This window comes from Oryza brachyantha, chromosome 8, assembly GCF_000231095.2.
Source record: "Oryza brachyantha chromosome 8, ObraRS2, whole genome shotgun sequence".
NCBI lineage: Eukaryota > Viridiplantae > Streptophyta > Magnoliopsida > Poales > Poaceae > Oryza > Oryza brachyantha.
This window is the reverse complement of record NC_023170.2, coordinates 6116055-6188143: the sequence shown is the minus strand read 5'-3', so window position 1 is coordinate 6188143 and position 72089 is coordinate 6116055. Positions and strand designations below refer to the sequence as shown.

The 72089-nt window shown below is 42.4% G+C and overlaps 4 protein-coding genes across 5 annotated transcripts; 2 read left to right on the top strand and 2 right to left on the bottom strand.

Annotated features, from left to right (window-relative positions):
* Nucleotides 1–13608: 13608 nt before the first annotated feature.
* On the top strand, nt 13609–16531 carry LOC102708548 (stromal cell-derived factor 2-like protein). The gene is made up of 6 exons (XM_006659194.3): nt 13609–14039; nt 14217–14357; nt 15307–15447; nt 15820–15869; nt 15975–16104; nt 16227–16531. The coding sequence occupies exons 1-6, from the start codon at nt 13932–13934 to the stop codon at nt 16308–16310; spliced, it is 654 nt and encodes a 217-aa protein (XP_006659257.1). The 5' UTR covers nt 13609–13931; the 3' UTR covers nt 16311–16531.
* A 15816-nt stretch (nt 16532–32347) lies between these two features.
* On the top strand, nt 32348–33548 carry LOC121055149 (zinc finger protein GIS3-like). Its single transcript, XM_040526751.1, has one exon. The coding sequence runs from the start codon at nt 32348–32350 to the stop codon at nt 33239–33241; it is 894 nt and encodes a 297-aa protein (XP_040382685.1). The 3' UTR covers nt 33242–33548.
* Nucleotides 33549–37303: 3755 nt separating this feature from the next.
* On the bottom strand, nt 37304–41073 carry LOC102707514. The gene is made up of 4 exons (XM_015840331.2): nt 40706–41073; nt 39988–40037; nt 39821–39873; nt 37304–38361 (listed from the first exon to the last, which is right to left on the bottom strand). Exons 1-4 carry the CDS (start codon nt 41008–41010, stop codon nt 37981–37983), a joined length of 789 nt encoding a protein of 262 aa, XP_015695817.2. The 5' UTR covers nt 41011–41073; the 3' UTR covers nt 37304–37980.
* A 3996-nt stretch (nt 41074–45069) lies between these two features.
* On the bottom strand, nt 45070–49185 carry LOC102709300 (syntaxin-52-like). Of its 2 annotated transcripts, none has more exons than XM_015840217.2 (8): nt 49079–49185; nt 48890–48969; nt 47220–47436; nt 46259–46360; nt 45988–46091; nt 45655–45755; nt 45532–45576; nt 45070–45436 (listed from the first exon to the last, which is right to left on the bottom strand). In XM_015840217.2, the coding sequence occupies exons 3-8, from the start codon at nt 47432–47434 to the stop codon at nt 45305–45307; spliced, it is 699 nt and encodes a 232-aa protein (XP_015695703.1). In that variant the 5' UTR covers nt 47435–47436; nt 48890–48969; nt 49079–49185; the 3' UTR covers nt 45070–45304. The 2 variants fall into 2 exon arrangements, with proteins under 2 accessions (XP_015695703.1, XP_006659260.1); XM_006659197.3 differs by having other exon boundaries at nt 48901–48969; nt 49079–49184.
* Between the last annotated feature and the right edge of the window lie 22904 nt (nt 49186–72089).

Sequence of the window (72089 nt, the reverse complement as noted above, 5' to 3'; positions counted from 1 at the left end):
CAATCCAAACATGATACTACAAGCTGCAGCTAGCTTTGAATAAATAAGGGTATATATGTACCCAGCGTCGTTGCACGCACGGTTCAATGAATAGTATTATAATGATTATTTTACTTATATCTGTCTCCTCTTTTTGATTTTTTAGTCTTCGATAGATTTATATATATGTATTAATAAATCTATACATATATAAACAGAAATAATAGATGACGTTATCTCGTTCTAGACGGGATAACATTAATTTTTAGCCGTTACATGGTTGCTTTGAACATAGTGAAAACCAGAACCGTTGTCCGGGCTAAAAAAACATCTCTCTCACCACCGCCGCCTATCCCCTGTCATACTCGTCGCCCTTCTCCCTCCACCGACCCTCATATCCCCACCGCCCATCCCCCATCGTCCTCGCCGTCCTTCTCCCTCCTCCGACCCGTGCCTTTGCACCGCTGGCGACTCCCATGCGGCATTCTCCCCCTATGGTCGCGCTCAACCTATCGGCGCTACGCCCCACCTTTTGTGAAGAGTATGGTATTATAGTTTGTGAAGTGAAGTGGTGTATGGTATTATAATTTATGTTGCCATTTTTTTTCCTCTTAGATATGATGCTAAGGGTCAAAATGCAAACCAAAATAATATTTATTTTTTATACATTAAGATATAGCCAACATGAATCTTAAGTTACTGATATAATTATAATGAACATAACATCTGTGAACGGATAAAAGTTACATATATATAATACAAATGTTACATTATTAAAAATATGTTATCTCAACCACTTAAAAATGGAACCACTTAATCAGAACCAATCAGTGTAGCACTAGTGGCATGATTAAGCAAGCGCTAAACCTGATTTAGTACGCAATTAATTGAAGGAAGCGTGCATGAATTGCGCCTTCCTCGCTACTGCTGTGGCTGGCCGGACAGTTGGTCGTCGGCGTGGCGGCGCACGTTGGCCATGAGCTTCTCCAGCGCCCTGGCGAACTCCGGCAGCTTCGGCTAAACAAAACAACACCGATATGCCTCTACCGGCGTTACCAAAATTTTGGTAGGACTTGGCAACAAACCAAACACGTTACATCCCATATTTATAACCGCTCAAATTTTGATTCTTAGTAATTATAATTTTAGAAACCACTTCATCCTTTTTAAGATAAAAACATGTCTATAATTTAAATTTTATTATACTAAAATATAATCATTTTTTAGATTTTTTTATTTTTTAAACCTTTTTAATAAATAATTTTATTACTAAACTTCCGGGGAAAATATTTCACCGTATGAACCTTTTGGCCACGCTACCAACATTGACGTGACGAATCGGCTTACCACGCCATTGTCGGTTGCGTGACAAGATTGCCACGCCGACCAGGCTACGTGGCAGCATTGTCTTGCCACGCCATTTAGTTTTGAAAAATTTTGCCCGGTGCCTTAGTAATAAAAATACTTGCTAAAAAGGTTTATTTAATAAAAAAATTTCTAGCTTCGCCTCCCCGAACGCCTCCACATCGGCTTCCCACTATAACTGCATGTCCGCTTTCGCATCCGCAATCTTTTTCGCCACCTCGCGCAACTGCGACTTCTCCGCGGCGACATGCGACCTCGTGTCCTCCGCCGCCCTTCTCAACTCGTGGTGGTAGCGGTGGTCATCGTCGTGGCTGGCAGCCCCCTGGACATGGGAAGGAGCAACAGTCACGGCGCTGACAGCGACGGTTGCATCGGGTGACGCGTAGCGGCGGAGGATGGGTCACCGAAGCAGAACGCGTTGCCGGCCTCAGACACGACGACGACGAGGAGGTTCCGCACTGGGATGGAGAGCTCCGACGCCTTCTTGAACAGCTCAGACCATCTCTTGGTGAAGGTGTCAAGGTGACCTACCGCCGGCCCTTGGTCTTGATGTGGCGGATCTCGATGCACCTGTTGTTAACGCCAAATTTTGGCAAATAGCCGTTATGGATTAATGCGTGGTTGAAGACCAAATCGGACATGAACAGGCCAATCGGACGAAAGACTAACTAGGATACGACTCGAGTTTAGTCAATAGAGTCAGGATCAGATTAGAATTGGAGTTCGATTGGGCCCAAATGGTTGGAGATAGATTCGGAACTAATCACAGTCCGTGTAACTTAGATCTATATGTATCTTAGAGTTGTTTATGATTTTATCTCTAATTAGAGTCCGTGTGTAATAGGTTAGTTGCTAATACATATCCGTATCTGATTAGGTTAGTTAATTTCTGAGATATAAATAGAGTATCCCGCAGCTTTGTAAAAACAACAATCAATTCAGTACTCGTTTACCAACAACAATAAACATGAGCACCAGATACCCATGGGTATACCCGCCAAAAATATAAGCAAATATACACCATAACAGCCCTGCAAGACCACAAGACAATAATAGAATTGCGTATAGGTCAACAATCCAACTTAAATTGAAATGACATAGTTCAGTACAATAAATAGAAATTGACATTGGCCTCAAGATATACAAGCAACCATGCATACTACAAATAATCAAACTACCAGCATATATAACCACACATATACATCAACAATTCAACATATACAAGGACACTGCACACAGTCATCTCAAATCCCAATAGTACTATGACTTCCCATGATTGGTATGTTAATCACTGACCAACAAATCTATCAATATATTACAGGGTGATCTTTTTTCTTATTTAAGCAAAAAGCAAACGGTATATTCACAAATGAAAAATAACTTTGTGAATAAAATTTTTTATATGTGTTCTTAACAATATAAAAGCCAAGACTGAAAAATAAACTACGATGAAAAAACTTCAAAATCAACTCCAAATTTAATGCTAAAAATTTAATTTTTTACTTATAAGCACAAGTAGAAGCGAAAAGATTGGGCTTATGCGACAATGGCCAGCTAATACAAACTTTAGAGTCTAGCTTTTCACTTTGGATGATAAAATAATGCTTCATATTTCTCTATTTCCGTTTATTGCTCAAGATGAAGAGGAATCAATTGATTGCTTTTTATAAGCCAGTTGTTTCAAGCATCAACTCTTGCGAAAATCCCAGCCCAACAAATGTCCAGGATATTGATTCACACCCCCATCTATTCGCTTTTGCTTATGCGTATAAGCCAAAATTTGAATTTTGGCCGCGTTCTCGGCCAGACAAGCGTGCCACTGTTAATGCCAGAATTTGGATAATTATCGTTAGAGATTAAACCATGATTAATGACCAAATCGGACAGGAACAGGATAATCGGACGATGATTAATTAGACTACGACTCAAATACAGCCTGTGGAGTTTGACTCAGATGGGAGACAAAGTCTGATTGGGCCTGGAAATCGTGCAGATGGATTCAGGCATAGTTAGAGTTCGTGCAACTTAGTTTTATCTACACATTAGAGTTTTTAGGATTTATCTCTAAATTAGAGTCTGTGTGTAATAGATTAGTTATTAGATATGGATCCATATCAGGTTAGATTAGTTATTCTCGGGGTACAAATATAGCACCCCGTAACTTTGTAAAGACATCAGAAATTCAATACTCAACACATATTCGACGCATCGCCAACCTTTCAACAGGAGCGAACTCTTGTCGCGAGGTTTGTCAGCTTCGCAATGTAGTTCGTGATAGTCATCTGGTCAATTGGCTAGATAGGACTGCCTCGATTTAGTTCGATCTCCTATCTGGTGGTTTGATGAGTTTACCTGAGACTTGTTATTGCTTTCGATCTATTTTGGTTTGAAGTAATAATACGTTCTCGATCAAGGTCTAGCAAGTTCTTTATTTGGCTTGTCAATATGAGTTTGGTCAACTTGATTCTGCATCGGTTTAGTCCGATCAATCTAGTAAACTGGATTCGTATTAGCAGATCGGATCGAGTACTCATGAGGTCTTATCGCTGGAGTTCTAGCCGGTATTATATTAAGTAATTCGGCAGTTTGCCTGCTAAGTTTATATGTCTTCATGTTTTTTTATAGAATTACGCTGGTTTGATAGTTAATTTCTTGCACATCGCAATATTACATTGATTTGATGCATGATTATGTTTAGATCTGAACTGTTTTGGTTTAGTCTAATCTTCTAGATTTAACATGAATATATATGCAATCATTTATTATTGTTTTATGCTGATAGTTAGTCTAGCAATCCAGTCTTGCCTTAGTTTACACGTTCAATGTCTGATCTGCCGCTGACTGCATGTGCGAAAGTACTGAATTGGTCCGATTGGCTGGTTAATCTTAAAATTGTCTCTGTTAAGTCTGATCTTTTAAGATAGGTCAATCAAATGAACTGTTTAGTGGTTATTCTACTCATAATTCAGCCGATGAGGCATATTTTCACATGATACCATGAAATTCCTGTAAAGCCGATTATTTAACGTATCGGCTAGGGTCCTGAAACGATATCGGCTATCCAGCCGATAGCGGCTTTAGGTTTAAAATTTTTCCTTCTTTTGTATCTTGTCAGTTAAAGGATCAAACTGACTGGCACGCCCGGTTTCTAAGATTTAGGTCTTGCACTGGAGCGTTCTAAGAAGTGACTCCTAGACCTTTGTGTGTGACACGTCATCAGGTCAAATTTTGATGTCAACAGCCATGTGGCAGAACAAAAATCGAGTTTTCGCTTCCTTCCTTGCGCTGGCCACCACCCACGCCAAGGTCGCCTGCCGATACTCACCATGACGGCTGTCGAGCTCCGTCGTCCCGAACATGCTCATCGAGGCTAGCCGAGGTCGCCCGCAGCCACCGCCGCCGAGGTCGCTCGCAGCCACCACCGCCGAGGTTGCCCGTCGCCCCCAAGATCTGTGCCAGCCGAGCTCTGCCACCAGGACGTGGCCGCCATCAGCTCCGCCACGAGGAGCGCCGCCTAGCGCATGCTGAGGTCGCTCGTCGAAGCCCAGCGTCACGACTACTGAGGTCGCTAGCCCCCCAGATATGCGACGGGGACGCGACAGCCGTCAAGCTTCGTCATCCCTAACGCGCCCGTCAGGGTCACCCGTCGCCCTCGAGACTTGTCGTGGCCGAGCTCCACCACCCCCAACGCATCGCCGCCGTGACGCGGCTGCCGCCAGCTCCGCCGCGGGGAAGCGCCGCCTCTGACTTTATAAGCCAGTTGTTTGAAGAATCAACTCTTGAGAAAATCTCAACCCAACCAATCTTCAAGATATTGATTCGCACTCCATCTTTTCGCTTATGCTTGTGCATATAAGCCAAAGTTTGAATTTTCAATTTAAAGTTAAAGTTGATTTCGAGGTTTTTTCATCGAAGTTTATTTTCAAGCTTAGGCTTTTAGATCACTAAAAATACATATATAATTTTTTAATTCATAAATTATTCGTTTTGCATTTTTCCATGTGACATTCAAACAATCACCCTTTCATTTGCAAACCCCTAATCCGTCCAAGCCTGCACCTGCATTACCATCACTTGTAATTGAACATCAGGTCGCTACAACATTTGAGAGGGACCCACGTGTTAGGGATAATAGATTCAAAAGAAACGCAAGAGATTTTTACGTGGAAAAACCCCTCCAATGTGAAGAGGAAAAAAACAAGAAAGACAAATCCACTAATAACACTAAGAGGTTATATGTATAAGTAATATTACCTTTCTTTGATATTGTAAGACTATCTAGCTTTGCATAAATTCATCAATTGTCACGCCCAGAAATTTACACCAAATTTCTGAACAATAACATGCATTAATCTCGGTCCAGGAATCAGCCCGAGTACACACTATGACAAATTAATACACAGTTTCACGACTTAAAAACAAATTAAAACAATTATCTATTGAAATGCAGCGGAAAAGAAAAACAAACTAAACCATCTAATCTTCAGCTTCAGCTGGCGATGACGGCTCCATACCACAGGTATTCTCGTCGGCGGACTGAACCTCACTTCAACATTGGGAACAACCTTCTGTCTGAAACTCTAGCACTTGCTCTGGTGGGGGAAAATTAAGCAAGACTGAGTACAAACCACCGTACTCAACAAGTAACACCCAAGAGAGGGAGAATAATGAATGCAACAGGGTATCAAGGATAGGCTAAGGTTAAATTGCACAAAAGCGGCAAATTTAGCAAAACGGTAAATAAAATAGACTAAAATAAAAGTAAAGTAACATTTAAAATAATCATCCACTGTCCAACGTTACACTACATTACAACAGGCCCAAACCACTGTCTAGTGTTACACCACACTGCAACAAGGTCAACCCTCTGTCCAACGTTAAACCACATTGCAACAGACCCAAACCACTGCCAACGTTACACCACCTTGAGAAGGGTCAAACCAGTTCCAAATTAATCAGGTTATTATAGGGGTTCAACTAATCCCAGTGAATCTGTCAGTTTGCCCATTAACCGCGGGCACGACTATTCGAATAGTTTTACTCTGCAGAGGTATACAACTTTACCCACAAGACATGGCTCCCAAGCATGTTACCATGCCCCAACGTATCACCACGATACCTCAGTACAGAAACCATGATATGACCTTTCACCAAACCCTCCCTAGACAATCGCACCGCACTTCAGGTTTCACCCCCCCTCCTTTACACCAAGTCGGGCAGTCCCCTCTTGTGCCTTGGTGAATCCGGAAGCGGCAGAGGCTTTCGTTACACCACAATTTCCCGTCCATACTCCATCACGCTCACCCTTGCCTTGGTACGTCGAATAGGGACAAGTTAGATTACGAGTCTCACCGTTGCCCATTATGGCTTGTGGTTAGTACGTGTAAGACTTCCAGGGTTTTCTGAGAACCGGTCCTTAACTGCTATGAGCACGACTCTTAAAACCATGCACCCACAGCCCACCATAAGCAATATTTTAGTTGTATTAATCCCCATCGGGAAATTAATCATGATTACAACCATTAAAGGTCTATCAAAGTCTAATCATTAATCTATACTATTATAAAAAGCGGTAACGATACTGCCGAGAATTTTCGTCCGTCAATGCTGACGTCATCCATACATCATGATGACGTCAGCAACAGCACCGTCGCCAATCTCCTTGATCTTTCTGTGTCCGCACAACAACTGGAGTCATATTCTTACGCTCAACCATAAAGTAGGATGGTCTGTTGGCGCAGTGGATATGGCGCACCTCCCACAATCCACAGGCTCTTTGTTCAAATCCTAGGACTGCCAGGGCAGGCGACGCGGCAAAGAATTTTTTTGCCAATTTGATTAACTGCAGCTAGCCAATTAATTAATAAAATTAAGATTTGATTTGGTAGATTATTTTGATTGTTCTATAATCCAAATCTCTATTATTATTAAGATTTGATTTTAGCCCTAAATTTATAGTGTTGTTTTATATATTTTTAATTATTAAATATATTAGATAATAAGTATAAATTTAACACAAAAAATTGACACCTAAATAAATTCTCAAATCAAAATTATTAGTGTGATTTTAGGTTAGATTATTTTGATTGTTCTATAATCCAAATCTCTATTATTATAGAAAATATTTAAATTCCTACTGTTATAAAAATTAATAAATTTTGGCACTTACATAAATTCTCAAATTAAATCATTATTATTGTGATTTTAGGATAGATTGTTTTGACTGCTATATAATCCAAATCTCTACAGTTATCCAAATATCTACTGTTATAAAAAATAATAGTGTTTCTGCCAACCACCTTGCCCAAATAGGCCAATCAAGCCACGTTGATCATGTTGTGTATGCTGCGTGGGCCTTCCATCTGCTCGGTAGTCTATCTGGAATGCGTCACGACATGTAGCATAGTGGTAATGCGTATGTGGTTGCAATGTGATTGCTTTGTAAGTGAAAGATTACGAGTTTGATCCTTGCACGAGAGCATGTTTTGTATTTTTTTTTAGCAGTCGTTCGTCCAAAACCGTTGTTTCAATATAAAGACCTTAGTAAATAGAAGTTTCATAGACCAATGGTTAAGATATTGATCATTAATTTAGATGTACCTACTCTTTTTTACCTGCCAGTACAGTTTTGATGTATTTAGTTACACCTTTTATATCCAATATAAATATATATCAGTAAAATAAGAGCGCAATTGTATGTTGATCACACTTTGCTATTTATGACTCAACACTAAATTTATTTTAATTTATATAATTAAAATTAACTTAACCCGGTGCAACGCACAGGTAATTTTTCTAGTTAAATATGAATTGGTGAGCTAGTTGAACTAAGCATGGCTACGCATTTCCTAAGCCTATTTCTAGTCAAATTAACCCTAGGATGTCAATAATACATGGGAATCAACGGATATAAAGGTAATAGCCCAACAGATAAATAAAGTAAATACATTTGAATACAATGCATGTTTGAATATAAAAGCGGGGCATTTTATAATCATAGGTTCAATATGATCAAAGAAGGGTGCCACTTGCCTTGCTCAGACCCACGAGGAATTTCTGCGACGACTTTAGGAATGAACGACGCTACGACGGGGTCAAAACCTACGACAAACAAGGCAAAACAAGCAAAAACAGACTATAAAACTACTGAAACAGAGAAAGAAACTATTTTTAATGGATTCTTGACATTTTTCTGGATTTAATTAAACTTGAATAGACCTAAACGGAGACTAGACGAATTAGCTATGAATTTTAGAAGATTATCTGTGTTTTTAAACTAAACAGGAAAACCTTATTGAATTATTGCGCAATTATTGGAGGAATGAGATCAGCACAAGAGAGAGACGGCTGACATCCAGGGCCCACAGGCAGTGAGACAAAGAGGGGAAAGGGGCTGACAGTGGGGTCCACTGCTCGGGTGAGAGACAGGAAGGGAGGCTAACAGGCTGGCCCAACGGGTCAGAGAGAAAGGGGAGGAGGAGTTCTGCTCCGGCCGAACGATGGCGGGGAGCGAGCGACCGGGCAGCGGCGGTGCAACGACCAGTGGCGGCAGTGGGGTCCGGCGACCAGCGGCGGCGGATGCGCGATGACGGCCGATGACCGGCGGAGGCGGCGCGACAGCGCACGGCGAGCGCCGGCGGCAGGGGAGGAAGGAGAGCTAAGGGAGAGGCGACGAGAGGGCATTGCCCGGTGGCGGTGGCGACGGCGCACGGCGAGCGCCGGCGTGCTCGTGCGTGGGCGGTGGCGGCAGAGCAAAGTAGAGGCGGCGGCGGTGCCACGGCGACGACAGCGACAGGACGACGACGGCGACCAGCGACGTGGGGAAGGGGCGGCGCGACGCGACCGAGAGGGAGGGGAGCGGCGCGGTGCGGCGGCGAGCGACGGGATTAGGTGGTGGCGACAGCCGAGGGAGAGAGAGGTGGCGGCACGACGACGGTGCCCGACGGCAGCAACGCACGAGCACGGCGATGCTCCGACAATGGCGGGGTCGCGTCGACGACGGTGAGGCAGGGGTGACGATTGGCAGAAGGGCAACGACGACGGCCGGAGTGCGCGAGGGCACGGCGATGGCACCGGCTTGGCGTCCACGGGTGGAGAGGAAAAGAGAGGGAGAGGGAGGACGACGACGGCTTACCAGCGACGGGGACGGTGACGACAAGTCGGCGAGGGCCGGGGACAGGTGGTGACGGCCGGCGACGAGGTAGATCGGCGGCGGCGGAGGTTGCTCGACGGCGCGAGCGTGAGCCGAAGGGGAGCGAGTGGCGGTCGAGGGGAGGATTTTATAGGGAGGCAACGCGGCGGCGGCGCGCTTAGGGCGGATGGGCGATTAGCGCGGCCGGGGTGGACGCGGCGCGGCGAAAGCGGGAAGTGGTTGGCGGCGGCGCGGGACGCGGCCGGGAAAAGCGGCTCAGTAGTTGCGCGCGACCGTTGCGGGACACGGGCGGGGCGAGGCGGCACAGCGCGGATGCGCCGTGGCTAGCGGCACAGCACAAGGCGAGGGCGCGAAGCAGCTAGGCGCGGCGGCGAACCCACGACGCGGCGCGACGAACCCACGGCGCGGCACGGTGACGCATGGCCAGCGCAGCGCGACAGCGAGGAAGGTGCGGAGGAGGCGAGTGGCAGCAGCGATGGCTACTGCGGTGGCGAGCAGCGGGATACGCGCGCGGCGAGGTAGAGGAGAGCGACGAACGTGCACGGGCAGGGTGATGACACGATGGCGCGAGGCAGCACGACATCAGGCTTGTGCGATGGGTCTGTGGCGTAGCGCAACGGCAGCACGGGAGCGAGGCAACGACGCACGGGCGGCGGCGAATGCAGCGTGGCGCGACGCTTGCGACGGAGGGGAGAAGCCGGCGTCGAAGGATGAAGACGCCTCCGACAGGTGGACCCCAGCTGTCGGCGGCCGAGGAAGAGGGGGGAGGTGAGCCGGACCACAAGCACGTGTGTTGGGCCGCAGCCCGGCTCGGCCCAGGGAGGAAACGGAGAGAAGAAAGGAGGGGAGGGGAAATAGGCCGGCCGGAAGATGGGAAGGAATTGGGCCATGGAGGCTTGGGTTGTCGGGAGGGAGGAAGGGAGAGCAGGGCGAGTTGGGCCGACCTAGAGAAAAGAGGGGAGGAAATGAGGAAGTGGGCCAGCTGGCTGGGCCGGGAGGAAAGGGAGGCAATGGGGACTTCCAGCGCGGGTTGGGCGCGACTCGGGAAATTGCTAACAAAACGCGCCTTCGCATGATAGAACCAAAACACGCAGGAATCGGAGATTTGTACAACGAATCAGATCTGATACGCGAAACCGTGAACAGTTAGCGGAATAACGACAGGAGTTAACGACCCGTTAAATCGAGATTTAACGACTCGCTAAACCAGAATAACGACTTTAACGTAAAACCAATTTACGTACGAAATTTAAGTCCGCACCGTAGATCAATCTCACGTTAGCTAATAGATTAGAAAATCTAAGCAATTAAACGGTAGATTAAAAATAGATTGATTCGCATGAGTAAAACGTATGCGAACCTGAGGTTTGGTGGAGAGGTCAGCGACGAATTGGGGTTGTTCCTCGCTGTTCGGCTAGGAAACCTAAACAATTAAACGGTAGATTAACTTAGATTGATTCGCAAGAATAAAATATATGCGAACCTGAAGATCGGGGGAAGGAAACCGGCGGACGGCTGCACTGCTGCTGGACAGGAGGTGCACGGGAGAGGGAGACAGGGAAAAGAGGCAAGGGTGTAGGGGGGTATTTATAGAGGAGAGCTAGAGATAAATCTAGTTATCCATCTCCTATTAAAAAGGAAATAGATAAGGTTTTAAGGGACAAAAAAAGATTGAGTCCTAATAGATGGGAATTAGTTTTGAGGGAGAGAAAGAGAGAGGGGTGGGGGCTCACGGCTTGGAGGAGGAGGGATGTGCGGCACTAGGGGGAAGGTGGGGGATCGCAACATCCTGCATCCTGGGAGGGATGAGGAGATCGCACAGGAAGGGAGAGGCAGAGTTCGGCCAAGAAAGGAAAAGAGAAAAAGGAAAAGCGAAAAAGAAAAAAAACGAAGGAGGGAAAAAATTGCCTCCAATTTTACCGATTTTTATTAAGTTTATTTGAGCAAATTTTATTGACTGCAATTCAAATTTAAATCCTGTTAATAATTTAAAATGCTTTCAAGACATTTTAGAATATCCGAAAAGCTTCCAATTAAATTAAATTAATTTATACACTGCTTTTCTCCTGAACTTTAATTAATAATTTTTTTAATGCATTATTTCATTGAATTTTAGCTAGGGTAAAACTCAAGGCGTGACATCAATTGATGAATGTATATAATTTATATATATGTCTAGATTTATTAGCATTCATATGAATCTAGGTAAGACAAGAAGTTTTACATTATAAAACACAGTGAGAGTAAAAGATATTTTCTTCTGGCTCATATTTATAGAGGTATTGATTCAAGGGGAGGTTTGTTACCTACCTCAAATATACTGGTACTAGTCTAATACTAGTTATAGTCCTATATAATACATATAAATATATGTCAATGTTATACATGTAACCCCATACCATTATTAGTAGATTTGTTTGTGTGATTTTTTTTCCAGTCCACCTTGGAGTGGTTTTTCAAGTAAAAATCTCTTACGTCTCTTTTGATCTATTTTCCCTAATACTACGTAAACAAGCTATAGAATGCTATCTAATTTTGTGCCTAAAAACATTATTGGTTGTTATCTATGCCCAAATCGAATTTTAGAGCACTATATGGACTAATAAATCAAATTGTACACCGGCTCCTCGTAATGGCAGCGAAGTCTATACTTATTATAGTGAACACTATAAACACTGTTTATTATCTTCGACGATACATACTCCTCCAAATATTTTAATTGATGTTTAGAACAACTGAATTACAAAAGAAACAGATCAAAATATTTGTATGGAATAATAAATTTAGGACTTGTTTAGTTCGTGAAAATTTTTGGGTTAGGTATCATATTAGATATTTGACCGGATATCGAAATACTATTTCGATGACTAATTAAAAAAAAACTAATTACATAAAGTGTCACGAAACCACAAAACATTTTTAAGCCTAATTAATCCGTCATTAGTACATGTGAGTTACTGTAACAGTAATTACTGATCATAGACTAATTAAACTCAAAATATTCATCTCATAAATTCCTTTCAAACTGTGTAATTTGTTATTTTTAACTATATTTAATACTCTATACACATGTTTAGACTCGAAAAATTTTAGGAACTAAACCCCTATTTAACTGGGAGGTAATATATTTTTCTTGTTTCAGACACTGTCAGTAAGGCGCCGTTCAATTTAATTTTTTTACAAAAACATCACATCAGATATATGGACATACATTTAAAATGTTAAACGTAGTTTAATTACAAAACAAATTATAGATTCCATCAAGAAACTGCGAGACGAATCTTTTGAGCCTAATTAATCCGTCATTAGCACGTATGGGTTACTGTAGCACTTATGGCTAATCAAGTACTCCTCACTCCCAGATTACATGAGATTCTAACTATTCACTTATAATTTTTAATCATTCGTCTTATTTAAAAATTTAGTGCAAATGTAAAATTTTATAAGTAATACTTAAACTACTTTTAATAAGAAAAAAAACAATAAACAAAATAAATAATATTTTTAATTTTTTTTACTAAGACGAGTGGTCAAACGTTATAAATAGAAAGTCAAAATCCTATATAGTATGGGACGGAGAGAGTACTAATTGGCTCAAAAAATTCGTTTCATGATTCCTCTATAACTATGTAATTAGTTTTAATATTCATACATATTTAATGCTATATAAAAATCTGGAAAACTTTTTGGAAATAAAACGTGCCTAAAGAGAAAGGCCCGGTGTAAGTGGGCCCGAGGAGCATATCTTGACCGGGAGAGTCACCCGTCAGCTCCTCGGATACAAGTCCAACCCCTCCACAACAACAAAGCCGGTGGCCACGATGAGTTTCCCGGACCAATCACATCCCTCCACGTCACCACGTCCCGCCACGCTCTCGCCTCCCATTCGTCCTCCTCCCCCTCCCGTGACGTGGCCGCGACACCCGCCGCGCGCGGCACCCACGCGCTCCACCCAGCCACTCGAACCCCTCACAATGACACGCGGTCCCCACCAGAACAAACACCTCAATCGGTCCCACATGTCATAGAAAATAGGCGTGCACATCCTCCCGTCGCAGCAGCGTCCGTTCCACTGCCCCCTCCCTTGCTTTTCAAACGCGAGAGCCCCAAACCCACGCCGGCCGTGCTCGGGACGAGCTCGTGGTGCGCGGGGTTGGGGGGCGAACGTTTCTGGAAGGTTCCGGGCGGGCGCGCCGCCCTCCACGACGCGGCCGCGGTGGCGCCGCCCGCGACGCACTCGCAGGGACTCGCCCGGCGCAGCAGGGCCGGCTCCGGGGAGCGGGAGCGGGGGGCGCAGCCGGGGGCGGAATCGGCGGCGAGCCTCGCCGCGGCCCTCGCGCGGGAGCGGATCGTGAGGAGCGGCGGCTCCGAGGGGGAGGAGGAGGGGCACGTGCCGTTCTGGCAGAGGACCTGGTTCCTCGCGCTGCTGCTGGCGATGGCCGCCGCGTCGTTCGCGATCGCGCTGCTGCTCTACCTCGGGCTCGACCTCCCCGAGGCGTCGCCAGCGCAGTCCTACGCCGCTGATCCGGACAGAGTCGTCGAGGTTGGAGTTTCTCTTTCCCCCTTTGTTTGAGCCGCGGGGATTGGTACTAGTTCGTTCATGGTCGGCTTGGTTGGGACTGTGTCGCGTGTGTCACGCCTATGGGATTGGGAAAATTTGGGTTCGTCTTGCTTGGTGAATTGGATCAATAATTCATTTGTTTATTTGATACTCTGTTAGATTACCTACGGATCGGTGATCAAGTTGATGCATGAGAGGACCAAATTTCGGTTGCATTCGCATGATGTGCCCTATGGATCTGGCAGCGGTCAGCAATCGGTCACCAGTTTCCCCAACGTGGACGACGCCAATAGCTTCTGGGTATGCGTACTTATTGCTCGCTGCCATTTCGGACTGATCAACCAATATTGTTGCAGTTGATTGGGCTGAATGTTTAGTTTCTAGTATATGCCTACATGATTCCCCACTTGATTTCAAAGCTCTTATTTAAACATTTTAGAAAACAACACATGCTTGTTGATTTGAATTGTTCCAGTATGACATTGCTGGATAGAATTACCAAAGTGAGCTAGTATGCTTGGCTTGATTACTTGTTTATTTATTTGTTTTCTGTTATTTTATTCATACAAGATACTCACTACCTTTTGTCTAGTCGACTATCATTTAGCTGCTGATTTCCTCACTACATCCTGCTGAAATCTTTCCAGCGCTCCTTTTTTGAGATATTGGTTATTATAACACCCTGCCCTGCGTACGAGAAACACTTTTGGCCTTATATTGAACAGATGATTTCGACAATGCAAGAGTAAAATGAGTCATGATCTTCACTTCCGTTACTATTACTGAATGTTAATGTGTTCATTTTTTCCATTTGTTTTCTTGCGATGTCACAATTCAGTTAAATTAAGAAATAATGGTCTCTAACTTTGCTACATCAAACTGCATTAGAAGAATGATAAAGCAAATCTTGTCGTGACAAGGTCTGCTTAAGTTTAGGGTACATGCATGCATGGATCAAAATTCCTTGCAACTTTGGATTGAATTATGCACCTTACAAATATGATCGGGGAATTGTACTACCCAGGAGACTAATTTCCATTTTATTTAATATATTTTTTCGTAGATTAAGCTTATGCCATGATGATTTAAGCACTCGAATAGAATCATGTGCATATGAAATTCTGGATAATATTTGTTCAGACGAAATTGATGTATGTGAAGTGTTACATTTGCTATTTTAGTTCTGTTACATCAAATTCTTGAAGCTTTTCCTGACAAGATACTTTGTAAAATCTGTCTGATAATGCAGATAGTGAGACCGCAACCAGATACTTCAGCAAAACAAGGTGATCCCATAACACATGGTACAATTGTAAGGCTCCAACATATGAGAACTAGGAAGTGGCTACACAGCCACATGCATGCTTCTCCCATTACGGGAAATTTGGAGGTCAGCTAGCTTGCAAATATTTTATTTTACTATTTTTGTTTAACATATTCTTACACACACCCACAGGACTATTATTGTTAATGTCTAATTCTTGATAAGGATTATGGAATTGCTCTGCAACTCAGCATTGCATGATACATATAATTTTCAAAAATAGTGCTTATTGGAATTAATGAAAGTGAAGGCTTCTGTTTATCATGAAACCTTAGGGGTGTGAGGTTTTAGTTTGCTTCTTGTTAGGCCTGGATAATGTCTGGCATTGGATGTGGACTTTCATTACATCTATTTGCTTTTGTGTATTGTTCTTACATTGTATTGTATAATTAAATCATTGGGACCTTAAAATCGAAATATGTATGAATCTAATCTCAGGTTAGTTGCTTTGGTGGTGAGAATGAGTCGGACACTGGGGATTACTGGAGGTAAGTTCCGTATTTGAGAGTTCTCGTGGAATGTGCTGAGCTGTTGTGAAATCCATGACCTAATCATGCTCATTGCATTGTACATTTGTACCATTCCTATATCAGGCTCGAGATTGAGGGCAGTGGGAAGTCTTGGAGACAAGACCAGAGAATTCGGTTGCGCCATGCTGATACCGGTGGTTATCTGCATAGCCATGATAGGAAGTACACCCGCATTGCTGGTGGACAGCAAGAGGTGAGTCCATAGGGCATGTTTGAGTTTCCCATACTTCCATTCGATCCGTTGTCATCCAAGGTATCACCTCCAAACAACAGAAGAACGTGAATATATTTGTTAACATTATTCTGCCCCTGCAGGTATGTGGTGTTGGCGACAAGCGCCCTGACAATGTCTGGCTTGCAGCTGAAGGCGTCTATCTCCCGGTGAACCAGGGAAAATAGCTGCGTCTGCGTTGCAGGCCGGTAGGGTGAGACGTGCCATGATTAACACAGTATGATGCTTGTACGATTTGAAATATTAAAGTTGTAAGTTGTAACCATTAGAGTACAGTTCAGTTAATTTTGAGCTATTAGAGCAACTTTTGTTGTGTATGAAGTTGCACATGGTTTAGCGGCAGACTGTCACTTTATACATGGTTCTTTCCGGACTCCTTGTGTTCAAAGAAATACCTCTCTTGCTCTGAATTCTGATTGGTTTAGGAGTGTATAAAAAAGCTCGAACATCTCTAAAAAAAATTGGCTTAGTTAATCCAGTTGTTGGCATCTAGCATAGCAGTTAATTAAAGATTAAAGAAAATAGGTTATTTTAAACACATGGACGGAAAAGCATAGATTATAGAAGGCGAAGGATTTTGATAAGGGTACAACGGTTAAACACCCCCATATTTTTCCTTATGCCTATGTTTATAAGCTAAAATTTAAATTTTCAATCTTAAATTTGAAGTTGATTTTGAGGTTTTTTCACTGAAACTAATCACGGCGAATCTCTTTTGATCTATCGTTACCGTGAGCGCGGTTATTTAAATAGTTTTACTCTGATCAGTATTATATAATTTTAACCTCACGTATGTACCCCTACACCACATGTTACCATGACATCTTGTGAAGAGACCGTGACAAAACTATTCACACAACCTACTCTTAATCATTCATACCGTACTAAGGTTGCATTCCCCACACCCTCACCCAGGTTGGCCAAACTATCCCCTTCATCATGGTAGATTCGATATCTGATCAATTCATATCTGGACTGACTCAACTCCTTCACGCCTATCCTTGCATGGATGCTTAGGCGAGGAGAAACTATATGTCAAGCCCACTCGTTGCCCATATTAACTCGTAGTAAATATGGATAAGTATTCCAAGGGTTTCCGTGAACCGATCCTTAATTGCCATGAACATTCCTAATAAATCCATGCAGTCATAACCTACCATTAATCATGTTTTAGTTGTTTAGTGAAAACCTCTAAACACAACCACTTTTAATAAGACAAAGTCCCGATTTATTAATGAGAATGAATATAGTGTCTCAATTCAAATCATATGAGCTGGAGAACTAAACATGGCTAAGAATATCAGCTTAAACAAAACAAAGCCCCCCAATGTTATAAGGTAACCGGATAAATACAACATAGGGCTTAATAGCAAAGCATAGGTAATTCTCATAAGTATATAATTGTGAAAACATGCATGTTTATAAAGTAACAATGCGAAAATAGTTTTAAAAAAACTAGGATCAATATGCTCAAGGATTAGCAACATGAATTGCTAATAATGTGACTTGACTTGCAACTCTCTGGAACGCTTGGGCTACGACCTCGTAGTAGACCGAACCTTGGGTTTTAACGAAATCTAAAGTAAATAATTAAAAACACAAAACAATACACATGGCAACTAAAACATGAAAACATACTAGTTTTATGGGGTTCTTGACAAAACTATTAGAAGTTTGAATGTGCTTAAACAAACTTCAGATTTATTAGTTATGGATTTTAGAAGTTTTGTTGTTTTCTAGCTAAATCTGAAAAATGAGTTAATGGCTTTTTAACGACAACATAAACAAAATAGGAAAATAAAATGGAAAAATAGAACCTTACCTGAACAGACGACTCATTAACGCCTCCAATACGACAAAACTATTAATGGTTTGATTGGAAAAACCTGAATGAAATCCGACTTCGCACGATAGAACAGAACATACACGAATCATGGATTTGCATAGTGAATCTGCGCTGGAACACATGTCATGAAACGAATGACAGAAAATATGATAGGACTAATGACATGATTAAGGACTTGCAAAAAATAGAATCTAACCACACTTTAAATATGATTTAACGACTCGCTGAAAACAACTTAACGAATAGCCAACTTATGTGTACGACACGAAGAATTCTCATGGTAGATTGATGACCATACCGACTCGGCAAAAATGCGACACACATGGGAAGGGGCAACGACGGTTGGCTGGCCTGGGCTAGGCCCAAGGCCCGGGAACGCAACTTTCGGCCCACAAAAAGGGAAAACCTTAGCTATAAAAACAAAAAGGAAAAGAACGGATAGCCAACTTTAAATTAACTTTAAACAACTTTTGATCGTGGAAACTTTCAGTCGGTATTTCTGAGATTTCAACTATACATCTATTTAATTGATTTTGATACGACGAACATGAAAGCACACATTCGCGTCCTTTAGGTCAAATTAATTGAATAATTTTGCTTACTTCCCTAAATCTTAGTTAAACAACTCATTTTCTTTAATTCCATTGATTTCAACTCAGGATATTACATTGATTTCTCAATGTACTTTGGTATGGCTATACACTTACATAATTTACAACATCAAGGAGTCCAGAGATATCTCTATAATGAAGTGGTAAATCTGTCTTGATTAAATCATAGCTGTTAGTGGGATCTTGACAAATTAAATCATGAGATACGTCTCTTCGGCTAACATGGTATTATCGATAAAGAAATTAAATCACGGTTATTAGTTGATATCATTTGGTATTAGATGGTATCATCAGATTATAATTTATTCTATCTGAATGGGATTATGTTAGTAGTCGGGCTATAATCTTTAAAATCGATCAAAAGAAGTTTACAGAGGAGTCAAACATGTAGCGGAGCTGCGGAGGCAGATTTTTGTGATATATTTCGAAGAAAAAACAAATATTTTTGGGCCATTGAACTAGTATGGGCCAATCTACTCCCAAGGCCAAAATCAACAGTTTAAGCCGTTGTGCAAAGAGACCGAACAGACAACGGCCCATCTCGTGAGACCGAGCACCAACACACCCGGCCGTAACGTCGCCCACGTCTCCACCTTCGACGGCACGATGGCACAGGAGCGGCTCTGGCGGACGATCTGGTTCGACTTCTCCTCCCGCTGTTTCCTTCCTATTCTCCTCCTCCTTGGTTGCTGTCTCCTGCTTAGTTTCCAGCCTATCTTTCCCCAACTAACATAGCCGCCGCCGCCCGCTCTCTCTAGTAGGTTTTCGCTGCTTACCAAAGCCTCTCTAGCGTCGCCGGAACCGGACGCTATGAGCCTGTTTGATTGTCTGTATGAGGTTTAGCTCGTATCTGTCATGTATGAAGATAGTTGTTTGGTTGAGCGGACGAGGGTGGGTGGCAGGCCAGCAGATGCAGGAAAAGAAAAAAAAGGCTTCATAGGGTAGGCTGAGTAGAATAGTAGAAACGGTGGAATCGAGCTTCTCTCGTCGGCCAGGCCGAACGCATGCGGTCCCGCTGCACCCGCCCGTGCAGCCCAGGAGCGAGGGGTCATCTCCCCCAGCCTCACTTCTCTCCCCCTCGCTGCTTCGCTAGGGTTTGGGGCCTCCTGCGCGCGCTCGGGTTGTCCTCGCTGCGCTCGCCGCGCCGTCCTCCGCCCGTCGCGCCCTCCTCCCCTCGTCGCCCTCCTCTGCCGTTCGCCATCCTCCGCCCCGCCCTCCTCCGCTGCTCGCAATCCTCCGCCCTGCCCTCCTCTGGCCGTCGCCCTCCTCCGCCGCCCCCTTCTCCTGCAGTCGCCCTCCGTCTGTCCCGCTGGTCGCCCTCCGTCTGTTGAAATCCTTTGCAGCCAAGTATTGGTGAGATATAAACATAAGTTTCCCTGTTTATTTTGTTGGGAAATGCTAATCCAACACCAAACATTCATTTGATTACATTGCCCAGTTTTAACTGCAACAATGTAGGTCTGTTTGACGGGTTCTGTAGGCAAAGTACCAAAAGTATGGTATCATATTTTAATTTGACAGTTGACGACTAGAATTTAATATAAACTTTTGATTGGTTAGAAAAGATGACAGGTTTCCACATTCCAGGGTGTGGAAGTCAAGAACAATTTAAATCAAAACGCATTGCCAAACAAATATCTGAAGATAGCTACTTTATGTTTCTGTCAACTGCTAGACGGCTACTGGTTCCAACCAGTCTGCCTTCGCTGCCTTGATGACAACCGCATCCCCTAGCACTTATTTCTTGACTGAATGTTGGAAGTACCAATTTTCTCTCTGTAAACGTGGATCTGAGCTCCCTTCTGTCTATGCTGCTGCGGTTCTGTGAGTCTGAAGCTTGTCGCCAAATGAAATTTTCGTGATGTTTACGCCAAAGTAAATGCTCGAGTTAGGGAAGTTAATTTTCCATTTGATGTTCACAAAGCACTGCAGGCCATGAATGACTCAGTTTGCAGAATTTGTTGTTTCTTTTTCACACGTAGTAGAAACCAATTTTGGAATTCATGCTCACTACTATTCCTTTTCACATGTAGTAGAAACCAATTTTGGAATTCATGCTCACTACTATCTAATGTACAAAGCCATGTTTGCTAGCTTCCCTTTGATGATTTTGCTGTTTGGTTGCATACATTCAGTGCAGATCCATTTTGTTCCGGTTGATGTATGCTAGGAACTTTGAACAGTAAATAAATCATTCCATTTTATGAACAGAAATTTGAATGAGCTTATAAAGCCATAGCCTCGTTTACATTCATATGATATTTATATTGCATATATGACTAGCCTCTAGAAATAACATATGTTTGAACTAATGTGTACTTGTCAATATGGAACTGTGTTGTATCGGAACTCATGTTTCCTCATCTGAAGTAGTATGGGAATTTTGGTTAGAATTCCCTCTTATCAGGATCCGAGTCCAACCGGTTAGCCATACAGTTATTGTTCTTCTAAAGATCTGATTCTCAGATAATCAGGATCAGTATCAGCAAGAACCACCATCTGGAGGCTGCCAATTTTGCACTTACATATCTTTGCAAGCCAGCATTTGCTAAGTTAGATAATCTGCAACTGCTATACTTTCTTTCGTGTCACAGTTAATTTTGTATCATCTCAGTTGGTTTGTAGGAGGGTATGATCATTGCTTCATGTCAAGCAGCTAAAGTTACACCCACATCTTCACTTCTGCTTATGCTTATAAGCCAAAATTTAAAATTTCAACCTAAAATTTGGAATTAATTTTGGGGTTTTTTCACCATAGTTTATTTTCTAGCCTTGGCTTCTAAATCGCTAAGAATTCGTATATAAAAGTTTTATTCACAAAGTATTTTCCGTTTGCAAATATGCCGTTTGGCTTTTTCATGAAAAAAGCCGAGCAATCACTTACAAATTTATAGTAGTGTATATTCTGTTGCAGAATGTGCACATCATGTCGAGTTGACTCATTTTGTAATTGCATGTTTTAGGCTTTGATGGTTGCTTAACAAGGATGAAATGGCCTCTCGTTCAAAGTTATCTGGTATTCAGAAGCAGGTATTGGCCTTGTACAGAGGATTCCTACGGACAGCAAGGTTGAAGTCTCCAGAGGAGCGCCACAGAATTGAATCTGTTGTCTCAGCAGAGTTCCGTGAGAATGCAAGGAACATTGATCGGAAGAACTTTGTGTACATTGAATACTTGCTGAGAAGAGGGAAGAAACAACTTGAGCAGCTCAAGGACCCTGATATTACTGGATTGTCAACCCTTCAAATAAATAAGGTACATGTAACTTATTAAGTAAATATTATAACTGACTTACCATTGCCTACGCATAAACGTTGAACCACCAAAGAATGGCTGGTTAACATGCAGCATGCAACCTGTATTCGATCCCCAGTGTCCAGGGGCACCACCAGTTGAAATCACCTAGTTCAAAATAGAAAGGTAGCCAGAATTAAAAACTGCAAACATGTGGTTTATGTAGAAATTACTGAGAGTAAGACTAGGAGCTCCAAAATATCAATTGGTCATTGCAGTTTCTATCACATTCCTCTCTATTAGTCTGCAATTGGTTATGAATTGCACTGGCTAGTGTTTGCTAAAACATCATAAACTGATAGTGTATTAGACTTGTTAGAGGTGATACCAGACTGACAATATAATCCTGTTCATCTTGCTGTGCCTTATACTAAGAATAGCTGACTAAGTTAATCCTCTTTCATACTTGCATATTTTGAATTTTCCAGTCTTCTTCACACTAGCGAAGTGTAAATCATGTGTTTGGTGTTTACACAAGGAGGAAATTAAATAGGAATGGACTTCTCTTGATGGCATGCAAGGAAGACAATAATCATGTATCAAAACTCTTTATACAGTAACTTTCTGGAGTTCTTGTTCATTTGGCTATGCAAATTCTAGATGGATTTCCTTGGCACCTGATTTTATTATGAACTAGATTTATGGTTCATGTATGGGACAATTTTGATGAAATAAAGAGTAACTGAGCCAGAGTTTGTTGTGTTCGCGTGCTTGTCTGTAAATAGTCGGCACCTCCCATGCACATTTCTGAGGAACTTTAATGACAAACACTTAGTACTCGGAATGGATTGCTGGCATTATCACTTCATAGTATATATTATCCGCGACACAGATCTTACTCTTAGAACTACTGGTTAGAGCAAGTTTTATAATAGAGGACTAGAGGTGATTGCTACCTCTAATTCTTTCAACATCATCAGTCATGGATTAAAAGTTAGCATATATAATACACTAACTCCAATACTCTACTATTTATTTATTTAATTATTTATATTCATTTGCACCTATTCAAGTTTGTATAGAGGTTACCCCTTGCATGAGAGATAGCTCCTACGCCCTTTCTTCACTTCTCTCATCAATCTCACCATCTAATCCTATGTGACACAACGTTAGCAAGTGTCTGGTGAGGTTTTTCAGGACCTTTGCTCCAGACTGAACAGAGGCAATAGGAACAGAATTCCATATCGTAGCTATCCAGTGAATGTCAGCTGCTGTTATTAGGCATCCTCAACATCATCAAGGGCTTTCTGAGCTTTGGTTATTTTTCTTTCTTTTTTTGATAGTTGGTCTTTGTCTACTTGATCAACTTTACTTATGACCCCAATAGTTCTACTACCTAGTAAAGCAACGAATAAATCAGTGATGCCTTCATCCCACATTCAGTAAATAATTGCAATTAAGCATTGAAAATAGTGTGATGTAATAGCGCTCTAGTAATACCTATATGAATGATATACTACTTTGCATCATTAGTAAAACAGCATAGCAATGCAATTTAGATTTTGACTTTTATATGGTTGAATTTTTGGGGCAGGTAAAACAGCCTTGATGATGACAAATAACCACAACCATGTTATTTTTGCACCTGCTTAATTTACGATGCAGTCTAGCCAAATATTCACAGTGATCTGAGGGTTCAGCTCCTGCAATATCAAGTACAGAGTGTACTACACTCATGCTTTGTCTTCTGACAAGACATCACTGATGTCCTAGTCTGGAATTCATTTCTCAAATAACATGATTAATCAATACTCACTGTTCCATCTGATAAGCCACACTGTTTGGAAACTTACTCTTGTTCTATGCACTGATTTTGTGCAACTCTGTTTATGTTCCTTTTGGTCTCATCAACATCAAAAGCAGTTCAACTTGTTATCTGATTAACCTTATCCATTCTTACACATGTAGTGTCAATCATTTGGCATGTAAAGCTTATGTGGTCATTAACAAACATGACTGAAAGCATCAGCTCAAACAGCCTTATGAGGTAACAGCAGCTTTTAGAGATCAAATTATATGTTTTTTTGAACAGGAACGATGCTGATGACGTAACTCCAAGATAACAATTCTTTTTTGTGATCTTCCAAAGACATGAATTGACATACTTATCTCTACCGCTGATTTGGTTGCATGTACCTTCAGTCACTTTCCATCTGGCGTTCAGGTCTTTATGCATTCTGGCCTCCTCTGCTGGACATCATCTATCAAATGTAGTTATGATAAAGTGATAATGGCTGCTTATTACCAATTTATTTGTTGAATATTGATTTGTACATGAGGATGCAACAATTCCTACATACAGTGATATCAACAATTCCTACATACAGTGATATCTAAGTTTCAGTTTTTGCGTACACCCATCTAGATAAGCAGTACTACAGAGGATCCCATTCCTCTGGGTAATCCTATGTGGAAACTGCTTCATATATTTATGTCAAGTCCTTTTCTTTTGTTCAGTGGATGTTCTTTCGATGTTGGGAGAAAATTATTGTCTATCTGTGCGCCATCCAATCATGGAAAGGCTAATCCTAGTTCAGAACATTAGTGCAGTGTACTGAAGTTGCAAGTTGTTAGGGCGGTGTTCTTGATAAGTTGATATGATCTCATCCTAGAATTTGCAACTAGGGCTAAAATAAATGATTATCTGTTTTTTTAATAGTTATTCAATGGCATAAAGTTAAAAATCTATTTTAGAATAGTGAGATAATAATTAAACATATGGTAGTAGTTTAGAAAACATACGCATAAAAAACTAGTAATAATATAAATATAAGCTACATAAAACAACACATCATATATGTATATCTAGCCGCTGTCTGGTTATTCTTGCCTTGTTGAATCTAGGGTTTCAGTACCCGTTTCTACCGTCCTTAGCACGGTTATCGTATGGTAATTGTGGATGCCGTAAAAATCGTGATGAATTTGAAAATAAAAAAATTGAATTCAAAACCGTGCGATAACCGCACTTACCGCACGGTTTTGCGCGATTGCCACGTGGTTTCGCACGGTAACCACGGCTAATGTTTGCCGAAATAGCGTATGAGAATGGCGGAAATCGTACAAAACTGCGCGGTTTTGGTTGCGAAAATCGTGTTTACCGCGAGAAAATCGCAGGTAGAAGAATATTTAAAAATAAGAAAATTTATGAGATGTCAAATGCAAAACAAAAAAACTTTAAAAGATCTGAAAAAATACAAAATAATAAGAAAATACTTTGTGACTATATTTGTGACATTTAGGACATGTTATAGGGAAAATAAGAAAATTTTGACATGACATTTTCTAAATTCTTGACATTGCAACATACAAACATACACCGTCATATCACCCTTCACCAAATAATTCACATCAATAACGAGTAACAACAATTTCATTTTAATTGTTATGTCATAAATATAACTATTGTCCATTATTACGAATAAAACTATTATGTATGTAGTAACGTACACATACAATTTTTCTCAATTCATATTTTTCCTATATCATCATTGTATATTTATATTTTAACATTTTTTACAATATGTATCTAGTGCAAATTAATAATGACTTAACAATAAAATATTATTAACCATCTTCTTATGAAATTCAAACATTCATACTTGTCATTACATTGCACATATCAAAATTGAATATTTGCATAAAAAAGAGTCAAATGGAGTAGGACTCAAAGATCTTTGTTGAAAATGACATAACAGGATTTAGTGCGCATCTATCTTCCAACGTTGTCGAAAGACCACCTATCTGATACAACATACGTTTACCAAATCAACGCTACATTTTGAAAATTTATTTTAATTGTACACCTAAAATTTACTTTACCTGATACAACGCACTGGCATTTTTCTAGTGTGGATATATAGATATATATATATATATATACATATATATATATGTATGTATATATATGAGAAAGACTAATACGTGCACCCCTTAGTATAAGTTATTTTATACCCCTTTCTTCTAAGGCCTCCCAAGGCTCATCCCAAGACCCAAAAATCACCTCCACCTTATTTAAAGGCTAGTCAAAGGATTAACCTCGTGGGTCAATCTTTTTATGGGCTTCCTCTCATGTCTATCTAAGCTCATCTCTCGCCTCACAGGAATTATGCAGTAACACTACGACAAAAATGCAGTAACACGACGACTAGTGTAGAAACAACGTCGAAACGTACCCATGAGGGATCTATTTTTTAAAATATTTTTTTCAAACAATATGGTACAAAAGTTCTTAAAAAATAATATATGAGGTGAGAGTAAAGTTGTTTAAAGTTCGAAATCTTAAGAAATATCTATAAGTGCAGTAACGATGCGTCTTCTGTATAGTAATAACGCTATGTTACTATAAAATATGTGTATTGTTACTGCATAATTGCAGTAACGTCATGATAGATAGAAGTGCAGTAACAGCGTGATATACGTGTAGTAACATGTGTGTTGCATAGTTGCAGTAACGTCGTGATAGAAATACAGTAACATCACGATAGAAGTACAGTAACATCATGGCTGTATGCTATTGCTACAGTACAACTAATGCACGTGAGAGAGCTAAAATACTGTATTCCTAATCTTTAGAGAGCAATATCTCATGTGTTTTATATTATTTTTTAAAACCGTTTTCACCACATTGGTTAAAAAAATATGATTTAAAAAACTAGATCCGTCATAACTATATTTTGACGTTGTTACTGCACTTTTTAGATAGACGAGAGTTGACAAAAGTTGGGTGTGAAGGAAGGTCAAAGGACGGGTTCGACCAACGCAAGAGAGCTTTGACTAGGCTAGAAGAGGGGTTTTAGGCCTTTGGAAGAAGGTGGGGAAGGGTTTGGGCCTTATGAGGGGAGGGAGGCATAGAATAACTTACTTTGAAGGAGGTGCACATATTGGTTTTGCTATATATATATATCAAAACTAATATACACACTGTCTTAGAATAAACTATTCCATGGCTCCTTCCCTCATATGGCCTAAACCCACCATGCTCCCCTTTCCAAGGGTCCAAAAGCCCCCTCCCGGCCTGGTCAAAGCTTCCCCCCACCAGTCAAACTTGTCATTTGACCTTCCCCCACACTCCACCTTTGTCCACTTCCGTCTACCTGAGAAGTCCAGTAACACAAAGATAAAAATATAGTAACATGCCTTATAAAATGCAGTAACAATATTAAAATATAGTCATGACGGATCTAGTTTTTTAAATCATATTTTTTAACTATTATGGTGAAAATAGTTTTTAAAAACAATATAAGACACATGAGACATTACCCTCTAAAGATAGGGAATACAATCTTTTAGCTCTCCCATATGTATTAGTTGTATGCAGTCAAGCACCGCGTGTTACTATATTTTTATTATGATCTTATTGTACTTCTATCATGATGCTACTGTAATTGTACAGTAACAACGCATATATTATTACAACACACATATTATTACATTTATATCGTAATGTTATTGCACATCTATCACGATGTTACTGTAATTGTGCAGTAACAATGCACATATTTTATAGTAACATAGTGTTATTACTACAGAAAAAGTGCAGTATTACTATAGCTATTGGCATAGTATTAGTCTATACTAGTACAAATCCTATATATATTTCTTAAGATTTTAAACTTTAATCAACTTTATCTCCCACCTCATATATTATTTTTTAAAAACGTTTGTATCACATTGTTAGAAAAAAGTGCTTTAAAAAAAGTAGACCCCTCATAGGTATGTTTCGACATTGTTACTATAAATTAGCTATCGTGTTACTGTATTTTTGTGTTTGTGTTACTGCAGAATTCACGTGAGACGAGGAGTAGACCTTGGTACACATGTGAGGAAGTCCATAAGAGAGTTGACTCATGGAGAAAAACTGTTTGACCAGCCTTTGAATGAGGTGGGGGCGATTTTTGGACCTTGGGAAGAGGGTGGGAGGTGGGATGGGCCTTAGAAGACCTTGGAAGGGAGAAGGTAAAGAATAGCTTATACTAAGGGGATGTATGTATTAACGCTAATATATATATATATATATATATATGGGCATGAGAGGCTGAGGAAAATATAGAACACCTTCCCTAGTCGTACCTCCCATCATGAGCAAAACCCTAGCCTCACGTAGAAGCTGACACAAACGAGAACGACATCCCACCACTAGATATGTAGATACTGATAGAGGCACTACTACGTTGCGGCGTTGATCGACATGGGAACGCAAAAAGTTTTTGCAAGGACGAGACAATTGTGTGTGGAGAGGATGATCGGATCGACTACTTCCTCTCAATAGACGCATGCTTTGTCAGGTTTGGCTACCTCAACTCTACTCCTGCTACTTTGCGTGTTAAGTGGTAACTATCTTTGATCCATTTACTCGCAAGATATCCTGGTTAATATGATAAAGAAATTATTTATAGGTATTGTAGCCTACCCGTAAACCAACATAACTAACTACCTTATGTCAAGGCATCCATCAAGCTCAAAAGGATGCTTGTAATATCTACTCCTACTTGAATATCTTATAGTATTGTTAACACCAAAATTTGGTAAATTCCTTATTGGATTCGGATAAGGAAAGGTGCAATCACAGATGGAAATTTTATCCGGAGGAGTTTGAATCCAATAGGGAATCGTGAAGACCATGGCATGACGGCATAATTTTATCTATTAATTAGAGTTAGTTTAGGATTTTTGCTTTATCTCTAAGAGAGTTAGAGTCCGATCAGGACTTGTTTATTTTTTTATTTATTAGGAAACTGTGTCGTATTCAATAGGAATTAGAGCCCAAATAGAGTTTTTTATTTTTTTATCTATTAGGAGTCCTGTGTCATGTCCGACATGGACTACTATCCACCCGTGGATATAAATATTTATGCCCGAGGTCATTGTAAATCATCTACTTCTACACAATATAGATCAATTACTCACGGTGCATCGCCACCCTCTTCACCAAGGTTTCAACACCGGAAGAACTTGGCACCTGACGCGGGGCTGCATCGTCTCCATCTCTGGCAAAGGGGTAAGTCCTACGTTCTACTGGCCAAGGCAATCGTATTGGCTAGATTAGAACTGTCTCGGTTCGATCCGATCTTCAAATTTGGTTATGCAATTGCTAGTTATCGTATCAGTTTCAACCTAGATCACTTTCGTGTCTTGAGTTGATCTGGTCGACCACTTTGGACGATCTACGTTGATTTGAATTTACTATTTGACATATTCAATCTAATATTGTCTCAAGTCGGTCCGATCTAGTAGATTGTGATTATCAGATGGTTTATATCTGATCAATGTATTTTGCTCATTGTTTTATCGGAGTATCAGCCGATAAGTTAATTATCAGTCATCGGCACATCGACTTGATAGCAATCTAGATCTATTTAGTATATATCCTGGCATTGCTAGGCGTAATGTTGAACTGTCTCAGTTGGTCCGATCTTCTGTGGCTATTCTTAGCAATCTGGGCTAGATATTTTATAGATCTTGGTCGTTTGTCAGTGGTTTATAGCCGATGATCTTTGCCAATCTACATGCTTATCATATTTACATCAATAGAGTAGCCGATTGCCTTACTGCATTATTTTTATACCAATCGACTGGATTTATTTAGATCATTAATTATTTTATGTTGCATTGGCTTAAGAGGATCACATGCAAATTGGTTTTAGCCAATCGCAGCAAAGTACTCATTGTTTATTTATTTATTTATGATTCAAGTATATTTGTATCGGATTCTCAGCCGATTCAAGCTTTCAACAGCCGATCGATGAGCCCTATCGGCTAAATACGGCTACATCAATGTCCGATTGGCTAGATTCTTAATCACCTATCGGCTTGATAGTCGATTACCTTGTTTTACTGTTTATCTTGTCAGTTCTAGGATCAAACTGAATGGCACGACCGCGCACCTTCTAAAAATTTAGATCCTGCACTGGAGTGTTCTAAGAAGTAACTCCCAGGCATTCGTGTGTGACACGTCAGCAATCATATTTTTGACGTCAACAAGTAGGCATGTTCAAGCCTGGCCTGGCCCAATATGACCATGCATCAGTCCAGGTCTAGGTGTGCATATTGAAGCTCGAAAGCCCAAAATTTATAAACAAATGAGAAAGTCTGAAATTTTAAAAATAGTCAGAAAAGTCTTACCTATACTAAGAAAGCCCGGGGATTGGGTCAAGCGGCCCATGTTTCATTTCAATTGCTTGTCTTGGGTTAGATTTTTTTTGTTGGGCTTTTTTAGACCCGGCCTAGTCTGGGTTTTTAATAGGCCAATCAGAGGGGCTAAGAGATAGCAACGGGGACCCATAAGGAGACAGGGATGATTAATATCCACCACCCATAGGGAATCAAATTGTTAGGAACTCATCCTTATCGGGGATGCGGGGGGGGGGGGGGGGGGGGGACGGTGCACTGATCCAACTTGACAAATTTTCACCCCACATAAGTTGGGGCATTTGAATTGATTCGATTCGAGAATTTAAAACTAGGAGGCTAAGATGTCAGAAATCTTGGTACCCAAAGGGCTCTAAGGGGTATCCCCGTCCCCGTTTCCCGCGGTGACCCATTTGCACTGTCCAGGGACCCAATATAGACTTTATATATATTTTGGCCCAAAAAATTAAGCCCAATAACCATGGTATATAAAGCAAAACCCTAGACCTATACCGCGCCCATCGACACGCTGCCCATTCGCCCATGCTGACACGCCGACCGTCTGCCTGCACCGACGCATCGCCCCTCCACCAGCGGACGCACTACCGCTCTGCCCGCGCCGACGCGCCGCCCCTCTGGTTGCTCTACACGCCAGTGCCTCGCCTCTCCGTCGACATCCGCCCGAGCGTCTAGCTGCTCCACCGTCGCCCCGTCGACATGCGCCGCCCCTCTCCTTCGGCCTCCGCGCCAATGTCGGCCAACTTGCGCCAGCCCCTCCACTGCTCCTGACACACGAACATGCCAGCGCGACACCCTCCTGCCCGCGGCTCGTCAGCACCGCCTCTCCAGCGTAACACGGGGCCGATGGAAACCACAGGGAATTTTTCTCGCGGTAATCAGTGGATGGATTAAAACATAGCCCCATTGCAATTGACGGGGACGGGGACAGAGAAATTTTATCCCCGTGGGAACGATGGCGCGGTACTGAGACCCGACGGTATATTCCCAATTCGATCGAGCAGAGGCGTTGTGCTCCTGGCTTTCCTTCTTTTGATCGATCCAGCGGACACGCTTTCATGTGCTGTGGGAACCAATGTTCAGAGACGTGGAGCGTAATTAGTGGCGTTTGCTTGCCGTTTGAAGTGGGTTGGCATTCAACACGCACCAATGTGCATGCAGTCTTGTATAGAAACTTTGTAGTTAGTTTAAGCAAGTTTCACATTTTAGAATTCGTTTGGATTTTCTTGAATTTTGAGCTGGATTTGCATATATAATTTGAACAGAGAATCTTACATTTTTCGTCTAAAAGTTTGTTGAAACCAAAGTAAATTATTTTTTTTTGCTGGCTAAGGAAAGCTTCTGCATTTCTGGTTGCTAACTATCATCTATAAGTAGAAAATTCATTGTTCGAATACAAAGTTTTTCATTTTTCTTAACAAAATGTGTAGCAATAAATTAAAGACAAACACACACTATTTGACCAGAACGTTTGCAACAGAAAAAAACATTCCATTTTTTTATGCATAATGACTTCAATTCACTGTACTATACATATTTTAATACATGACGTGGTTTACTTTTAATATAATATTAGAGCATCTATCTTATTAAGAAACTATTTAAGTGTCATTCATTTTTTGACGTGTTCTTATCATTAGAGATACATTAAGCGTTACTAATCTTTTTTATATTATTTACACTAAAATTTTTATATAAGATGAACAATCAAATAACGTTATCCTTAAAGCCGACAACATCGTATATTAAAAACAAAGGCAGTTCCCAGCATAGTGGGAGACCCCTTTTCCTGCCGACACGGCTACAAAACACCATTTTTCAAACAACAAAAAGATAGACACCAGAGTTTTATTTGGATTGGCATCATGCATGCAGCTAGCACTAGACAGTAGTCAGTAGAGACACCAATCTGTCCAAGCAAGGAAACCATTCACTGTTGCTATGCATGGAACCAGGCTTTAGTGACAGTTTAAGGATAGAGATAGAGCCAAGATTGTATACAGTGAGAAAGGGGAAACCCTGGAGATTACATATTGTTTGGCTACTAATAAGCAGAGTGATCACAAGAAGAAGATTAATGCATGCACATTAATAGGCCTGTGTGATATACGGAGTATATATCTGATCTCTGCCACATTAAACGCTACCTCCTGTGATCACGCCATATCTTCTTTTGGTTTTCTCGGCAAGTTTACTTCCATTCCTCTCCGCTGATCTCCTTCGATCGATTTGTATAAGTAGGGATCCATCGATCTCATCTAACAGCAAGGCGGATCGGAGTTGTGTGTAGCTAGCTAGGTAGCCAGCCATGGATGCTGCTTCCAGTTCGCAGACCGTGTCCATGGACGTGGCGGTTAAGGTTGAGGGTGCCATAGGTGGTGGTGGTGGTGGTGGTGGGGAGGAGGGTGAGGGCGAGGGTGAGGCCTATAAGGTGGAGGCGGCGGCGATGGAGCTCGACCTGCTTGGTGCCCTCCGAGCGGAGGGTATGGAGAAGGGGAAGGCCGCCGCTGCCGTGATGGTGAGCGAGGTGGCGCCGCCCTCCGTGGGGGAGAGGGCTGCTGCGGCGTCGGCGGTGGCCGGTGGCGGCGGCGAGGTCCGGCGCCGGCTGTTCAGGTGCAACTACTGCCAGCGCAAGTTCTACACGTCGCAGGCGCTGGGCGGCCACCAGAACGCGCACAAGCGGGAGCGCTCCCTCGCCAAGCGCGGCGCCGCCGTCGCGGCGGCCGCGGCGGCCGGCCGGGGCCTGTACGCGTTCGGCGACCCGTTCGTGCCGCACCACCTCCGCTTCCGCTCCCTCTGGCCGTACCCCGCCGGCGGCGGCAGGGCGCCGTTCCTCGGCGGCCGCGGCTCCGCCCCCGCCGCGGCGGCGTCGCCGTTCTACGGCGCCGTGCACCACGGCTGGAGCGCCCAGCCGCCGTCCCTCGGGGGGATCGCCGGCCGGCACGCCGCCGCCGAACACCCGGCGTACGCGGGCGACGCCTTCGGCTACGGCGCCGGCTCGTCGTCCTCCAGGGGCGGCCCCGTCTCGCCCTTCCCCACCACGACGGCGGCCGGGCTCCGGTGGGCCGAAGGGAGCGCCGGCGGCACGGTCCATAGCACCGCCGCCACCGCCACCACCACCGGCGATCACAACGTGGCTGCAGAGGCCAAGAAGCAGGAGGAGATCTCAAGCAGCAAGATAGACCTGACTCTCAAGCTCTAGGTGTCACTAGGGTTTCCATTTCTTCATCATTACTGCAGCCTTTAATCTGATCCTGTTGTTAGAAGCTAAAAATGCTTAATTTTTCATCGTCTAATTCTGGTTAATTAGGAGTTTTATTCATTCATGCATGCATATGGTCACATGATTAGGGGGGCTTGCAATTTGGTTTGGTAGAGGTGGTGTGTAGTGCAAAGGCTTCATTGGGTTAATTATTTCCATATGCATGCATGTATCTATGCTGGCTCAATTTCCCCCATTGGAAAATTATGGTTCTGTCTTTAATTTTTTTCGATTGTTCTTCGATGAACTGATCAGAAGTCTATCTTTGTTGTTATGTATCAGAATGCAGTTGTTCCCTTCTTTTTTTTTAATTTGATATTGAGTTTCAATTGTTTTTATGAAATATTCGGTTTCACTTTGGATGCCATCACTGATAAAATAAGATTGGTACTACTATGTAAGTCAGAGTGAATCATAGGAGATTATGTGGTCAATGATTCGAAAAGAATTCATTACAATGGAACAAAAGCATGGTAATATGTGTCAGTGGTGAAATTTTTTCTTATGTTAATCATTTTTATTGGAATTTCTAAAAAACATATTTGGAATGCTGGTCAGTTACGAATAAGTCATTTAAAGATCTTAAAAATTAAAACATTCCACTTGAGGCCAGGGACATATGTCAAGTAGGATATTCCCAACATATCTCGGAATCAATAATATCTTGATCACAATTATGTCGCACCAAATATAAGCCCTGAAATGTTGCCGTTATTAATTAGCTACACAGTAATATACACACCTTAATTATGTGTAAATTCAACTTTCCATGTATATATGTATCCTGATCTTCACCATGCCGTTAAGCTAGCTGTTGCCAAACTGGACAAATTAACATTTATGCTGTCCAGATCCCAGATGTTAATCATGAGAATTTTTATTGATCTAAAAGTCAAATACTGAAAAATAAACTTCAATGAAAAAACCACAAAATCAACTCCAAATTTAAGATTGAAAATTCAAATCTTGTCATATAAACATAAGCAAAAGCAAAAACATAGGGATGATATTTTGAACCATCTGATTAGCTTCAAGATTAGTGCACCGGTCTCCTTTTCCGGCAGCACCAAGGGCTTGATAAAACTATGGCAACTCTCCAACGGCAAGAATTGATTGGGAGGCAACGGTAACATATATCTGGTGGTGGTAGATACGGAAGATGAGAAATATGGCAGTAGAGGGGCCGGAGAATGAGCAAGGACGTGTGGCGGAGGAGGGGTTCATCTGTGGGTATCGCCGAAGTCACACCATGCCGGCGATGTGAATGATCGGCAATATGTAGGGTAGGGTCAGGGAGGGGAATGGTGATCATGAAAGCCAGATCTAGGTCAATGGGAGAGGGGTTGATGAATATATATCACATATGGATATAGTGTGGGCCATTGGATTGTGACCAAACGGTTCAAGATATAGGTAGGTTGTAAGTTTCTAATCACCGAGGTCAAAAGATACATGTTTTGAAATGACAAATGTTGGTCATATATCTGTAGTTTAAGAGCATCTCAAGTGAATAGCAAGAAAAATATGACTGGCTGTTGTAGTAGATATGTTCAAACCCTAGATCGAACAAGGCTTCGGCTTAGGCCTGGAAAAAGCTCAACTAAAAAACCCATGCCTGAGCCCAACAATTTACGAGAAAACAGAGTTCGGACCTAGCCTGACTCCCAGATTGTCTTGGGCTTTTTAGGCTATTTCAGTATTTAATATGTAGGCACAGGCCTGGCCTAATGCATGGTTACGATGGCCCAGGCTTGATCAGGCTTACTATGTAGCTCTTGAGAAACAAATGCCAACATGTAGTGTCATGTTTCATTTTAGGGTTAATTAAATCCATATACCATTACAATTTGACTAATGGTAAAGATGCCATTATAATTCAAAACTATTAGAAATATGTCACTCTATATCGGTGTATTTTTTTTAAAAAAAATAGACCATATTGTCCATCTGCTATTTAATGCCCCCTTCTTAGCATGTGCAAGGGCAATTTGGTCTAAAAATGGTATATCTGAAATAGTTCTAAAATTATAGTGGCATCTTTACAATTAGTCGAATTATAATGGCATATTTTAAAACTGAAAAATTTATAATGGCATGGATCTAATTAACCCTTGATTTTAAATGTTGCATGCCCAACAAAAAAAGGCTCTCCTAATTTATTAGCCATAGTATCAATGATGTTTTATAGGAAATTTTTTTATTTTTTAAACCTTTTTAACAAATAATTTTATTACTAAACCTTCGAGAAAAATATTTCCACCGCATGAACTTTTTGACTATGCCATTGTCAGTGACATGGCAATATTGTCTTGTCACGTCACGGACATTAATGTAACAAGACTGGCAAGCCATGACACGTCGTTCAAGCTGCATGGCAGCGTTATTTTGGCACGCCACCAGCACTGGTGTGGCCAAAAGGTTCAGTTTTAGAAAATTTTTACTCGGTGGTTTAGTAATAAAATTACATGCTAAAAAGGTTTATTTAATAAAAAAAATTTCGTTTTATAGTGGTATCAATTCTATGCATTTTTACATTATTATCATCCTATACTAGGAGTCGATATGAACCAACTCGGCTCTTTTAGGATCAGCTTTGCAAGTTAGCTGGTTAGCCGCGCAAACGCTCTTTATCTTATTTAAATCACTTTTACAATTTAAACCTATTGATTTATTGTATGTTAACATAATAATAAGACAAAATTTGCTTGCATCGTAAAAACATGTAATTAGCCAGTAGACACCGTAAGATCACGAATTTATTATAGGACACCACAAAAATGTGGTAATTAGCTACCGGGTACTCTAGCCATTTTTTATTATTTTCGGAGTCAAAAAATTTAAAAATGACGAGATTATCCTCGGTGGCCAATCCATTATGCGCTCTCGTCGCCGCTGGGTCGCTGCCGTCGTCGCCTGCTCACTCGCCCTGTAGGCTAAGGTTTGGATATGGTGCGGTGCCAAGACCAACTGGATCTGGTTCGACTGGACCAGTCGACATAACGGGTTGGCCACCGAGGGCAATCTCGTTATTTTTAGAATTTTTGACTCCAAAAGTAATATAAAATTGGCTAGAGTACCCTATAGCTAATTACCGTACTTTTGTGGTGCCCTGCAGCAAATTCTTGATTTTACGGTTTCCACCGACTAATTACACGTTTTTTCGATACCTTATAGCAAATTTTTCCTAATAATAAACACTAAGTAGTATACTAGAACTCACTTAATACAAATAGTCTGAAAGTAATTAGACCATTAACGACCTAGAAACTATTAAGTAGTTTTCATACTTATCATGTTATATAGACACTATGTGTAAAACTATGTAGTTAATAGATGGTATCTTCAGGTTAAATTCTCATCCAATTATCTCTCTTCTCTCTCCTTTTATCCAACTATCACCTTGTTAAATTCTTCGTTCTTGTCTATTGATGATTTCTTGCATGAGAAATGATCTTCATCTTTTTTTTCTCTCTTCTCATTAACTCCCTTGCCATATAAAAATCTTATGTGGCAATGTATTAATGCTATAGAAACGAGATGACACACGGAGGGTTGTGAATGACCTTAAAGTGCTAATCACTAAGTTAATAATTAAAAGATACGACGGCATTCTATACATTTAGCTTATGAACTTAAAAGCTTAACTCGGTTCAAATCATAATGACTACAGGTTTAAGCCGATCTAAGCCATAAGCTATTTTTTCCCACCCCTAAGGAAAATATATTGAAAAAAGATTGAAACTCGTGAGGGTCTTCAGAGTGCTGGATTGTGAAACTCATGGAGGTTCCTAAATCCTAATCGCCTGTGAAATGTTACGGGCTTTGCTACTACTAAAAACTTTATTAATGTCCAACTATTCCTTGAAGTTTCAAAATCAGAGTCACCCAGCTAGGAGACCATTGGTCAAGACTGTTAACGATAGTCATTTCATCGGTAGGAAACCAGCTGTTGCAAATTGAGGCAAGGCGATTCAACGGTTGAAGCCGCTGGCATCAAAGAGGGAAACAATATCTGTCTTCTTGATATTACAAACTTGGAAGGGTTACTGTTTGGTTACAGAGTGAGATAAACTTGTCAAATATACCAGCACAGCAGAGGTGTTGGTATCGGTACAATTCGAATCCTGAGTTACACCCGTCACCTACAGACCTCACAGATGTAAATTTCATTGTGCCATGTTTTTGTAAGGTGGATCAAAAGTGCTACTGCCCGCCTCCGTTCAGTATTGCATTGTATAAATTCATCAATTAATGAATTTATCTAATTTATATATATGTCTAGATCCATTAGCATCCATATAAATCTAGACAAAGCTAGAAATTCTTGCATTGTAAAACTGAGTATATGTTTAGACACAGAATAGGGGGGGTTTCAAGTCACCAAAGCTGAGCAGCCAGCTACGCTGCTCATCCACCATTTGTGTTCTGCTCCTACAAAACTGACCATAAGAGTGCAAGGCTCTATAAACTGCATCTACTCTGCCGTAGGGACTATAGAGACAGGTATTCGCATGCAACGCCATTCCAGGAGAGTCCCAGATTGTTGGCAAATGGTGTCATGCAACTGAACCTATTACTGCGGATGCTCTTGCTTGCTCATTGGTCAACAAAGAACTATTCAACTGATGCGTACAATGCATTCCATGTATCACTGCAAGTGTCAAAAACAGCAGGATTTGTCAAACCTTGGGCACAGAAGATGGCCTGTCTCCATTCCTTGTAGGGTTCTGTTGCGCAGAATTTGGTGAAGCGTTTGTAGCACCGTTGATGTCCTTACTCTTGATTGGCACTACCTGACCATCACTTGCATTGCTTTTTGAATCAGAAATTCTATCAGGAGATAATGCCTCACCTTTTTTTATAGCTTCTTCCTTGTTGGAAGAACCATGGGCAGAACCTTTCCTTTTGTCATCCACAATCTCATTAACAACCCCCTCCAGTGTATCTAACCTGACTAAAACTTCTGACAGCTTTGAATCAGTATCATCCTTGATAGAATCGGCTTCAATCTGTTTTTCTTTCTCCTGTTTCTCACGCTTTCTTCTTTTCTCTTCTGCTTCCTGAAGCATCATATTATTCAATAAATATGTGTTTAGTGAGCATGCCTTATCATAAGAATATCACAAGTGTAAAAATAACATACAGTGAAATGGACCATCTGAAAACAGATTTTTTTTTCTTTTGAACTACACATTGATACTAAGTAATAACTAATGTCTTCGGCTATACTCCCTTCAGTCATATATGTTAGTATGGACACAAATGCAGTCAAACATATTATCAGGTTTCATAAAGAGTTAAAAGACATGACAGTACAGCAGAAGTGGTCAAAATTGATTTCTTTTTTTTAAAAGGCAATGTCAATATCCAAAAAGGCATGTGCTCCAGGGAGGGATTAATATTTTTCTACCATCACATCAAGTATTTCAATATTCAATACAATGCAAGTCTAAAAGCAAACGTGCAACCTCAAGAGTTGAATTTATCAATAATCACTATCCAAGTACCAATGAGTGTATCTATACTCCACCAGAGTTCAGTACTAAGAAATGCTAACAATCATGAGACAAATGCATTGTTGCATATACTACTATGGTGAAGAAAAACAACTGGAACGCAAAAAAAAAAAAATGTGTAGATACTTTAAGGAAACATAGTCCAAAATAGAGCATCTAGTTGCAGCTTCCCAATTAAAATGTTCAGAATAATACATATATACTCATTTTAAAAGAATGTGATGATGGCGGCACTGGCAGTGAATCTGTCACCCCCAAATCTATTATACAAAATATCTTTCTACCGACTACTCCATGTGCTTTAATATTACAAAATTATCCTTTTACATATGATTATGTCTTATTTTATCTCTAAAATACAAGTTTGTTATGCAAAGACATCTACAGGGACGAAATTGTCCCCAAAACTTTACAATTAATTTGGTTCAAGCAATATTAGGACACATATAATTTATTTTGCACAGGTATTTAGTTAGTAAATGAAAAGTTACTAGTCATAGCCTGATGACACATACTTATCATTCTCTCTACAACAAGTCCTGATGGGTGCTACAAATTGGTTGCTAATCACATAAATATTTTGGACGCCTAAAATGCGCCGATTAATCATTTAAGATGCTGTGACAAGCTCCAGTGTTCAATTTAGATCACAACTCTATAAAAAACCTAGATAAAAACTGGTGTTGAAACCACAGATAACCCAAATACCCAAGGACTCAGGTTGGCAGGTTTAATGATTTTTCCTGAGATCATTTTGGCAAGAATTAATGTTACACAAGTTATGTTTTTTCACTAAACACAGTTATAGCATTTAAAAAATAAAGTATGTCAGTTAAGTACCAAACCATAGTCATCTTTGAAATAAGTTAAAGCACAATGTTTCAATATTTAACAAGATATTGGAAACTGAGACTTCTGCGCATTTCATGTTAATAGTCAAATTATTCAATTTGGATCTTCTACTCAAAATAAAATGGTGCATGAGGTAAGCATAGTATATTACCGCATCCATCCTTTTCATCTCACTTCGTGCATACAGAGCAACCAAATAAACAGCTGTGCACGAGAACAAAACAAATATTGTCACAAGAGAATTACCGAAATTTCACAATTCAAATTATACATTCCAAATAACATGTCATAAACTAAGGTGATTTTAACAAAACAAACCTAGCGAAGGCAAGCACACAAAGAAGAGTTGCACCAGGTGGAAGTCAAGGCTGAAAAAGAAAAGGAAATATTGAATAAGTGAAGTATGCCATAGGAGTCTGTAATGAATCGAAACCTTCAACGCATGTATATACTACAGGTAGCATGATCTTCAATTTTGGAAAGGCATTCCAAGTTACATAGACATGTTCGCGGGGAGTGTCATGACTCATGAGAATATAGTAGATATTATTTTTGAAAAAGAAATACAATAGATACTGAATGAGTGTTCATATTAAATTGAATCTGTTTGCCATGTTTTTTTTTATCTCTTTACAGATTTACCAGGGAGTAACAAGTTAACCCCAAAGAACATAAAACATGGAGACAACAGAGCACTGAACAAGATTATTAAAATTTGTCATGTTTCTTGGTTACAGATGAATGTAAACAAAATAGCAATAACCTTGCACAAAGCATGACAGCATGATCAATATCCGCTATTCACTTCTACAGAAACAATGTTTACTACAATTCTACCAGCGCTTCCTGGAAATGTTCCAACATTTGCATCATGACTAGCAAAGCAAGGTGAAATGTTTGCAACAACATGGGATACTGATCTGAGATCGATAGACCACTTTGCCCCCCAAATAACAACCATCTCATCTCGTTTCCAAATTGAGCGCCCGTCGGCCCGTGCTAAAATCAAACCTAGGAGAAGATGGGGGACGCTCACCCGAATTCCTTGCGCTTGGGTGGCACGCTTCTCATTATATCCAATGCCCTGAAGAAGTCGTCGTTGCTATCCCATCTCAAGCCCGCTACCTGTTTGTACGCCGCCCTCCTCAACTCCTCCTCCCTCACCGCGGACTCGGCGGGGGAGACGGCCGGAGGGCCACCTTCTCCGGAGGCGGAGGAGGAGGAGAAGGGGCGGCTCCGGAGGCGCGCGGCGTCGGCGGGAGGGCCGCCTTGTCCGGAGGCGGAGGAGAGGAGGCGCGCGAGGGGGATGCGGCGGAGGGGCCTCTGCGCCGCCGGAAGCATCGCCGGGATGCGGCGGAGCAGAACTGGACTGCAGTCTGCACCTGGGCTTTGGGCATTTCGAATCTGAAAGTATTTCATCTATTCAGGCTGATTTTGCAAAAACATCACATATATCGATACTTGTGATCATATATTTAAAGTATTAAACATAGTGTACTTAGAAATAAATTTTAGATTCCGTTTAAAACCGCGACACGAATCTTTTAAGTCTAATTAATCTATCATCAGAACATGTTAGTTACTGTAGCACTTATGGCTAATCATATAATAATTAGGCTCAAAAGATTCGTCTCGCGATTTCCCCCATAACTATGTAATTAGTTTTATATTTATGTATATTTAACATTTTATTTATGTGTCAAAGATTTAATGTGATGTTTTTAGAAAAAATTTTAAAAAACTAAACAGGACCTTAAATCTTTTACCAAAATATAAGAGGTTTTAGCCATAAAATATTTGTCTCATCCATCGCTTCATATTTAAATTTTTTCTTATTTTACCTCGGGTACCATCTCATATTCATTCATCTGTTACTATTCTTTTATGCTTAACTTTCACCCCGGTTAAGTAACTTAAAAATTAGTTACATTTTGAGATGGATGTAACAGCTAATTAACCAACAAGGATCGTTATCGATCGGAATGGATCCTATCGGTTTATCTGTGTTATCTCTGACCATGTCCAATTGAAATTTATTTCTCAAAATCACATGATATGTTCTTCCCAATTATTTTTCATTTTCAGCTAGTTGTAAGTATCCCATCTTATCTGAAACATTGTTGTCATTTTCCTTTCTACCATGTCAATTTTTTTACTTGTTTGTCAATTCGTTTTACTTGTTTAACTATATTTCCTAATTCTTTTAGATTGCATACATGGAACATTTGTTATTGCCATGAACGGGGTTGAAATCGACAATGTGATTTAACAATTCCAAGGATATGTCGTATGCCACCCTGGGCGGAAGCTTGGACAGCGCGCTGGATGGCCTTCAAGGCATCGACCCACCATTCCAACTCGGCCTCTACAAGTGCAAGCCCCTGGCGGGCCTTGAGGTACCCCTCCTAGTTTCGTTGGCCATAATGACTTCGAGGGCCAAAAGGTCCTCAGCGATGAGGGTCCAGCCAACTGGACGGTCCTCACCAGGGGGTCGTCTGGTTTCGTTGGCCATGATGACTTCGAGGACCAAAAGGCCCTCAGCAATGAGGGCCCAGCCAACTGGACGGTCCTCACCAGGGGGTCGTCGCAGCTGGCCCTAGTCTAGGAGGATGAATGTCGTGAGACACACATGTGAAGCTTGGGTTAGCAACGGGGCGGATCGATACCGGGTTAGGAAAGAACGACCCCGGCCCTGACCTTACTTCATCTCGATCCCGGCCCTCGAATAAAAAATGGGGCAAAATTCTTCCTGACCCTGACCTCGATGGATCCTCAGACTTGGACGGGGCCCTGAGGCTCCAGAGGAACCATGCAAAAAGAGATAGGGGGACTCATCGCTGCCTAGCCACCCCCGCCACACTCGACCACCCCTCGGTCGTGCGGCAGCCCTGCCGTCACATCGCACCTGGTCATGAACGGTGTGAGGGAGAGAGAAATGGTGGGTAGGGTTAGGTTAGAATTTTATTGGGCTGTCTTTTGGGCCTTACATTTAAAAGTCTAACTTACCTCCCTTAGGTCCCCGCGGGTTCCCCACGGTATAACGTCTCCCTGTCTCCATCCCCGTAGGGACGGGGCCTCGGTCGCCCCATGGGAAAAATCGTCAACCCTAACTCTTGGTGGTTGAGAACACCTAGACGGCTAGGCGCCACTCATTTAGCTACCGAGGTGTGTATGGTCAGCCAAGAAGAAGTTTGTAAAGGTTAGGTCTCAGTTTGTAAATACTTGTTTGCTTGTTTCCCTATCTCCCTTAAGGCACTTCTCGCTTCTCATTGATCTCTGCTCCTACTCTCTCACAACTAACTCCCCTAGGTTGAACCCTAAAAGAGGGTGTCTCGACTCTTTGCTCAAGGAGAAACCATCCAACTATTTATGTGTCAGAACCTTTAGTTATTTGTTCCAATGACTAATTACTACGATGTGACTTTTGCATGCAACTCCTTGGCAGGCCATAAATCACCCTATAGGGGAGCCGAAAGAGGAACCACCTACAAACTACCACACCCCCATTCCACCTCACACGACTAGGCATAACCATTTTGCGGGCAACTTCTTGGCTAGAGAAAAATCGCCCTATGGAAGGGTGACAAGGAGGCCCACCTACAAAAAGCTAGGCATTGCAGCCAACGGTGGCCAAAGATCGCATGCCATGTCAGATATGGCGCCCTATGAGAGGTTTTTTAAAAACAACACTCCAACATAGTGTTGAGATATAGAGTTGTATATTTTCGAAACATCTATAATAGGCGGGTCTACCGATTTACTATGATTCCTTGTTCTTCCAACCAAAACTAAGAGGATAGTGAGGCACGTGTTTTTAATAGGACGCCACTATATAGTGCTCAGTAGTGTGTTAGATGCGATAAGTCCGTTTACCTAAAATAGAACTACACCATCTCGTGCGGACGTGTCTACAATGAGATTGTTGCGTGTAATGTCATAAACAGCTACCTCAGTCTCATATCTAGTTGCTACTAGTACACCTAAAAGTGCATGTATTTTTTTCTTCTTATGAAAATTTCTCTTAAATTATCTATCCATTTTATGATCCGAGTACACTATTATGTTCATAACAATTAAATCTTTATAACAAGATCTCACATGATTATATTTTTCTGAAAAATATAATTTACTTTATAATATATCTAAATTACTTTTAGATTTCATTAAATTACTTCTTAGTCATAATAGTAAACTTAATAAAGTATAGGCGGTTCCAATTTACTTCATGGACTAGTAGTATATTTTTAATAGAGTAAGGTCACGTGGGGATCAGACAGTTCCGTGTTAAATCGGATGGTCGATCAATATAACTTCAGTCAAATTTATAGAGTACACTCGCACTAGTTAGATTCTATGTTCCCCCTTGGCCCCTCCCCTACTACATTCGTCTAAGAGGTGTCGTCGTTACCAATGAATCCGATAAGATTTCTGCTGTTTCCCTTTTCTTTTCTCCATGCGTCGAAACCGAGCCTGGCCAGGGCGTCATCATCGTTGCTCCTCCCATACTGACAGTGACGGGGCCAATAATACCATTGAGCTTAACAACTACTTCCTCTTTCTCTCTTCATTTCACGTCTATTATTAACTATATTCATATTCATATGTATACTAATAAATTTAGACACATATATAAATTACATATATTTATTGATAAATAAATTTAGACAAGACTAAAATATCGATTGTAATAGTGTTTTTTGGCAATCAACTATTTTTTTCAGATATTGACAGCAGTTTACCATGGAAGCGGTGGAGCACAAGCAGCCGTCGTTTTGGAGCACCTCCAATACAGAGTGCTTAGTGAGGTGCTTAATAACTTAATTAAGCTAAACACTATGCTTAAGAGCTCAGCTTAATGGTGCTTAGTTTAATTATATTGCTAAGCACCTCACTAATCACCCTGTATTAGAGGGGCTGCTGTGGCTGTCGCTGCCGCTCGGACTTTTTAGGCGCCGCTGCTGGCGGCTCCCTCATTTTTTTCCCTATGAATAATAGTAGTTGAGCGAGATCTGGACTCATGTGCTTACAAACAGTAGGCGTATGATTAATTCTGCAACGGTACGTTGATTTGCTGGACTCCTGTGCTTCTATTTTTACAGGCACTAGATTTCAGTTTCAGGCTCTCATATCTGTGTGCCTATTTGTTTTACATCAGTTTCCAACATAGGTGCATGTCTGACCCGTGAACTCAAGGAATCAGTGAGCACAAGCAAGAACATGCTGCAGATGAGTATTCCTATCAATTATCAAATATAAGCAAAATCCCAGACCATCGCCAGACGAGCTAGTACATACCGGCAGCAACCAACCGGAAAGGGAGATCATATCTGATCACACACACTTTCCAAATGCACTTCCAAGGATTGAGGATTGAGTGGATTGAGTGCTATAGTGGTCATATCTTCACACATAAAACATATATACTTCTCATTCCAAGCCAACAAATTCCACGTGAGTGGTAGTCTGACATTGTTGGGCATACATGCCAGGGCCTCATATGATTTACATACATTGACGAAACCATTCCAACCAGGAGAAGAAAGTCGAGACGAAAACCATGGTATATATTTAGAACTCTGCACATTTTGATAAGTAGCACAGAAGCGATGTGTTGAGCAAACATCAAAGTTCCCTTTTACAGATACCTGATAAGAAGCCACACGATAACCGCGAGAATCACTATTGCCACGACAGAGAGCAGCAGGCACATGCATGAGCAGCCACCTTTAGTGCGCTTGTTCAAAATTGCAAGCCTCTTTTGCACACGCTGAATGAAACAAATTTGTTCAAAGTTTAATTTTTGTGAGCATGAAACAATTCATAGCAAGCAATTACAACAGCGAAGAAGAATAAAAGACTAACCTGAAGACGTGAGTTTGTAACATCAACATGATCTTCCAAGTCATCCTGCAATAGGTGGATATAAAGCAATTACCATCTAGTTTTACAAAAACACATGCATACAGCTCTAGTAGGGGTACTAACGATCAATCTAGTATGCAGGGTAAGTTCTTCATTGACTGCCAATGCAATATGTTTTGTGCTCAGGACTGTCTCTTCCAGCTTTTCAAGACCCTCATCTTGTTCTGCATGTTGTTAAATATGCCAAAGAATTAGAGACCATGCATATTGCTATTGTTCATGGGATTAAAATAATACTACATGCTCCTACAAATACAAAATGCATGTTCTGTAAAGAAATATGGCCTCGTGCAGCAACATTTTGCCACATTTTGTTTCAACTCCATTATCTGCAAGGTCCCTCTATATGGAAACAAAAAATACTAGAGGAATAATGTTAAATTAAATATTCGGTACCTTTCATAGTTTGCCTCTGAAGACCAACAATTCCTTGGTTATCCAAACCAGCAACTCTACTCATATCGTCAGCTGCCTTCTTACTCTGACCAAGTAAATCCTCCCTACGTTGGTTGCATAAGTGCACATTTGGCATGATGATTAGAAACGAAGTTTGCCAATAATAACTGTACATGAACATATCTAGATGAAATAAAACACTGATACTTCTGCAAATGAACAGGTACATGGTTATTCCAAACTAAGCTCATTACTGATACCAAGAGCACACCTGTTGGCAAAGTTTGACATGTTGAAACTTGTAGCCATCTGTTTTGCTTTAGATTTCAAATTGGAAAGTGTGTCCTGACGCTTGTGCAACTCCTTGTCAGTGCTGCATAAATTTAAAATAAGGAAAAGTTAGAACTTTTGGCAGTTAATTACCATCACTCATATCATATGAGACATAAATAATAAACGATCTGTTTGTGTTGAAATGTGCAGTTTATTGCATTAGTAGAATATAACTTAAGTTAAACAAATGCTAACTTGTTTGACAGCACAAGCTATTGTCTACCAGCGCATCAGTATCTACTCTACAACACAAACTATCAAAGTGATTAGCTTACAGAGTTTCACCAGATTTTTCTCATAAGTATGAAAATCATGTCCTCACAACTGACATAAGGATAGATAAGGTGCAATCTTCTGTTATACTGGCATTCGCTTTCTTCCAAACTGGAGCAACATGCACAGTAATCCTAACTTATGCAAAATAGTTTCATCTTATAACATGTCTAGAAAAGTCAATTTCGTGCTCTAAAGGTTTCCAACACAAGCTCTTATGACTCTATAGTAAACAAGGTCGATTCAGCAATACACAGAGAAAACATCCCAAAACCTAGTCATACAAGAACAATACTTCATTTTAAATCTAGTCTTAAGTCCCCATAGGCCCATAGCCCATAGGTAGTGAACCAGAAGCATCAAAGTCCACAGACCAGTTATCAACAAGTGATGACATCATCAGCATCCTTAAAGCATAGTTGATAGATTTAACTCTAACATTGTTGCATTGTATAAACAGGTTGGCTAATGTTTTGTGAAAAATTCACCAATATTGCACTGTCATGTTTCTTCATACCTTTCACAATAAACTGTCAACCTTTAGCGTAAGAAAATATGCCAGCATTGCAAGAATTTGACCTATCTTCAGTGTAACATAAAGAAAAGGTAGTAGAAGCAGAACATACAGTGTCTTTGGAGGTATCTTGGACAACAATGCTTCCAAGCTATCCAGTCTAGTCCCAAGAATAGTTATTTTTCTCCGAATGGCTGATGTGTGCCGCATGATTTCAGGGCCTGATTGTGGAAGAGACCCTCTATCGGCAATCATGGAATTGATATCATCAGCAAGCCTGGATGCCTCATTGTACTCTTTCATCCATGGGTCCGAAGAAGATGCCATTGCTGATTAATTCAAGATGTTGGCATAAATATCATGCAAGCACTCAAAAGGATGATACAATATAAATCTCTAATAGGATAGGTACGTGTAAGGAAGAGCTAAGAGATGTCATAACCTATTATCATGAAATATCATATGGTAAAACTATTGTATTACATCTCTACTATATATTCACATATCTATACTCCTTCAAAAAGGAGTGGTGGTGGGTGGTGAATCTGCCACCACCCTGCCACCAACTCCCTATTTTCTTGAAAAGGAAAAAAGACAGTTTGGGACCAAAGGACCTACATGTCAACCACCCACACCGACTCTCTACTTTTGTGGGATGAAAAAAAGGACCCTGAGGCCAAAGGGCCAATATGTCAATAACAAGTATATGCAGCAATGAAGAGATGAACGGGCAACATTGTAATAACAAGTTAATGATAATTATCTTTAATTAAAATCCCATTGCAATGAATGGACAATATGCTAGTACACAAAACAACTGCAAATAAGGTATGATCAAAATGAGCATTAATGGTGGAAGGTATTGACAGAAGACTATGGATGGGGAAGAAACTAGCTGCGACTTAGATTACCAATGACTACATCAGAAAAAAAAAACAACACAATTTTGCATTTGCACAATCAAGCAAAGAAGCACACTGTCAGGCCCAAATGACTAATCTATGCAAAAGATAACTATTGGCATTTCAGGATCTCATTTGCATCTGCAATCTACAGGTTTGCACTGTTTTACATAGTCCAATCTTAACCATGGACATAAGAATAAACAGGCTAAATGCAGCGATGCACATAGGAGCAACCAGTTTATAATTGGGAAATGGTAAACTACCTTAATATATTTCTTACCTAGCTTCTTATTAACAACAAACCTCATCCAAGTTACCATTTATAAAGCAACATGAGACTTTATTGCTAGAGGTTTTCTGTAAGAATTTTTTTAAAACTATTTCTTTGCTCTTTAAAATTTGAATGCCCCTAATTCTCTCTGCTTCTGGAGAGACTTGCAACTAGTCCCAAGATATTGTTTTTGTACTTCAAAGTCCTACTTATTAGGTGCAAAGATCGGCAATGAATCGCCTGTAGGCTGTAGCAAAGGGAAAACTACAAATCGCAAAGCCAGACGTTAGGAAGTTTGCAATCCTAACGTATCTATTCGTCAAAAATACCAAGTTACCGACGGAAATGCTAGGTTTCTCAAGCAAGTAAAGAAAACGATATCCCCTCTTCCTCCCACCGCGGATCGGCCACACTGACCATCCACACGACCGAAGCACCACTGACCAACCAACACCGGCCACACGACCTAAGAAAGAACCCTAACCCAGCACAAAAGGGGCACGGATCAGGACGAAACCCGACGGGGGAAAAGAAGGATTCAGGGGGGACAAAACCAGGCCGATCTGCGCGGCGCAGAGCGGGGGGAAACCGGAGATCGATCGGAACCTGGGCCTCACCTCGGACGCGTCGGCTCCTCCTCCTCCTCTTCCTCGCGTTTGTTCTTTTTCCCCCTGTCTTTGACGCCGCTGCGGGCGAGGAGGAGATAGGGCTTCGTTAATTAAAAAAGAAATCGAGAGAAATACTTACAACTAGTCCTACTAAAGAACGGGGCAGCCGGCCGTTGCGTGCGCGTACCTGACCTGACTGACGGGAACGGGACAGGGACGACGAATGCGGGGGGGAGCGGCGGCGTGGACGTGCGCGGGCTGGCTGGCCGGCGGGAGACGCTTCGGCGCGGGGGATGGCGGGCGGCGGCGTTGGTGGTCGAGGGTGTTGGGCCGCCGCGCCGGGCGGTACTAGGTGGGTGGTGGGGCCGTTGCAAGGTAAGGTAGAGAGCATGGGTCGTGTCTGCTTTTTTTTTTTTTTTTCACAAATGCGTCCTTTTGCAAAACTTATTTTGAAAATAGTACGTAAAAAACATCAAGCAGCTCGGTTAGCGCCAGGTTCCCTTACCGTCTTTCCGCGAAAACCGCGGCACCGCGCTCCCATAGATCCCGCAAGTTGATCGTAAAAATCACAACGAATTTAAAAACAAAAAATTTGAATTCAACACTACGCGGTAAACGTGGTTACCGTGCGGTTTTACGCAGTAACCGCGGTAAGTTCTTACTGAAATGAAGAAAACCGTGGTTTCCCGCGTGGTTTTTGCAGCCGAAACCGTGGTTATCGTGAGAAAACTGTGGGTGTGATGTCAAAATGCAAAAAAAAATTAAAAATCTTAAAAAAATAGATAAAAAATAGGAAAATATCTTGTGACTATATTTATGAGTTGTGACGTAGGAAAAATAGGAAAAATAGGAAAATAGAACATGTTTTAGGAAAAACAAGAAATTTTCACATTACTTTTTCTAAATTCTTGATATTGCAATATAATAACATACACTGTCATATCACCTTCACCAAATAATTCATACCAATAACAAGTAACAACAATTTCATTTTAATTACTGCGTCACAACTATACCTATTACCAATTATTACTAACGTGCACGTATATTTTTTCTCCATACATATTTTCCATATATCCATCGTTATATATTTGTATTTCAACATTATGTACCCTATTGTCTAGTGTAAATTAATAATGACTTAACAACAAAATATTCTTAACCATCTTCCTATGAAATATTATTTGCAATATGCTATTTTTTAATTTTGTTTCCCGAAATTCTCGTCTATGATTTTTAATTACACCAAAAATAAATTTTTTGATGAATATCTTTGACAAAACTACACTATATATCAACATATATTTTTCATTAAATTTCCTCAAAATTTTTAAATTCTCCTCAAATTTAAACTCGGTTACCGCGGCTTACCGAAGTCGTGCCTCCGCGGAGGGTGCAATTACCGCGGTTACTGCGATGGTAACCGTGGTAACGCAAACCCTGGTTAGCGCCCCTTGCTCCGGTGTTGAGGTAGTACCTGAGCACGCCACATGTGTTGGCGTTGAGCCCTACTAGCGTGGAGGCCGAGTCATTCGCCCTACCGACGTGGCAAGGATGTCAGCGCCAACGCACCTCACGGTGAGGTGGCCAAGCTCAGTGCTAGTGCAGCTGGCGCAGAGCTCTATTACTGGCCGCTCGAGGGTGCTCCTAGCCTCTTTTCTTCTTCTTCATTTCTTTCTATTTTTTAGGGTTCATCCCCCACAGCCACCTCTCTCTCCTCCCATTTCCCAATCTTCCCAAATCGAAGGGGTTTCATGGGCAATGTGTTAGGGATTGATTGGAAAGGTAAACTCCCTGGAAAACTCTAATTTCATCAATGGTTGATCATTTGTATTCTAGTTTTTGTTGAAATCGTGGCTTAAGAAATATGGTGCAAGATACGGTGTGAATGAGGGAATGGTGGTAAGGATTCATGTTGTAGTTCAATCTTAATTTTGATATGGCCGATTCATATGCGGTGTTGAGAATTTATTAACCCCTTAGAAACCTTAATTTACGTGTCATATACCTTTTGATGTTGTGTCACGCCTGGAGTTTTGTCCTAAGCCTAAAATCGTAAAAAGAAATTCGTAAACAACAATCGGCTTAATTAACTTAGGAAGAATCCCCCTAAAAGAACTTAACTCAATTAAATCCCCCTAAAACAACAATCGACTAACTGGATTTAAATTCAAATTGCAGAAGAATAAAATTTGATCAAACAAATTAATTTAAAACTCGGCGGTTTTTCTTTTTCCCTCCTTTTTCCTTTTTTTTTTCCTTTCCTTCTCAAATTGGGACGAAGTCCAATTTTCCTCCCTTCCTTTTCTTTTTCGTTTTTTTTTCCTCTCCTCCTTCCCAGGTCGGCCCAGCCGAGCCGGCCCATTTCCCCTCGGCCGGCCCAGCCGACCGGCTCCGGCTTCCCCCTCTCCGCGCGCACCCCGCCTGGGCCGCTGCCCCGGCCCAGCTCGCCGCGCCGCACTCGCCCGCGAGTCCGCGTCGCCTCCCTCCTCCCTCGCGCCACTGACAGGTGGGGCCCACCTGTCAGCGACCAAAACCCCGCCTCCGCGCCAGCCCGCGCCGCGCCGCGCCGAGTCCAAGTCTGCGCCGCCGCCGCAACCGCCGCCGCCGCAACGGCCGCCGCCGAGACCGCGTCGCGCCCGACTCGATCTCCAACCTCCGCCCCGCCCTAGCCGGCGCCGCCACCCTATAAATCCCGAGCCGCCGCGCGCCGTTGCCCACTTTTCGCCTCCGCCCGAGTCGCCGCCGCGCTGTCGTCGTTCGCCGCCACCGGTGGATTCCGCCGCCAGGGAGTCTCCCCAGCGCCGTGCATCCCTTCGCCGCCCGGTCGCCGCCGCGTCCGGCCTCCTCGCCGTCGCCAACCGATCTCCGCCGCCACCGTCGATCTTCCGCTCCTTCCCGCGTCACCACCTTCGCCTCAATCTCGCCGACTCGTCCGCGCAGTCGCCGCCGCTGGTGAGAGTCTCCATCCTCCTCCCCTCTCTCTCTTCCTTCCCGGCCGACCGCGGCCGAGCCGCACGCCGTCGCCGGACAGGTGCGGAGCTCCTCCCAGGCGTCGCCTGCTGCGGTCGTCGTCGCCTTCGCGAGGCCGTCGTCTAGCCGCCGTCACCTGCGCTCGTGCGTGCCCGCGCCCGCCGCTCGCTCGCCGTCGCCGCGCCAGTCCGCTGTCGTCGCCTGGCTCGGTTGCGCTGCGTGCGCCGCCGTCTCGGTTGTTCGCCGTCGCCGGTCGTCGTCGTCGTCGTCGCGCCGTCGCGCCGTCGTCGCCGTCGCGCCGTCGTCGCCGTGCCGTGCGCCGTCGCTGGGCGTCGCCGCTCTCGCCGCCGCTAGCTCCCGCCACCGGCCGCGCTCATCCCCTCTCTGCTCCCCTCTCGCTGACGAGCAGGACCCACCTGTTAGTCACCCCGCGCCTCTCTCCTCTCTCTTCTCCCGTGGGACCCAGCTGTCAGTCTCTCCTCCCCCTCTCTCTCATCGACAGGTGGTCCCTACCTATCAGCCGTCAGCCTCCTCTCTCCTCGCTGACATCAGCAGCCCCATTAATTGCGCAATAATTGATTTAGGACTTTTCTGTTTAGCTAAAAACCCAGAAAACTTCTAAAATTCATAAGTAATTCATCTAGTCTCCGTTTAGGTCCATTTAAATTTCATTAAATTCATAAAATTGTCAAGAATCCATTAAAAATACTTTCTTTTGCTGTTTCAGTAGAGTTTGTGCCTGTTTTATTTATTTTTGTGCTTTGTCGCTTAGATTCGGACCCCGCCGAAGAGCCGGTTTACTTCGAGATCGTCGCCGAAGTTCCCCAGGGACCAGAGCAAGGCAAGTGACACTCATCTTTGATCATATTGAACCCATTATTGCAAATTCCCCACTTTGTTTATTCAAATATGCACTATTTTAATTAAAGTATTTACTATATGTTACTTTTCGGGTAAACCTTATTATTATGCCGTTGTTTATCCGACTCTATTCATTGCTGGACCAGGGGTAAGTTGATTAGAGTTAGGCCCAGGTTAATGCTTAGCCCTGCTTAGAACAAAAAACTCATGGGATCACAATTAATCATGCTTAGTTCTGAATAGCTGAGATAATGATTCATTACCCGGTTCGGGTTAATGTCAACTAAAATATTGATAATGGTGGGCTGTGGGTGTATGGTTTTGAGAGTCGCACCCATGGTAATTAAGGACCGGTTCACGGGAAACCCTGGAAGTAATTAAGTGCTAACCACATGCCGAAATGGGTAAGGTGGGATTTGAAGCATGACTTCAAACTATTTGACGTACCATGGCAAGGGTAGGCGTGATGGAGTATGGACGGGCAATCGTGGTGTAACGAAAGCCTCTGCTGCTTCCGGATCTACCAAGGCACAAGAGGGGACTGCCCGACTTGGTGTAAAGGAGGGGGTGAAACCTGAAGTGTGGTGCGATTAAATAGGGAGGGTTATGTGACGGGTCCTATCACGGTCTCCTTTCCGGTATACCATGGTGGTATGTCGGCGCACGTTCAAGTGTAGTGGAGTCGTGTCTTGTGGGTACAGTAGTACACCTCTGATCAGAGTATAAACTATTCGAATAGCCGTGCCCACGGTTACTGGCGAGCTCCCAGCTTCACTGTGATTAGTGAACCTTTAATAACTTGAGTAAAATGGTTATCACTCGGGACTACTGCAACGTGGTGTAACGTTGAGTAGTGGTTGGGCCTGTTGCAATGTGGTGTAACGTTGGACAGCGTTATGGTATTTTACAACCGTTATTTACTTGTGCTTTACTATATTCAATTACCTGTATTTCTGTTTAATCTCTGTTATTTGTTTAACTGCTGCTTTATTGCAACTAACCCTAGCCTGTCCTTGTTAATCTCTATGCATCATTTATTTCCCCCTTGTCCGTGTTACTTGTTGAGTACGGTGGTTTGTACTCAGCCTTGCTTAACTTTCCCACCCCAGAGCTAGAAGTCGGGTCCGATGGAGGTGCCTCTCAGGAGTGAGTTGTTCCGCCGTCGAAGCGTTGCCTATGGACTGGAGCCGTACCCGCTGGAGCTAGTCTTCTTTTTTTTTCCTTTCCGCTGCATTTCCGCTAGAATAAGTGTAATTTTCAGTTGTTTCTAAGAACGATGGTTATGTAATCAACATTGTCTTTTTGTGTACCCTGGCTGGTCCTGGACAGGGATTTAATACACAATTAAGTTCAGAAATTCGTGTGAGGAATTTCTGGGCGTGACAAGTTGTTGATTTGGTTCTTGGCATGATTTAGGATGTTTTGTGAACCGAGAGTATACATGTGTTACTGTTTAGAATAGGTTGTAGTTGAATGGATAGTTCGACGAAAAATATAATTTAGGGTTAATATAAATTGATGTATCAGTAAAGATTTTTGTAGTCTCAAGATGATGAGAAAGGACGATGACGGGTATTCCCCGGACCAGTTGCCATCATCGGTTGTAGAGTCCCCAGTGTGTTGGTGTGGGATAAGTGTTGTTTTCATATCAGTCATGATTAAGATACTTAGGGGCAGAGGTGTTAGATGTGTTGCAACTATGCGTATAGTCCTAAGAAACCTAAGCCTGTGCCTAAGGAGAAAAGGGGAAGGCGAAGATGCCAGTGAAGGTAAACTTCTTTATTTGATAATGTTTCTCCTTAAATACATATGCAAATTTGTCATGTGTAATGTGTAGGAAACTGAGATTCCACCTCCTCTTTGTGACTTTATCGAGTGGATTGACAAGGAGATGGATGAGTTTCATAAGAGTTTGATTAAGGAATGGCGCGAGTGGAAGGAAGAACATGAGGAACGACAACGCCAACGAGCGACAAGGGAGAAGGCTGAGATGGAGAGAAGAGAGGAGTTGAAGCTAAGGCCACCTCCAATGGGTATCTATAAGCTATCTATAAGATATACTATATAATTTTTTAATAGAAGAGAGATAAAAGCTATCTCTTAAGAGCAAGTTCAATAGTATAGCCAACTGCTTAGTTAATCTAATAGCCAATTCATATAATAGTTACCTATAAAACATTAATATATGGTCCCACATGTCATACATACACTGCGTCTTGGAGCCCGTGCTGTAGCTAGCTATTAGTAGCTCACTTCCCTCTCTTTCCTCTTTTATCTCTTTAAAATATGATTACAGCTGGCTTATAGTCTACTATTGTACCTGCTCTAATCAAGAGATAGTCTCTTGCACGTATTTTAATGTCAAGTGAGAATGAATTGTAGGATCATTTGTATTATGAGCTAGTTGCTAAGAGCTAGACCATTGAAGAAGTTGTCTTTTAGAATACTTAGAGATAATATGTTATCTCTATTGTTGGAGGTGGCCTAAGGAAGGTGGCAATACAGAACAGGGAGAAGGAAGAGCATGATGGAGAATGGCGAGAAAGTTGGCTAGGGTGCAGCATGCAAAGGATGTGGGGCCAGAAGCGGCAAGGGCAAGTACCCGTGTTGCACACAGTAGCATGGAGTGGAAGTTGTTATCCAAATTTCAAATCACTAAGACATGTAATCGCGTTGAGACGTTATCGCGTTGAACCATGCGCGTGTAATAATGATAGTTTGTTGCCTTCTGCATTGACAGGGATGTGTTTCAATGGAATGTTTTCATATAGATCTTGTATTCGGTTTGAGCTCTTTATGAATTTTCATGTACAATCATGCATTTGGTTTTTATCATGGGGACAAATGGCATCCCAATTATCTAGCCAATTAGTAGCACTCGAACTATATCTCATTAGAGGAATCCCAATTTGTTGGTGAAATGGGCTCGTGGGTGCCCCTACGAATATGGCGCGAGGCAGCTGTGGGCCAAGAATCCCCAGGAAAGGGGTCGGGCCCCAAGAGACATGTGCCCTCGCAGGAAATCCCAAGGGAAGCTGCCGGGACAAGGGGTCGGGGTCGGACCGCCACAGCCCCCAGCATGTCCCTGGACTGCCGCAAGGCCCACACGTCAGGAAGTGGAGCGCGCCCCTAGGATTTGACCTTTGCATTCAATGCGATGGGAGAGGACCTGGAGCGCGCGTCACCCGCGTGGCAGGAAAAGACGTGTGTCTTCCTCGCACTTGACTAGGGCAGACACGTGGGCGTCCCTGGTGGCGCCTTTCGCAGAAAAAGAGGCATAGAATGGCAGGTACCTCTGGCAGGGCAGGCGTGCCAAGCCCTTGCCAGGGTGCCAACCCTCACCCCATCACGGTCGCATTTGCGACTGGCAACCAGCAGGAGGAAGGAGGGTGGCTGCCCTATTGCTTGGAACGGTCGCCCACCTCTAAGATGCGACACTAACCGATGCGACCTAGCAGGGGAGGCATGGCCGCCCCCTCCACCAACCATCTTATATAGGGGATTGGGCAAGGACAGTAAGGCTGACATGCCCACCCACCCTCTAACAAACCAAGACCGACACGACAACCGCAAATCTCCGCATCACCAAGCAGCAGCATGATGATGGTCTACTCGTCAGTAGTTGGTAGGACTGTGGCGTTTGTGGAAACCCCTTACTACTATAAAAGGAGCCCCTGCCCATCTAGAAAAGGGATCCGATCCCGGTGTGTAGACAAGCAGTACCTTCCCAAAGAAGGCTTGTACTCACTTTCCCTTAGTGATCAAGCGGCAGTAGTAGGGTATTACATCTCACGGCGGCCTGAACCTGTATAACTCTTTGTGTTTCATTCCTTCATAGGAAACCCTAACCCTCACCCCTGGGCCAAACCGAAAAAAGGGGTTCATCGAACTCTCGCTCGAAGGGCTTGCACTCCGACACAACTACTACCAAAAAAGTATTTGAATGATAATCCTTGGTATGGGGCCATCTAACCGCAAATCCTAATCACTCTATTGAAAACCGAAAGGCCCAACTCTAGGCATCTCAGTGCCAGGGTAGTTGGCATTGAGGTAGGACTTAGCCGCTAAGGGCAAGTCCCACCCAGGCCGCATACTAGAAATAGCCGTTGGAAGGCGCTGAGGTGGCCGATCTCAGCGCCAACTGTAATGGGCGCTAAGGTGGGACTTAGTCGCTAGGGGCAAGTTCCACCCCACCCCAGGCGGCGTACTGGAAATGGTTAGGGGTAGGCGTACAAGTCCTCACAAAATGACATTAGAACAACACCATATGACGGTTGCGCTAAACATAAGATGGATCAAGACTCTATGCCACTATTGTTGAATGCTAAAATAGTCAAATCACTAATAATAACATTAGAGATAAATCTCTGATAAATATGAATGAGTATTTGGGTTCTTGAAATATTTTGTTGGGACCAACTTTATGTCAAATAAGCAAATTTCTTGATATGTCAAATGATGTGTCACCATAGAATACATTTTTAATCATTGAAAAAAGATATGTGCACCTCTTGATAAAAACAAACGGGAAACATAACAAATGGAATCATCATTAGTAATTTCACTTTACTAAAATTGTCAAATGTTTTTTAAACAGAAAAAAACTCATGCCATACATATTTGTTAGGTATTATAGGATCGCTTAATATTTGATGTAAATATCTTTTTATGTAATATAGAAGACATAACGACATTTGTTTCTAAAAATTATAAAAAGTTAGACTTTGAATTATATGTTATTTTAGAATTGCACAGTTGTTTCATCCACTTGATATATACCAATGTCAAAAAATCATTTATTATAAAAAGATGGAAAGTTGTATTTGGATGCAGAACATGTTTGTACAAAGTAGCTTTTATTAAATTTATGTCAATTGGATAATGTAAATAAATTATTTAAATTAAAATTATACTTGCTATGTGCGAACTTGATCTTGTAGTGATTCTAAAATTTGTATCAATTTATTTGTACAATGTTTATGAAATTAATGTATAAACTTGGACTTGCAAGTTCAGAAGTTAATGTCCAAACCTGAAAACATGTAATTACAATGTGTGTCAAACTATAATTAATTATGCAAAGCTACACTAGTCACTATTAACTTGTGGTTTGCTGCTATTTGATATGAGTTTGTTTAAATAATAATTAGATTAACAAATGTTTGATATACAAACAACTTTGAATATTTGGTTTATATGATTGTATGAAAAGTTCGTGATATGTATTTTGCATTACCAAATTCACCCATAGCGTTAACACAGGTAGCATGCAAGTTGTGTAAAGTGGATAAGGTCATGTGATGTTGTAGATTCAGCATGTGAACGGATCTCTGCTTGGCATTCCAGCCATGAAATCGAGGACATGGTTGGATTGTTGTTTTTCCTTTTCTATGTGTGCATTTGGGGGGGGGGGGGGGAGGGCGTTACCGCATGCCAAAAAAATATGCACTTAGACATAAATATTGCACCTGGATGACATTAACCCACTAAATCTAACTAGTTTGGGCCTCCCACTCGTAATATAAAAAATGCTTCTAGATCAACCATATTATTTTTCTGAGGGAATATCGAGCATGACCTCATAGTCTCTCCCTATATTGTCGCCATTATGTGCTTTCTAGCTTCTACTAAATCCACCACTATGTCACCACCATGGTGTGTTTGCCGTGCACTATATCCTTAACGAGGTCATCCCGTGTTGCTTTCCTTGTCTTAGATTTTTAGCATTGTCTCAACAGTGTCATCTCCCTTACCTTGTCCCATGTCACCCCCGCCTCATCCACAAGTTCGCTTCATCCCCCTCCCGCACCTTCATATGCTCTTCCGCGGTCACCATGCAAGGTTCCTCACCTCAATCTACACCACTACCTTATGATGACCTCTCCTCACACTGTGGGCATATAGAGAATAATTTCTAGGGAAATCACAAAGGGCTATCTCATGTAGACAAACATGTGAACCTTTGTAGTAGAGTGAGAAAACTTTGAGAGAGTGAGTGCTCTCCTAGTCACTTGAGCAATGTGTGTAGCAGAGAACTTGAGCAACATGTATACTCGCCCATCTCACCTCTCAAGGCAGGCCTAGGCCTAGAGCATGCAGATGCGTTAAAATTGGCACCTCATGATTGCACAAACACAAATTCCTTTTGGACTTTAGTTTTGTTGAATTTAAGTAATTATCCAATGTTTGTTTTTGGAATTCACTAGATTATCTATTTGCATTGGAGTGGCATAAAATTTATGTTACAGATGACTTATCTAAATCCATTGAGTTATGGAGAAAGTGTAGATGCCCTATCATGCGCCCTAATATCTCTATAAATATAAACTAACCACCTCTACGCAACATACATGAAAACCAATCTTGGGTTTACCACTTCATATGTATTGCACCATCTCTATCCAACCTGTCGGTGTGCACCAATGCTCAAAAGATCAACTCTGTAGAATTAGAAGAGAGACAATAAGGCTTTTGGAAAGTTCTGTGCATGATTTTTTTTTTGTGGTTCATCAACCACATCTCATATTTTCTATTTTCGAACACTTCATGTTGTCATTAGCATTCAACGCCACTTGTTGTCAACACAGACAAATCTATGTAAGAAGGTTTTGTTAGCTTACTTGTTTAATGTCATAATTCATTTATGAATATGCATATGCTTATATTTCCAAACCTGGCTCCCTCTGTTGCCTCAATCCACACAATGATGAGGACATCAATACAATCGATACATCCACGCCTCCACAATTACAACTTCCTGGTCCTATTACCCGTGCTCATGCATGTCAACTCAACTATCAGGTGTGTTTATTCCTAAATTCATATGTCTCTTCATTATACTCCAGAAACACGTGCACTCTTGTTTTACTCAGGAACAATGGAGAGGATCTAATGGGGAGAGGATTCGTGTGGGATGTATTCGAACTGCAGCACAGTGCCAAATTCTAACGGCCGTTACGACTTCATGTGAACTCCAATTTGGGCGTGCAAGTGCTTCATAGATAGTTTGTCGAGTCCACATTCAAATGAATCCAGTCTCATATCCATATCAGTTCTGGAGTGGCCATAATATTTGTTTTACTACCGAGTCTTTTTCTGTCCACAGTGTTGCATCACCGTCTTTGGGCCCAATGGGCCGTGTATCAAGTTGGGTCCATTAGGGACGTGTCCTAGGGTCGCTCTCTCTCTCTTTTTATAGCTTTAGCCATCACCAAGAATAATCAGGTTTTGTTTAGATCAAAGTTTAGCCGTCGCTACTTTACCGAGTTAGTCCCATGATGGATTAGATCACCGAATTGCTTGTTACTGAACCCCACTTGTTCAACTCATGTTGATTCAATCCATCATCTTTAATTCGCAAATTTAGTTGCTTGTTCATCTTGTTCTTGCTAGTTCTCGATTGCTTGCAGGAACAAATACCCTCGTGGTTGGGCTGATCGTGCTTCTGTCGAGATTCACGACCGTCTCTGGAGTTGGTGTAACGATTGCTAAGGCGTAACATCCCTAGATAGTTGTAGTCAGATCGCACCACTTCGCTCAATCTAATCGACTTATCATTCTTACCAAAAGATTGGGACACCCCAGTGCACATCAAGTGGTATCAGAGCGTGCTTGATCGGTGAGAGATTTTAGCCACCCTCCCTCGTTGTTTACTTTTTCCCTATAGTCTAGAAAAAGCCAAAAAAATAGTAGATTAGTTTTCCCGTGATCCTATAAACCCTTGAGCCTTTTTACTAGTACTGCTTAGTTAGGGCTTGTTGAGTTTTCATTTGCATTGGTTGTGTTAATTTGATGGTCTTAGTGTTTAGGCCATTAGAGTTTCGGATTCTTGCCACCGCATATCACATCGCCATCCTCCCCACCACCGAGATCACCACCATCACAATCACCCACCAAATCACTTGCCATTTGTGTTTGATCTATTGCCGTCACCACCACCATCGCAATCACCCACAAAATCACTTGCCATTTGTGTTTGATCTGCTGCCGTCACCACCACCATCGCAATCACCCACAAAATCACTTGCCATTTGTGTTTGATCTACTGCCCTCATCACCACCATCGCAATCACCCACCAAATCATTTGCCTTTTGTGTTTGATCTACTGCCTTCTATCCTGCCGCCACAAGAAAGGAAATAGGACCCTGATTCGAGTGACCTTCCACAAAACAGCCATATCTTTTTGATACGGACTCGGAATTAGGCGTATAATATATCCACGGAAATCTAGAGAAAAAGTTACATCTGTTTCTCCCCGCTTCACCGGGATTGCCCAACTTAAAATCATCAAATTCCGCTTGCAAAATTCTGTTTTCGTGGCAACAAGCTTCGGGACTCATTCGGATAGAAAGTTAAAAATTCCATATGCTTCATATTGTGTCCGTTTGAGCTGAGAATTTCTTAGGTTGGTGATAGTGTGCTCCTGGTTGTGAAAAAATATAAAAAATAAAAAAAAACAAAAGGGACGCTGCTCTCTCTCCACAGCACTAGAGAGAGAAAGCAAAAAAAAAGAGCTGACTTGTGAGCACTCCTCCCACCTCCCACCTTTGCCCTTTTTCACCACCTCCCACTATTCCCTGTTATCACCACATTTTTTTTGTTACCGTTGCTATTTGGGGTTTGTGTTTGTGGCGTCCTTTGTGGTTAGGCTCGCGTCTCTACTTTGACTAGCCTAGGACCAGCACTTTACACTATACCTTTGAGCGATTATTCAACTTGCTTTTGACTAATGTGGTTTCTAGTTTCTCCTTTGTCTCATTACACAACCCACCCATAGTTCCACCGGTTTGACTAATACTTGACAAGGGTTAAGCGACCAAGGCCTTCAATACACCTTCTCCAGAGGTTTGTCCAAGTTCGACGGTTGCCGTCACCTCCTGTTTAGCGTGGTGAGAATTGGTAAGAGCTTGTGGAACAAGTTGAGTGTGAGATCCATCTCCAAGTAGTTTTTTAGATTTTTTTTATTTTTCCTTTTTTGTCCTATAGTAGTTGTTTTGTCTGTTTATTTTGTTTCTAACCAAGTCGGGTGAAGAGTTTTCCGACCCCCACTCACCCCGCACAAAAGGAATTATTCAGCATTTTGACAGGTTAGTGAACGACCGCACACAAGGGCTTGAGAAGGATGTTCATAACACGAACGAAAAGCTTGCTCATGTTGAATGCACACAAATTGATTTCAACACCAAGCTTACAACCTTGGATGCTTCCGTGGCTATGGTGAGCACCACTCTTGATAATATTGTGCAGCGTCTTGATGAGATGGCCTGCGCATCCCACCATGGTAGTGAGATGGATGACCATGACTACATTGATGATTCTAAGGATGATCAGGACCAGCGACGACTTTGTTTCAACCGTCGTGGTATGCCTCATCGTCGGCCACGCCGTGAGGTAAGGAACAATGATGATTCATTTGGTAAGATTAAATTCATTACCCTTGCTTTTGATGGTATGACCCTAATGCTTATCTCTCATGGGAGTTAGCAGTAGAACAAAAGTTTGCTTGCCATGATTTTCCTGAGGATAAGAGGGTTAGGGCTACCACTAGTGAATTTATTGATTTTGCTTCTGTTTGGTGGAGTGAATATTGTCGTACTCATATAGATGCTTTGCCACCTACTTGCGATGATCTAAAACGAATTATGCGTGTTAGATTGTACCTTCATATTATGCACGTGACATGTTAAATAAGCTGCAACAATTGACACGAGGTGGTACTAGTGTAGAAGAATATTACAAAGCACTACAAATGGGTATGTTGTGTTGTGGATTAGTAGAGGACGAGTAGGCTGCGATGGCTCGATTCTTGGGGGGCTTAGACCGAGAAATTTATGATATTCTTAGTTACAAAGAGTATAATAATATGACTCGGTTATTTCACTATGATTGTAAAGCTGAACGGGAAGTGCAGGGCCAACATGCACGAACAAAGGCTAACACTCCTGCAGGTAGAACTCCATGGACGGCTCGGAGTGGCGCTACCCCATCCGGCCGATCATCAGCTTCGACATTGACATTAGCACCCTCCACCAGCAACAAAACATGGCCAACTCCCTTTGCTGCCCCCTCTCGTGCCGCGGAGGCTATAGAAAAGACCGCCAAGCCTACATCCTCCGTTGCTTCCACGGGCAGAACAAGAGATGCTCAGTGCCACTGCTGCAAGGGCTTTGGGCACATGCAGCGTGACTGCCCTAGCAAGGGTGTGTTGACAGTCAAGAATGATGGTGAGTACTCGTCTGCTAGTGATTTTGATGAAGATACCCTTGCATTGCTTGCATCTAACAACACAGGTAGTGAGGATGAGGAACACATCAAGGCTAATGTTGTAGATAAGTATGAGAGCCTTATTGTGCAGCGTGTATTGAGCGCACAAATGGGCAAATCGGAGTAGAACCAGCGGCATAACCTCTTTCAGATGAAGTGTGTCGTCAACAAGCGTTCTTGTCGCACAATCATCGATGGGGGCAGTTGTAGGAACTTGGTCAATACAGAGATGGTCACAAAGCTAGCTTTGCAGATGAAACCACATCCCTACCCATACTACATTCAGTGGTTCAACAATAGTGGCCGCATTAAGGTAACACAATTGGTGCGATTAAATTTTGAAATTGGTTCTTACTGTGATTTTGTTGATTGTGATGTTATCCCTATGCATGCTTGCTCCTTGCTGTTGGGTAGGCCTTGGCAATATGATAAAGACACATTACATCATGGTCGAACAAATCAATACTCATTTATGCATAATGAAAAGAAAATTGTGTTACACCCTATGACTCCTGAAGTTGTTTTTGAGAATGATGTTGCTAGAGGTAAGAAAGAGAAAATTGTTAAGCATGCTAAAAGTGAAAATCAGATTGTAGCAAAAGAACTTGTGCACCATAACAAAAGCGGTTCTCAATCTAACCATAGCAAGGATAGTATGATTAAATTGAAAGGGCCTTGTTTGCTTGCCACTAAATCTGATATTGTCAATTTGGATACGAGTGACACTGTTTGCTATGCTTTTATTTGCAAGGATGCCTTGTTTTCTTTCGAGGATGTGCCTGTCTCTTTTCCTCATGCGGTCACTAACCTTTTACAAGAGTATAAGGATGTGTTCCCCAAGGACATACCACCGGTGCTGCCACCAATGCGTGGAATTGAGCATCAAATCGACTTGATCCCAGGAGCTTCATTACTGAACCATGCGCCATACCGAACCAACCCCGAGGAAACCAAAGAGATTCAGCGTCAAGTTTAGGACTTACTTGACAAAGGGTATGTGCGCGAGTCTCTTAGTCCATGTGCTGTTCCGGTGATTTCGGTTCTAAAGAAAGACGGATCATGGCGTATGTGTGTTGATTGTAGAGCTATTAATAACATTACCATTAGATATCGTCATCCTATTCCTAGATTAGATGATATGCTTGATAAATTGAGTGGCTCTACTGTTTTCTCTAAATTTGATTTGCGTAGTGGTTAACACCAGATTCGTATGAAGTTGGGCGATGAATGGAAAACATCATTTAAAACAAAATTTGGGTTATATGAGTGGTTAGTGAGGCCTTTTGGTTTAACTAATGGATCAAGCACTTTCATGAGGTTGATGAATGAGGTTTTGTGTCCTTTCATTGGAAAATTTGTGGTGGTATACTTTGATGATATCCTGATTTATAGCAAATCTTTGGATGAACATCTTGATCATTTACGTGATGTTTTCAATGCTTTATGTGATGCACATTTGTTTGGTAACCTTGACAATGTAGTTTTTGCACCGATCGAGTCTCGTTTCTTGGCTATGTTGTTACTCTGCAGGGGATTGAGGTTGATCAAGCCAAGGTTGAGGCCATTAAGAGTTGGTTGACTCCTAAAACGGTCTCACAAGTGTGCAGCTTTCTCAGACTTGCGGGATTTTACCGCCGTTTTGTGCGAGATTTTAGCACCATTGTCGCACCATTGAATGAGCTTACAAAGAAGGGAGTGCCTTTCACTTGGGGCACATCACAAGAGAACGTCTTCCACATGTTGAAAGATAAGTTGACACATGCACCTCTCCAACAACTTCCAGATTTTACTAAGACTTTTGAACTTGAATGTGATGCTAGTAGGATTGGATTGGGTGGTGTTTTGCTACAAGAAGGAAAACATGTGGCATATTTTAGTGAAAAGTTGAGTGAGCCTGTTTTGAATTATTCTACCTATGATAAGGAATTATATGCTCTTGTGCGAACTTTAGAAACATGGCAGTATTATTGTGGCTGAAGGAATTTGTCATACATTCTGATCATGAGTCATTGAAGCATATTGGTAGTCAAGGAAAATTGAACCGTAGACATGCTAAATGGGTTGAATTTATTGAATCTTTTTCTTATGTTATCAAACACAAGAAAGGGAAGGAAAATGTCATTATTGATGCACTGTCTAGGAGATATACTTTGTTAACATAACTTGACTACAAAATTTTTGGCCGTGAAACAATTAAAGACCAATATGTGCATGATGATGATTTTAAGGATGTGTTGTTGCATTGTAAGGATGGAAAGACACATGGAACAAATCCGTCTTTCATGATGGGTTTATTTTTAGAGCTAACAAGCTATGCATTCCAGCTAGCTCCGTTCGCTTGTTGTTGCTGCAGGAAGCGCATGGAGGTGGTTTGATGGGGCATTTTGGTGCGAAGAAGACAGAGGACATCCTTGTCAGTCATTTCTTTTGGCCAAGATGAGAAGAGATGTGGAGCGATTCGTTGCTCGCTGCGCTACATGTCAAAAGGCTAAGTCATGTTTAAATTCACATGGTTTGTATCTGCCTCTTCCTGTTCCTCGCGTTCCTTGGGAAGATATTTCAATGGATTTTGTGTTGGGATTGCCTAGGACCAAGAGGGGGCGGGATAGTATTTTTGTGGTTGTGGATCGATTTTCTAAAATGGCACACTTCATACCATGTCATAAAACTGATGATGCTACCCATATTGCTGATTTGTTCTTTCGAGAAATTGATCGTTTGCATGGTGTGCCAAACACAATTGTTTCTGATCATGACACTAAATTTCTTAGCCATTTTTGGAGAACTTTGTGGGCCAAATTGGGGACTAGGCTTTTGTTTTCTACTACTTGTCATCCCCAAATTGATAGTCAAACTGAAGTTGTGAATCGCACCTTGTCTACTATGTTACGGGCTATTTTGAAGAAAAATATTAAGATGTGGGAAGAATGCTTGTCTCATATTGAATTTGCTTATAATCGTTCGCAACATTGTACTACAAAGATGTGCCCTTTTGAGATTGTTTATGGTATGTTGCCTCGTGCTCCTATTGATTTGATGCCTTTGCCATATTCCGAAACTCTGAATTTTGATGCTAAACAACGTGCAGAATTGATGTTGAAGTTGCATGAAACAACTAAATCCAACACAGAACACATGAATACTAACTACAAATTTGCTGGTGACAAAGGTAGAAGGGAATTGCATTTTGAACCTGGAGATTTGGTTTGGTTGCATTTGCGAAAAGAACGGTTCCCTGACTTGAGCAAATCTAAATTGATGCCTAGAGCTGCTGGACCATTTAAAGTGTTAGCAAAAGTTAATGAGCATGCGTATAAGCTTGATTTGCTGTAGATTATGTGGTTAGTCCCACATTTAACGTTGCAGATTTGAAGTCATACTTGGAATTGGAAGAAGAAGATGAACTTGAGTCAAGGATGACTCAAATGCAAGAACGGGAGGATGATGAGGACATCAATACAATCAATACATCCACGCCTTCAGAAGTACAACTTCCTGGTCCTATTACTCGCGCTTGTGCAAGCCAACTCAAGTATTAGGTGCGTTCATTCCTAAATTCATATGCCTCTTCATTATACCCCAGAAACATGTGCACTCTTGTTTTACTTAGGAACAATGGAGAGGGTCAAATGGGGAGAGGATTCGCGCATGATGGATTCGGACTGCAGCACAACGCCAACTTCTGACGGCCGTCACGACTTCATGCGAACTCCAATTTGGGCGTGCAAGTACTTCATGGAAAGCTTGTCAAGTCTACTTTCAAATAAATCCAGTCTCATGTCCATATCAGTTCTGGAGTGGCCGCAATATGTGTTTTACTACCGAGTCTTTTTTATCCACGGTGCTGCATCACCGTCTTTGGGCCCAATGGGCTGTGTATCAAGTTGGGTCCGTTAGGGACACATCCTAGGGTTAGAGAACGACCCCAGACCCCCTGTGGTTATCCTCCCTCTCTTTTTATAGCTTTAGCCACCGCCAAGAATAATCGGGTTTTGTTTAGATCAAAGTTTAGCCGTCGCTACTTTGCCAAGTTAGTCCCGTGATCAATTAGATCGCCAGATTGCTTGTTAGCGAACCTCACTTGTTCAACTCGTGTTGATTCAATCCATCATCTTTAATTTGAAACTTCAGTTGCTTGTTCATCTTATTCTTGCTAGTTCTCGATTGCTTGCTGAACAAATACCCTTGTGGTTGGGCTGACCGTGTATTCAGCGAGATTCACGACCGTCTCTGGAGTTGGTGTACCGATTGCTAAGGCACAACATCCCTGGATAGTTGTAGTCGGATCGCACAACGTCGCTCTATCTAATCGACTTATCATTCTCATCGAAAGATCGGGACACCCCAGTGTACATCACATAACCACAACAACTGTACTACAAGCAATGTCGACACCTTCGTAACCTTCAATCGTACTACAAGCCACGTCGATACCTTCGTAACCTTCAACCATACTACAAGCCACCTCGACACCTCCGTAACCTTGATATGTACTAGTTGAAAGAATCGTTTGAGGCCTAGAAGGTGTAAATAGGCTCAATTACAAAAATGCAAAAGCATAAAGCTAAATCTGACCAGATAATCCAATAGTAATGAGATATTTTTGTAGCTTGAAAATACAAATTTTCATGCTCAAATACACAAGCAAGAATGCTAGTATGAATCCTCAACACCAAATCAATGAACAAATAACAACTTAAGGCAACAACAAGTAGCAAAGCGATGACACTAAGAGAGAGAAAAAGGTCATGTGACCATGTATTTCCCATAGTTCAAATCATTCGGGGAAATTCTTTTGTCCGTTGAGGAGCTCATAAAGAACTAGGTCTTTTTAAACCCTATCCTCTAGGGGTTGCACAAATGCACTCCCCTTCCACTAATGGTATCCTGAGATGAGATTTAACCTTCACAAACTTTTCTCAGGTCACCACAAACAACACGGTGGCTTGAGATCAACAACTGGCAACTTAGGACTTCCCAACCTTCAAGAGTAATACATTCCTTAGAAGAAATTGTAGTGCTCAAAGAAACCACACTAGGTTTCTCTTGAGAAAGAACAACCACAATAGGTCTCTACAAGCAAAATGCACCCACTCACATGAAATCCGAGTGAATCACAAAGCAAGAGTATGGAAATCGAAAGAGAAAATGGGCTCAAGAATGAAAAGCACAAAGCTCTAGCCAAAAGCTGTGTGGGATATCCGTACCCAAGGAATCCATAACATGTACACATTCGTATAGGGAAGGGATACCGTAGGAAGGGAACATTATCTTGTATTAGATCAGATAGAGTTTTGATACATCCAGATTGCATGTCGAGATTGCTAGACTCTACCATATCTGGGCCAGGTAGGCCTTAGTCTTATTAGATTATATTTAGATCTGTATATGTAACTATGTCCCTCACTATATAAGGAGGACAAGGGCTCCCCTCAAGGGTCACGTCATATTCAGATTGAAACTATTTATGGGTTGATCTAATCAACATTGAATACAGTCGCCAAGCAGAAGTAGGATCTTATCTTGTATATCGAGAGCCTGAACCTGGTAACCCCGTGTATCTTTGCACCTTGTTAGCCACCCCATATATTACTACCAATATAGATCATCGATAAGCTCGTTTTAGAGTGATGTGAATGGATAAGTGGTTAATCTTAGAAAAGGGTGGTGATGGGTGTGTTTAGCATAGTCCAAAATCGTCTCGTTGGTAGAGAATCTTTGCCTTTTATCGAAAATTCTAATATTGAATTAGAAATCACAAGCCATGTAAACAACCCCCAACTAACATTTCAAACAATTTTGTACATTGTTAAAGAGAGGATTGAAAATCCAAACAAGAAAAGTTAGATTAAGATAGAGAGCTGAATTGCATAGAATGCCGGAAATTTTGATCAATTCGAAATTCGGATGAAGAGACTTGAGCAAAATCTCAGACATTCTGAGACATCAAAAGTTCAATTGATTTGAATCAATTTGCTCAGAGACTTGACTTGCTATTCCAAAATTTTTGAGGAATCATATACTCTAACTACTAGGTCAGAGCCTAGAGAGAAAGCTCAAACAGCACTCCATCTAAATAGCTCTTACATAACTCTAGTACCAATGAAGCATAATCCAAAATTAGTGAATGACTATATACCAATAGCATTGCAGAATTCCGCTCTCAAGTTTACAACAAAGATAATGGTAGATAGATTATGACTACTGATTCTACAAGTAGTGCATGAAAAACTTGCCAATCGCCTTCCTAGCCATAGCGTCATCGTCTATCATGCCTCCCTTGTGCTCTCTCAAACCAAATTAAATTGACAAGGGTAGCAAGTGGATGGAAGGGCTATGGAGAAAGGAGTTCACCGCTGGTGTGGGCAACAACAAAATAGAGGCCAGATAAGAGGCACTAAGGCAAGCGGTCAGGCAGTGATGACACCACCATCCAACAAGGCTAGCAATGGAGAGATAGGTCACATCATGGAGGAAAGAAGTTGCCAGTAGCATCGAGTAGGAATGGACTCAAGGGTAAAGGTAGGTCATCAATGGTGTTGGGCAGGCACAACCTAGATCGAGAGAAGAGGGCATTGAGTTTGTTGTTGTCACACCCGGAGTTTTGTCCTAAGCCCTAAGTCGTAAGAAGAAATTCGTAAATAGCAATCGGGCTTAATTAACTCAGGAAGAATCCCACTAAAAGAACCTAATTTAATTAAATCGAGGCTCGCAAATCGACTAACTGGATTTAAATTCAAATTGTAGAAGTATAAAATTTGGCCAAACAAATTAATTTAAAACTCGGCAAAAGTGGGGTTTTCCTTTTTCCCTCCTTTTTCCTTTCTTTTTTCCCTTCCTTCTCAAATTGGGCCGAAGTCCAATTTTACTCCCTTCCTCTCCTTTTTCTTTTTCCTTTTCCCTCTCCTCCTTCTCGGGCCGGCCCAGCCGAGCCGGCCCATCTCCCCTCGGCCGGCCCAGCCGACAGGCCTTCTCCCGCGCGCGCGCCGCCTCCTCCCGGCCGGGCCGCCTCGGCCCAGCTCGCTCGCCCGCGCCGCGCCGCGAAGTCCGTTGCCGCTCCCTCCTCCCTCGCGCCACTAACAGGTGGGGCCCACCTGTCAGCGACCGAGCCCGCCAGCTCGCGCGCCCGTCACACCGAGACCAAGTCCACGCCGCCGCCGCAACCGCCGCCGCCGAGTCCTCGCCACGCCCGACTCGGTCTCCAACCTCCGCCTCGCCCTAGCCGGCGCCGCCACCCACTAAATCCCCACCGCCGCCGCGCCGTCGCCCACTTTTCCTCTCAGCCCAAGTCGTCGACGCGCCGTCGCCGTTCGCCGCCGCCGTTCGATCTCGCTGCCGGCCGCCCGTCGCCGCCGTCCAGCCGCGTCATCGCCTCCAACCCTCCTCCGGTTCCCATCGCCGCCGGTGGACACCCCGCGCCCTTCGCCGCCCCTTCATCCTCTCCACCACCGCGCCACGTCGCCTCGCCGCCGTCCGTGGATTTCGCCACCGCGCGACGCCAGCCGCCGCTCGTCTGCGTCACCACCTCCGCTTCGATCTCGCCGACTCACCCGCACGGTCGCCGCCGCCGGTGAGAGTCTCCTTCCTCCTTCCCCCTCTCTTTTCCTTCCCAGCCGACCGCCGACGAGCCACACGCCGTCGCCGGACGTGTGCGGAGCTCGTAGTCGCCACCGCCTGCTACCGTCGTCGTCGCCTTCGCGACGCCGTCGCCAAGTCGCCGCCACCCGCGCCCGTGCGTGCCCGCGCTCGTCGCTCGCTCGTCGTCGCCGCGCCAGCCCGTCGCCGCTGCTTTGCCCGGTTGCGCCGCGTGCGCCGCCGGCTCGGTCGCGCGCCACGCGCCGTCGCCGCACGCCGGTCGTCGCCGTCGCGCCGTCGTCACCGTCGCCGTGCGCCGCCGCTGTTGCCGCCGCCGGCTGCCGCCGTCCGCCCAAGCCGCTCCCCGCTCCCCTCTCTGTTCCCCTCTCACCGACCGACGGGACCCACTCGTCAGCCTCTCCTCTCCCCTCTCTCCCACCGACAAGTGGCCCCCACCCGTCAGCGCCTCCTCTCTCCTCGCTGACGTCAGCAGCCCCATTAATTGCGCAATAATTGATTTAGGACTTTTCTGTTTAGTTAAAAAAACCCAGAAAACTTCTAAAATTCATAAGTAATTCATCTAGTCTCCGTTTAGGTCCATTCAAATTTCATTAAATTCATAAAATTGTCAAGAATCCATTCAAAATACTTTCTTTTGCTGTTTCAGTAGAGTTTGTGCCTGTTTTATTTATTTTTGTGCTTTGTCGCTTAGATTCGGACCCCGCTGAAGAGCCGGTTTACTTCGAGATCGTCGCCGAAGTTCCCCAGGGACCAGAGCAAGGCAAGTGACACGCATCTTTGATCATATTGAACCCATTATTGCAAATTTCCCGCTTTATTTATTCAAATATGCATTGTTTTAATTAAAGTAATTACTGAATTTATTTTCTTCGGGTAAACCTTATTATTATGCCGTTGATTATCCAACTTTATTCATTGCTAGACCAGGGGTAACTTGATTAATGTTAGGCCTAGATTAATGCTTAGCCGTGCTTAGTTCTGAATAGCTGAGATATTGATTCATTACCCGGTTCGGGCTAATGTCAACTAAAATATTGATAAGGGTGGGCTGTGGGTGCATGATTTTGAGAGTCGCACCCATGGCAATTAAGGACCGGTTCACGAGAAACCTTGGAAGTAATTAAGTGCTAACCACATAACGAAATGGGTAAGGTGGGATTGGAAGCATGACTTCGAACTATTTGACGTACCGAGGCAAGGGTAGGCGTGATGGAGTATGGACGGGCAATCGTGGTGTAACGAAAGCCTCTGCTGCTTCCGGATCTACCAAAGCACAAGAGGGGACTGCCCGACTTGGTGTAAAGGAGGGGGTGAAACCTGAAGTGTGGTGCGATTAAATAGGGAGGGTTATGTGACGGGTCCTATCACGGTCTCCTTTCCGGTATACCATGGTGGTATGTCGGCGCACGTTCAAGTGTAGTGGAGTTGTGTTTTGTGGGTACAGTAGTACACCTCTGATCAGAGTATAAACTATTCGAATAGCCGTGCCCATGGTTACGGGCGA

Coding starts and splice junctions, on each gene's coding strand:
- LOC102708548 (XM_006659194.3), top strand. CDS start 13,932: ATGGCCGCCGCGTCGTTCGCGATCGCGCTGCTGCTCTACCTCGGGCTC. Junction 15,448..15,819: donor CCATTACGGGAAATTTGGAG/GTCAGCTAGCTT, acceptor ATCTAATCTCAG/GTTAGTTGCTTTGGTGGTGA. Junction 16,105..16,226: donor TTGCTGGTGGACAGCAAGAG/GTGAGTCCATAG, acceptor CTGCCCCTGCAG/GTATGTGGTGTTGGCGACAA.
- LOC121055149 (XM_040526751.1), top strand. CDS start 32,348: ATGGATGCTGCTTCCAGTTCGCAGACCGTGTCCATGGACGTGGCGGTT.
- LOC102707514 (XM_015840331.2), bottom strand. CDS start 41,010: ATGCTTCCGGCGGCGCAGAGGCCCCTCCGCCGCATCCCCCTCGCGCGC. Junction 40,038..40,705: donor CCCAAGCGCAAGGAATTCGG/GTGAGCGTCCCC, acceptor TTTCTTTTTCAG/CCTTGACTTCCACCTGGTGC. Junction 38,362..39,820: donor AGATGAAAAGGATGGATGCG/GTAATATACTAT, acceptor ATGATGCTTCAG/GAAGCAGAAGAGAAAAGAAG.
- LOC102709300 (XM_015840217.2), bottom strand. CDS start 47,434: ATGGCATCTTCTTCGGACCCATGGATGAAAGAGTACAATGAGGCATCC. Junction 46,092..46,258: donor ATGTCAAACTTTGCCAACAG/GTGTGCTCTTGG, acceptor CAACCAACGTAG/GGAGGATTTACTTGGTCAGA. Junction 45,756..45,987: donor TCAGAGGCAAACTATGAAAG/GTACCGAATATT, acceptor AACAACATGCAG/AACAAGATGAGGGTCTTGAA.